At 41.2% G+C, this 72,089-nt stretch overlaps 1 protein-coding gene across 2 annotated transcripts; it reads right to left on the reverse strand.

Moving 5' to 3' along the window:
• Positions 1-2,640: 2,640 nt before the first annotated feature.
• Positions 2,641-55,501, reverse strand: MED14 (mediator complex subunit 14). Of its 2 annotated transcripts, none has more exons than XM_084649095.1 (31): positions 55,076-55,501; positions 53,006-53,032; positions 48,194-48,299; positions 46,647-46,820; positions 45,554-45,683; positions 43,674-43,802; positions 43,203-43,310; positions 42,149-42,281; positions 41,374-41,524; positions 37,782-37,893; positions 36,890-37,015; positions 36,073-36,151; positions 34,152-34,311; positions 33,536-33,730; positions 31,128-31,262; positions 30,586-30,662; positions 26,446-26,606; positions 26,212-26,358; positions 26,019-26,110; positions 24,931-25,083; positions 20,320-20,589; positions 17,395-17,538; positions 16,057-16,153; positions 15,168-15,299; positions 13,014-13,196; positions 11,843-12,078; positions 10,138-10,317; positions 9,790-9,897; positions 9,175-9,300; positions 7,943-8,132; positions 2,641-3,145 (listed from the first exon to the last, which is right to left on the reverse strand). In XM_084649095.1, exons 1-31 carry the CDS (start codon positions 55,255-55,257, stop codon positions 3,072-3,074), a joined length of 4,317 nt encoding a protein of 1,438 aa, XP_084505221.1. In that variant the 5' UTR covers positions 55,258-55,501; the 3' UTR covers positions 2,641-3,071. The 2 variants fall into 2 exon arrangements, with proteins under 2 accessions (XP_084505221.1, XP_084505220.1); XM_084649094.1 differs by having other exon boundaries at positions 2,642-3,145; positions 16,057-16,168; positions 55,076-55,500.
• Positions 55,502-72,089: the final 16,588 nt, after the last annotated feature.

Here is a 72,089-nt window from a genome sequence, read left to right on the forward strand (position 1 = left end):
ACGGGCGCAGATTCACCTAAAGTGGAGAGCCCACAGGGACCCTCCTCAAAGAACATCAGCAGTTTGCATGTGCTCAGTGGAGACTTGCTAGAGCTTAACAGATAACCTCTATGAAGATCCTATCATCACTGAGCATGCTCCATCTCCTCACAGCTCTTACACATGCAACATCTTCAGAGCTGCTAGGCTTACTCCAGGCTAAAGGAGCAAAGCCACACTTTCACAGCTGCTTAGGGTTAGGGTATCAGAACTGAGAGCAGGGAGCCCATCCCTCCTGTGCTCACAGTGACCTCCTGCTGGCACCAAGGCATCATGGAGGATGAAGCTTCCTGATTCAAATGCAGACAAGATTCAGACATAGGGTGTTGTGGGGGGGGGGGGGTAGATTGGGACAAGAAGCCTGGTCAATAGAGACTGGGACTTGAGGCTGACAGGACAACTGGTAACTAATGGAGCAAGGAGAGAGAGGTGACAACAAGCTGGGATGTGGGGGGAGAGACTGGAGACTGGAAGCTGGAGGAGGAGACTGGGAGCCAGAAGGGACAGGGAGCATGAGTGGAGAAGGGAGAGACAGACTGGGGGATTGGAGAGTGAACTGGCAAAGGCTAGGCAAGGAGACTGGGACAAGGCACTTGGAGGAGCAAGACTAGGATTTACTGGCAAGGAGAATGGACTAGGATCAGAAGCCTAAAGAGTAGAGACTGGGGACTTTGAGTGGCGGGGCGCAGAGAGGAGAAAAACAGATTGGAGATGATGGGCCAGGAGTCAAGCCTAGGGTGGATGAGCAGAGTCTGTGCCCACTGGAGCACATTCCGCTCCAGAACATGGAATGGAAGCCTGAATCTCACGATTCCTCTGCTGTCAGCAAATATCTGTGAAACCCATTTTTAATGTTGCAAAGCAAAGCAAAGCACTCAGAAGTTAGGAAATACCAGAGTTAAGGTTGCCTGTGAAACCTTAATTCAGCCCCCTATGTTTCCATTGTTTATCTCATTCTTGTGTCAGTAGGCAGCTTTGTCTGAAACAGAGTCAGAAAGTAGCAGAAAGTGCTGTGCTCCCAGGCAGTATTCTCAGTTACTCAAATGGACAGCCAAACCTTTCCATAACAATAATGCTCTGTGTGACAAGTGGGTGTAAGTGTCTTTCTAAAGTGCTCAGCCCATCCAAAGCCCTCTGCCTCACAGCACTCCCGTCCCTGAACATTAGTAAAACAGTGATCACATCCCCTTCTCCAGAAACTGGTTCCTTAGGGCAGGCAGCTAGTGAATATGGGAATTATTATACCATGAATAGTAACCTAGTCTAGTATCTGATGTAATGCTTTTTCAGCTCCATGAGTTCTGTTCTACTGCAGACATCTTTAGTGCATCCCTCATCTAGTTTCTAATTTCAACCTACATGTGAAGGCAGGAGTTGAATAAACTAGGTTAAAAGTTTCAAGTGTAGAGAGTTTAACCATCTTTTACATAATAGATAAATACAAGAGAAAGGGACCAATATACACAGAAGGAATAAAAAAAATAGCTGAAATTTGAAGCCGTAACCAACGTGAAGGATGTTCCAGATAGCAGGAACTTGAGAGGAGATGGCTCTTCCACCAAAACAGATGCATGTAGAAAGCCCAGGAAGCTGCTGCTAAAGAGAAAGGAGTAAAAACACAAAGTCCATAAAGCAGGCATGAGTAAATCCACGGAGCATTTTTAAAATTAGTTTGGAATTGATTCTTAAGATGAATGGGTAGTCATAGAACTATTTGAGAATCTTCATTAAGACTGACAAACTTTTTCATACCTTCCTTTTACTTTCCAGTTTCCCAATGTAGTGTCCAACTTGAGAAGTTAAACATGAAGTTATTTCTTCACTTTTCTTAGTCAACTTCAGCTCTCCTGAATCAGTTTGTCCAACTTCACTGAACACAATTTGAAAAAAGATGGCTTTGTAATTCTTCTACTTCTCCTCCTTTCACCATCTGACCCCTATTCAAACATTATATGTAAAATTAAGGATTTAAATAGTAACAGCAGTGGGGGGAGAAGGGGGGTCCTTAAAATGAAAGGCAGAACAAGAATGCAGGAGCACTGAGTAAACATGCCTACTCCCACTATATCATGTGGCCTTTGCTACGTATATGTGGCTTCTTTTCACTTTGATAAAAACAAACTAAAATTATATTTTAAATAATGTTTATAAACTAGAATTGATACACTAAGTACGTACAGTTTCCTTAAGATTTAAAAATAATCAGAATTATTGGCAGAGTGAAGAAGTAATTGTTGGGGAGCAAAATTATTTCTTCCACAGGGTTGGGGTCAGAGAAAGGATGGGGCCAAAAACACAAACAGCCATGTAGGAGATAAGGCAAATGATCTGAAGTGGCTGAAAAAAACCTGATAGTATTTTTAATTATAAAATGTGTCACATCTAAGACAATAACATGTATATCAAATTCTAGTCAAACATTTTACAACAATTCAATTCCTAAAGTGATACAACAGAAAGAAGGAGAGAAGTTCATGGAAATCATACAATCTCAGTTTAAGGTTTTTATCTAGTTTATTAAATATTGCTTTTTGGGGTCATGTTTACAACAAGCCCAAATAATTTGTTTAAAGATTCAAAGCAGTAATATTAAAATACAGTTTCAATATAAAGTTTGTCACAGTTTTACAGTATTCAAAATGACAGATCTGTCTTAAAAAAAAACCCAAGTCTATTACACCAAAACATAAGAAAACAAAAAAAACAAAACAAACAAGTTTGGCATTTTCATAATCTTAGTATAAAACAGAATATTAAATCTATTAGCGGCAAGCTGACACTTTAATCTATTACCTAGTCTGAAATGTATCCCTTAAAACACACTATACAAGAGCACTATATAAAAGTTATGTTGATGATCATTTGATGAAAGTGCATCCCTGAAAGTTTCCCAGTTTAATATATTTAGCTCTTTAAAAAAAACGCAACATGTCAAAATGTCCTTTTCTCCTTTTTTTAATTGAAGGCTTTACTTCAGAGATTGAGATTTTTGCTGCTGAGTCTCTTGTTTTTCAGCCTTGTTTTAAAAGTCTCTATGGGCGCCCACCAGGGGTTAGGGCAAGATTAACCATTAAATCACGAACAGCTCCAAATATTGTGCATTCACCTGGAAAAGGAAAAAAAATACAAGTTAGCATGACAGAGAAAAAAAAATGAATTAACAATCAGGGGTTAATTTAATTTGTAACAAGCAAGCAAAGTATGCTACTCAAGCTCGCTCCACGCTGGGGCTCACACAGTACTTTCTGATTTTTAAATACTGTGTAATACTTTAACATAGTCTAAACAACTGCAATTTACCCATACTGGCTGATTACCAGCATAAAAGCATTGTTTAGACTACGGTTTTAGCCTTAGAAGGGAAAGAGCCTTAAAGACAGTGCTAATTAAGACTTGCAAATTCCACTGACCTCAAGGACATTGCCTGCATGAATATGTCATTTCAGGAATATTGTTTTTGTACCTCTGGTACAAGTTTCCAAACCCATTCACTCCAACAGTTAGAATTTGTGAATATGTCAGGTAAAGTAATTTCAGCTTGAATTTCTCAGCACAGTCTCTGGCCAGCCATGAATCTGCCAGAAACTAGTGGTAGCTAGTATTAAGGCTTTAATACCTTTTGAGTCTCATGAATCCATGGGATGATTTATCATACAAGGAATTTCTAGTTCTTCTGTAACCTGTTCATAAAAAGCTTACACGTGCTGCATCTGACCACATTTGGTTTCATAAAAACTTCAAGAAATTGACAGAAGTTTACATAGAGTAGCTGATTAAGAAACCCAAGAAGTTTGAAACTAGTGCTGGGTGGGAAATGGTTTCCTATCCCACAAGAATTTAAGATGTCAAAAAAAATTCCCATCCTAAAAATCAGGATAAAAAGGCAAAGTCAAAATGCAAAAAAGTTTTAGATGGGATCAACTGAAACTCCCCCCACTTAAGTTAACTTAAATTTTGAAGTGAAAAGTCATTTCAACACAAAACATGAAACTGTTGTTTCAAAAATGTCAAAGTGGGACATGACAATTTCAAAATTTCTCAAATTTTTTTTGAAATGGGAAAATTCTTCAAAATCAACCCTTTCTCATGAACAGTTTCAACAAACCAACATTTTCAGCAACAAGTTCCCAGAAATGTCCCTATTTGAAACCTCTTATGCAGATCAATTTCAATGACCTCAACAGTTGTTTTAGAAGAATTTGACAAAAATATAAAAATATATAAACCACCACAAGCCAAGGTCAAGAAATTTTCATCTTTATTCCAGCAAGACTCCACATCTCAGGCCACACAGTACTCCAATTCCTTTCCATCAGGAAATGTACAGTGAAGGATATGGTACAATTAAAAAAAAAAAAAAAAGAGTTTAAAACAATATGTTTTTGCCTAGTCAGGTTTTTTGGGCTGCATTCTTCCTCTCCACTTAACTTTGGGCTACTTAAGCAGTGTCAATTAAGATCTGTTATGTTCTGCTGCCGAGGGATGATGGTGTGATCTAAGTGATTAGAGCCAAGTGCTCTGGGAGCCATTAATCCTGACTGCTGAACCAAACAGTCACAGCATGACTTTGGACATGTCATTATCGACTTGCACCGTACATCCAGCTGCAAAAATTGGCTAAGTAAAATGCAGTACCACAGTGAAAATCAGATATTCAGAAAAGATTAGCTCAGGTGAAGTGTAATAAAAAAAACTGAAGTGTTTGAAGGCCTTGGCCCTACAAGCTCCTCCACATAGGCAAACCCTGGCATCCCCACAGGGTCCAGAGCAGCTTGCAGGACCAAGGCACAAGCTTAACCACATTGGTCCACAAAATACTGTTTCTCTTGGGATTCTCTGCCTTTTTTCAATGTAAGGTTAATCTTTTACTGAACAATTGGTATTTGATTTCCTTTTGGGGAGGTGGGGTGGAAGTCTTTCCTGGAAGAGATTCACTGTGTATTCACCAGGAGTTAATGTTTCAGGGAAACAAAGATTTAGGCAGTGTTTAACAATAGGTACCTGAAAATAAAACTCTGCCAAAAAAGTCACTTTTCAGTTACTAGCATTTTATTAAAAGGAAAATGAAGTTGAGTACAAAATACTCTCTCACAAAAAGAGAGAGCAAGGTAAAAGATACAGCCAAAATGAGGCAACACTGATTATAGTATACAATAAGTGTAAATAGTACCATAAGTGTTACTTTATGGATTTTTAATCAGTTCATCTCATTTGTCCCATCCTCTCTCAAATATTTCAGTTGTGAGCATAACACAGGTAAGTCAGTCTTGCCATTTCCTGCCATTTTTATTGCTGCAAATCACATTCCTAGTGTGCATGTTTTTGTAACCACAAGGATGGAACATTTATCAGCTATAGTCACAATCATTCAGACAATAGGTATTTGTCTTTGTTGAAATTAAACAATTTGAGGCATTTTCCTAAACCATATTTATGAATACAGTCTTGCAAAAACTATAGTTTTCTGACAATGGATCAGAAGTAGGTGCTAGAATACAGGGAGTGCAATTCTCCTTCCTTGGCTAAAACCAGGCAGGAAGCTCTTCCTCTTTGCCCTGGCATAGGGAGTCCCCATTCCACTCTGGCTGGTATGGTGAAAATTTCACCAAGCTGGGGAATAGGTTTTTCGCAGGAGTGGGTGGGTGAGATTCTGTGGCCTGCGTTGTGCAGGAGGTCGGACTAGATGATCATAGTGGTCCCTTCTGACCTTAGCATCTATGAATCTAAAGTGAGAACAGCAGAAGGAGCTAGTGCCTTGCTGGGAAGTTTCTGGGTCTCCCAATCCTTCCAACCAGTAGGTGGAGCTACAATAGCATTTGTCAAAAGTGATGTCCCAGCTAGGAAACCCCTCTTCACTCCTCCTGTAAAAAGAGATCTGTCCCCAACTAGCTATTCCTCTCCTTCACTGGGGAAAGGTATAACCTCTCCTACCCCTCCAAACAGACAAAAGGAGAACACTCTCCACCCAGCTATACATCTTTCCAAAGGTCTTAAATTTTTTAAATGGCAGCAAATTGCATCAAACATTTCAAAAGTTTCCAGCAGAGGGACCCCCCCAACCCCCAACTTTTTTTTTTTTTTTTTAAACACACATCAATACAGACACTATATGCTGGTAGAAATGGGGCTGGTGTACACAGGAATGTCCCCTACCCTACTCCACATATTTCCTTGACTGGATAGGATCCTACTTGAGGACATGGGCTTCTTTCAGATACACTTTTTTCTTGTCCCCATTCTGTTCCATGAGCTGTGTCCCATCTCATTACATCAAGATCTATAGTGACAGCTACAAAAACTGGTGAGCTCCACCCTCCTATCATGATCAATTTACCAAAGAACAGATATCTCAATTTTGGACATTCCAAGTAGCTTTGAAGATTGTTCCCTATGCCGTGGCATTCCAACAATATTTTAATGTGGATTTCATTTAATCATAACTTCAGGAACTGAGGTACTCCAGTTAGGCTCGGAGAAATATCCATATTTTTCCCCACTAGTACTCAACAAGAGAGAACTTGCACTTCTGAGACATTCAGTTAACTTTGTTTTTTGAAGGAGTGCTATTTACCCAACTGAGCATTCCAATCTATTGTGTACAGAAATATTGTGGGTAAAACTCCTTGTAAAAAAATATTTATCACTGTGTAAGATGTTATTCCAAAACATCAAGATCATTACCTATTAACTTTAAACAATTATGTTTGGTTAGTTAAGTAGAACAAACATGTCCTGTTATACGTAACATCATGCTCAGTAATAAAGTGCCCAAACCTGTTTATCTTTAAATCTACAAATGGGGAGATGGTGCAGGCCTGAGATCTCTCACACACGGCTCTTGGAAAAATGAAATTGCAAGTTCAAAGTTATCTCTGAGAGTTCAATTGCCCTCTTTCTCATCCTGCTAGTTCTCAGAAAGGGTCTAACACAGGATAAGAGTCAAGCCACAGAAAGAATTAAAGTAGAGGATCCCATGAGGTCTGGGAAGCCTTGCCCAAGCCTTGTTTGTTTTCCCCCCTACTCATCTACATTGCTATTAAGTTTAATATAACAGAAGATGCAATATTAATGTGACCGTGGCATGATTTTCATAAAAATAGGCACATCCCTAGCAATTTAAGATGTTAACATTCTAAAATTCTGTCACTCCAAATGAAGCATCAAGTATAACAAAAGTATTGTGAATTAGATTAAGATATATAAATACTTAGAACAGAAGCAGAATTCAGCCTTTGAGTTCACCATTTAAACCCTATCGCTGGTGTGTTTTAAAAAACACTTTTTTTTAGTGGTTAAATAAAAACGTTGCAGCAAAATTGAAACAATTTTCATTCCTAGGAACAACTTACATGCAAGAGCTTCACAGCACATTTGGTAGAAAGTGAAAGTTTTCACTGCACCCATGACAACACTGGTAAAGCGTACATTCAGCAAACAATCTCTCCGATCATTTTTCATTCTTCACGATACACGGACAGTGTTTGATCAGGGCTTTAATATATCTTTATTCTATGGAAATGGTTTATTAATCTATGGTAAACCATGAAATCAGATGTTTTACCACAGCTTTAAAATTGTTATTTACACTGAGTCCACTCATGAACACTATGTTGCTGTGACTGCAGTAGCATAAGCCATGTCAAAATACATGCATTCTACCTCCTAGACAAACAGTAGACTAGCTTGTGCCATTAATACAACCCTCTAGCACAAATGACTGGTATGGTCTCAATAGTACTCAACAACACATAAATTAACCCTATGGGGACCTGAAGATCACCTCAAGAAAGGCTGATCAATCCTCTCTCCACACAGACATGCATTACAAATCACTAAAACTAAATCCCACTTATTCTTAAGTCTGAATACTTCTTGAGTTCTGTCTACTGGATATGTACAGTACCTGGTCGTGGAGAATTCAGTTCTGCAAACCTCTTTAGAATACTGCTAACCAACATGGGAGCAGCAACGGAAGAGTTCTGCTGCCTGGGAATGTCTGCCTGTTGCGTTGTACCCGAAGCCATATCATAAATTATTGGGACAATAATGCTAACGGCTTCCTGTGGGACTGTAGTTTTCTGTGTTAACTGAAGCTGTGGGTAAAACAAAAACGATAAAGAGTGCATTAAGATGAAAACAGTATTTTTCAGACATACACATAATGTTAGGATAGTTGCCTTGCTACTGCAAGCCCTAGCTTGTGGTCAGGTCTTTTTTTATTTCATTTCCTTTTAAATTATCTCTATGTGGGGAGCACTTTCAATACAGTAACACACAAAATCTAGGTTTCACATAAAGATTCTATACCTAAGAAAAAGTATTGAAGTAAAACGAATTGTGGCCATAGCTTTCCACATTGTCTTCATCCTACTGCATATACACAATAAATTCTTCCCGTTTTATATGAGCCCACTGTCCAAAACGGAACCGCTCATTGCAGCAAAACTTCTAAACATTTCTAGGCCTATATTTTATACACATCTCATATTTCACAGATAACAGCTCAATAATTAGGAATAATCTACATCCAGTCTCAAGACACTATAGTTGAGATAACCTCCTAAGGACCCATTCGCACTGCCAGTACAACTGATTTTGTAACTGGTTGAAGGCACCATCATCTAAGCCTGACGATTAACACAGTTCAGTTTGTGTCCACACAGTGGCTCTCCTGACATCACACCACATTTGTATCGCAACATTCTGGGAAAATGCAAGCAACTATCCCATAGTGTTTCAGCAAAGAACAGAAAGACCAGAGGACACGAATACAGAATGGCACCAGCAGTGCATGAAGCAATGAATTTTAGGATACTTTATCACAGCATCTCCAGAGAGGAAGGAAGACGACTAAACAAACAAGGTACGCAGGAATAGTTCTGGGGTCATAGCCACAGAAAGGGAAAAAGTGTGCTGAACGAGTGATAGAAAAAAAACCCCCAGTATGCGACCCTAGGCTTCTTGCAACAGCAACATTTTTAGCTACCATGGTTACTAGCCAAGAGTAGCCATGCTATGTGCAGACAGAAGCCAGGTTTAGAGAACTGACCCTTCTACTAGCTGGTTAGTAACACTGCTCTTCTTTCAGACCCTGTCCACACGGCAGCTTTTAATAAAGACAGCTATTATACTTACGAAAAACAACATTTTGGATTTCAGCACAACAGCAGGTGTTCCTGGAGGTGCAATTGGTGGGGCACTGGGAGGAATCGTTAAACAAAACTGCACATTCCATTTCAATTGGCTTGCTTGATCAGGGAACTGTTTTAAAAACATGCCACAGAGAACATGATAAAGCAAGGCACATTAAGGTAACATATGTTTGACTACTGTAGCATGTTGGTACTGTTAAATGACACTTAAGCTAGACTCTTCAAGCTTTCAGACGATTTCACATTTAATATAAATATAATTAAGAGTTAACTAATCTCCTCTTGCTACGAGAATGGTTCAGTGAATCTACACTGAGATAGCAATGAAATAATACTATACACACACACAGCTGTGTTATCTTCATCAAATGCTTAGAGTCTAGGGAGAAGACAAGTTTTTGTTGACCTCTTCGTAAGAAGCACAGTGAACACATCTTTATTGAATTTATGCATTTAATATTACATTCTGTATCTTCATTTACACTACAAGGTGGAACTCATTCTGCAGTCACAAACAAACAGATTTTTATTATTTTAAGCACAGACTTAGAGTTCAGTAGTCTAAATATTGTCAATAAAGTTAAAAAAAGTAACTTACCAACTCCAGTTTCATGATGTGTACACAGTCCCTGAGGATATGTGTAGGAGCTCCTAGTAGTTTTGTAAAGGCTATTAGCGTGTTTGCTTTAAATGGTGGTCCTGCAACCTACAGTAATACAATACCAATTAGTACGGTCCATCGAGATCAAAATTGGTCCATTTGCTATGTATATAGCACCACAACTGTGCATAGCTGTTAATCTCTACTCTTATCCTGCAGCCCTTATTCTCATCACTAGTTCCACTGATATCAAGAGAATTACTCATGAATAAGAGCTGCAAAATAGGCCAATATTAAAGTGACATTCAAAACAAGACATTGAATGTTAGTAGTTTAAGTACATACTCTTGTTTCAAAGAATTTCTCCAAAACTTGTAGCTCCTCTGGCTTCCATTGTCCTGCATTTTCAGGTGTTACTTTTAGCTGCAAAGTCTGGTTGGTTTTCGGATTAAGGGCAACCCTGCACTTCAGTGCATCTGTCTTAAACATTATTACACCTGGTTCATTGGAGTTTATTAGCTGTAGCTGTATGAACAGAAACAACACATCTAATTAGTACTTCTTGGAGCAGGAGAAAAACAAACTCACTCCTCAGACCCCCACAAAAATTTTTGAAGGTTATTTCTTTTAATAAGAATACCAATTAAGTTTTGGCCATATAAAAACATCACCTTCGAGAATAATACAGTGCTAGATCCCGGCCCCAACTCTGCTCCTTTTGCATTCGTCTGGAAGCACAAAGGAGTAGAAACTGACCTCCTCTCCACAGCTGTTGATTACTTCAGCGTGGAGGGAATCTTCAGCACTTCCTCCCCATCCCTAGGGCTAAGGGTATAGCTAAAGCATGCTGAGTTCTGGTCATTTCCAGCTGTTGGGGGGGGGGGGGGGGGGGAGGGGAGGGAAGAGGAAGGGGAAGGGGAAGGGGAAGGGGAAGGGGAGAAGAGACTCCTTGGAATGTACAGCCAGCTGGAAAAGTTCAGAGCAGCCCCAAGCCTGCTCCATGCACCACTTAGAGTAAAACCATCCCCAAGATCAGGGATCCATAATCTGACACCATAATGGTTCTCCACCCCAACCTGCTGCACCTGGGGGGACTGGGTATCAGAGGATCTGGACCCCAATCATCATCTTTTATTTATTCATTTTTTTTTTCAAAGAACAGCTATCACGTTATACGGCTGCACAGGTTTTCCTTTTTGGGGGAGGGGGGGTAGGGGGAAGGGCACAAGGGAAGGGAGGAGAAATCACACAATATTTTGCATACAGCTAGGAAGGGTCATTTATCAAGAACTCAGATACTACTGTGATGGAAACATGTAAATGCCTACACAGAGGGACCAGATATTTACTGTAGTCAGATAAGTAGGAGACTCCACACCTAGAAGTGTGGGATTCCCTGAAGTTAAGGACTTCAGAATACGGTCAGCCTAACTTTGAAGGGGATTTAATTCTGTGTTAAACTGCATTAATAGACTGATACACTACTGTTTTACTTTGCCAACAGCATGAATAGCATAAGCAAGAAAGTTAAAATGTAAGTTTGAGATCCTCCATATTTATATAGAGATTTACTAGCATTAATTAAGCCCTCACACCCCTCCACCCAGATATGAGGGTTAGGCAAGTATTACACCCATCATACTGATGAAAAGAACTGAGGCAGGGAGATTCAGAACTTTTTCTTAAGTTCATTCTTGAGTCAGTGAGAGAGCCAGGAATAGAACACAAAGGAATCCTGACTTTTCAACCCCTACTCTAATCATTGGACTTCATTTATTCTAGATTTATTATACACAGTTGTTCAAAATGGATGCTGAAGGTGTATGGTGTTCCAACTAGAAAGTTGGAAACATATATTAGCAGCAACATTCTGGATATCTGCTCTTACTTTCTCTTTTTCTCAGATGCTGAAAGCAATTACAATTCAGACAGAATAGTCTGTGATTTCTTATGAACCAGACCTACAATGCAAGCATGTGACAAACACCTATTAAGAAATTTACACTTGAAAGTCAATACTTAGGGAGTTACCAATTAATCATTTAAGTACCGTTTCTTGCTGGATGATCCTCTGAAGGTGTCGCCTCATAATAACTGATCCAAGGAATCGCTCTAAAGGGGAGCAAAGATAGCTACCAGCTAGTCCTGGTACAAGCCCAGGAGTAGGAGAGGGCAGCAGTAGAATATTCAAGGCACTGTGAGTGAGGATCGTGGGGATAGATGCAGCCCAGGAGCGCTGAGGTAGTTTACGAGGCGGAGGCATATTAGTTGGCATTGTTTGGGAACCTGATGGAAATAGAAAAATTCTCCCTTATTGAAAGTGTACAGAGTTTGACTGCACGTTATGTTTTCAAATTTTTGGAAGATACTGTACAAAATAGTAACAAAGATGACAGTCCTTGCCCCAGGGAGCTCACATGGTGTCAGACAGCATGGAACTGATGGACAAAACCCAGAAGTAAATGGGAATGGGTTTGGAGGAAAAGGTAACAACAAAACTAATAGCATTACCATGAAAGCGGAAGTTTCATCTTGCCAACTTCATATATTGAATGACTAATTTTTGCTTTATCTTCCCAGTTAGCTCCTCCTCAAGGGAATTTACAGCACTAGCTGCCATATAACATAGGCCCAGCTATAGCAACAAAGTCAAGTAGTTATGGCGGTTATACTCAACCCATGCAGAGAATCTCAGTAATGTTAGCAACTAGTATATTGGTCCTTTTTTCTCTCCCAAGCATCAGAGGTTAGGGGTGAGCCAGCAGATGGCAACTTTGTACTCAAACAGTGGGCAGAAGTGATCAAGAAGTATAGTTAAATCAATCTTGCCAAGATCATTTTACAGTGTTGATGTGATATTTTACTATTCTTGTACTCATATGTACTTTCAGATCTTCTTCACATTGCTGCTATTCATCTGGACTTCTCCTCACCTTGAGGTATCAAAGGCTTAAACACAAATATTCAATATCAACAGCTCAGTAAATAAACAAAAAACCAGATAAAAACAGATCCAGTGCTAACCATGATTTGACTTGCTTTCCATTTTTTATTAATTATTTAAGACTCACACTGGGTCAGAATAAATGCATATATGTAGCAAAGTATTATTTTACTACTAAAGGGTAGCAGATAAAAATAAGGAATGCTACAAAAGAGATGGAACAAGAAATATTAACTTTAAGTGCGTCACAATTATAATACTGTTAAATATAACTTACTTGTTCCAGCTCGTGGGGAATGAGAGGCATCCGGGACTGGAGAATGGAGAGAAGGATTGGCTGGTGACATTCCAGGCATGCGTGCAGCTGGTGAGGGACCAGACACTTGAGGAGATCCCGGCCAATTCCCTGCACGCTGACTGGGCGACATCATTGTGTAGGGTGAACTAGGGTCTATGGTACCTGTGAAATTCTCAAGGTTATTTTTTAATTAAAGCTTTTCTTAAGTCGCAGAAAATATGGCTCACACACAATGCTTTCAAACGAAGTATTCAAAAACTCCGTTTAAAATACCAATATGACACAGCATCCTTTTATCTCACACTCCATCTGTAAGATGTAAGCATTTTAAAGAATTAAATTTAAAATACAAGTTTACATACTTATTACTTTGCCTTTAAATTCTATTAGTTATTAACTAGATTCTTCAAAGGGATCCTTCCATACAGAGTCCCACTGGACTATAGCAGATCTCTACCTCCCACTAGCTGTATGAAAGCTGGACATAATGAAAGACAAAGGGTGTAGTTTACTCGGGAAAATGCCTCAGTAACTTCACTTCACTGCAGTAAAGTTCCATAATAAAATCCATTTGTGTATACTTCTAATAACAAATCAGATTATAATGTCTACAACAGATTGTTTCTCAGTTACTTGACTGATATGCTGAAAAATAAATCCACTCTTAATTTTTGGTGATTTAAGTAGTAGTGGTGTTATCGAGAGCAGAATCTAATGTGCTGTAATTATAGCAGAAGTAATTTGAATAGAGTTTTCCAAGTAATTCAATAACTGAAGTGGGGGGAAGGATCAGTTGCACTTTTTTGTGCACTGTAAAACAACAAGACTTGGTAAACAATTTTCAAGTTTTAAGTTACTGAATCTCTTTAGCCTGTTCGCAATTACTTCCCTTTTTCATTCAAGCTGCATGTGAAGGTAATTAACAGAAGTTGTTTTACATTTAAAGATACAGGGTAAAGTAATTAAATTCAGCTGAAACCATGGCCTCTTAGTGATACTGCATGATAGTCTAGGTCAATTTTCCACATATTAGTAAGGGGCAGTGAGTGATTGGTACAGTAACTGCTCACTTAATGTCATCCCGGTTAACGTTGTTTTGTTGTTACATTGCTGATCTATTAGAGAACATACTCATTTAAAGTTGTACAATGTTTGCTTATAACATTGTTTGGCCGTGGGGGCTTGGAACCAGGGTGGCCTCCCCATCAGCTCCCCTTCACCCCCGCAGCGCCTCCCGCCTGCCAGCAGGCAGCCCCACGGATCAGCAACTCCGCCCTCCCTCCCCGCACCTCCCACCTGCAGCAATCAGCGGATTCTCAGCATTCAGGAGGCTCTGGGGAGAGGGGGAAGGAGCAAGGACACCGTGTGTAGCGTTCCCTGCCCCCCTGAACCTCCTGAATGCCCCGAAACAGCTGATTGCTGTGGGTGGGAGGCACAGGGAGGGAGCGGTCTGTGGCATTCAGGAGGCTGGGGGGGGAGGGGAAAGGCCACAGCATGCTCGGGGAGAGGAGCTGGAGCACCCCCAGGCACTTTGGAAAGAACAGCAAGAGGATCAACTGGACGATCCACCCTCTGACTCCACTACCTCAACCAAGCTTCACAATCATCATTGCTGAGTACAGTATTAAATTGTTTGTTTAAAAAACGTATACTGTATGTGTATATAATGTCTGTTGTCAGGCAAAAAATTTTTCCCTAACATCTCCGCCCCCCAATTTACATAAATTCTTATGGGGAAATTGGATTTGCTTAACATCGTTTTGCTTAAAGTTGCATTTTCCAAGAACGTAACTACAACATTAAGCGAGGAGTTACTGTACTTAATTTTCAATAGACTAGCAACACATCAAAGTAGTTGAAAGCATCTGTATGGCTATAATTACCAAGAAAATCCACATCCACACAAACTGCTATTTCAATTGCTAAACACTCATTATTCCAAACAGTGTAAATTTCCAGACCTGAAGAAGAGCTCTGTGTAGCTCAAAAGCTGGTCTCTTCCACTAACAGAAGTTGGTCCAATAGAAGATATTACCTCACCTACCTTGTCTCTAAGTCTGCACAGACAGGGCTTAATTTTAAGAAAGTTTATTGTTCATGTCAATATAGAGATGTACTATTACAAGAACTCACCATGTGGGCTGGCAAAGTTAGCTGTTTGTCCCATTGTTATTCCAAGGGAGGAAGGTGAAGGAGTTGGACCAAATGATGCTGGTGATGGAGCTCTCAAAGCACCACTAGGGGAGCTTGCAGCATGCAGATTTCCTAATAAAGGTAGCCAGATACAAACAGCAATTCATTGTTTCTTCCTACTTTTCCTTCAAAAGCTTGAGTAAACCAATAGCAAAGAAAAATCAGAAAAAAAGTGCTCTCTCTTTTTTAGAGACATGTCATACTAGTCAGAGTTATCTTTACCCCCAGAAGCTGCATCTTGGACATGAATCAGCAACCATGATACCAATTTATTCAGTAACCAATCCTTCTTCAAAGGCAAATGTGAACTAGAAATTCTATAGTACATTTTACATGTATAATACATGACATTCTTAGGCAATAGGTATAACATTTTTCCTTGTTATAGCAGGCGCATCAAACTAACTACAGTTAAGGTTGCATAACTATTTCCAATTTAAGCTCTGTTCTCAGGTGCTCATAACTTTCTGACATGTACACTTAGTTTTGGTCTCCACCCAAGTGTAAACGTCTGGGAGTAGAAAGTTGAAATAGCCTTTTCAGAAAAGGACCTCTAAAAGTGAAGCTGTTTGATTTGATCAATTTAGGAGCCTGTAAAAATAATTACCTGTTATGCAAGCACAGTAAATGCCAATTAAGGAAGCATGGCTGAAGTTCATGTAAAGCTCACATGCAGTGTAGCTAAGACCAACCACACTGTGCATGCCTCATAAGTAACAGAAAGTCACTTTATGAGAGAAGTATGCCGTAAATCATACTATTCTTGAGAATATAAAAAGCGTACATTCCATAACATCTATTGCCAATATAGAATTGAGAGCCATCTTACCTGGTGACTGTGTATGCATCATGGAAGGAGATGGGGTCACTGTGTTGTGATAGGATGTGGGTGGTGAAGTAAGAGGGTAAGCTCCTGATGCTCCTGCCTGTTTTGCAAATGGCTGAAAGTGTCAACACAGTAAAATGGAAGTCTTCAATGATTTCACACTGAATCTACTAAGTACTAATGTTAATAGATTCCGCAAAAAACTGATGGTAGTTTGATATCAGATCTGTCTAATCAGCTTAACACCATAGCATCCAAGTCTTCAGACCTCCTTATTCAGGGCTTGTTGCTTTGTTCCACGGTTTTTGAAGTCTTCACTCCCTTCCCTCAAATCACATAAACACTACCTTTACACATCTCACCCTCTTCTTCACTTCCACCCTCCAAAGACCAAAAATCCAATACAGGTCCTCAGGTTACCAAAAAAATCTTGTAGTTTAAAACCACATTGTCTCCCCTCAATTACATGCTCCTTTTCTGTTTTAAATAAGACATGTTGAATGGTTCTCCAGATTGGCAGTCAACATGCTATGTGCTATCTATAATGCTATCTCAAAGTAAATATACATTTTAAAACATGAATAAATCTTCCAAGGGCTATTTCAAAGCACTATAGTTTATACCAGGGGTCTCAAACATGCAGCACGCGGGGCTATTTCCTGCGGCCCACCAAGCAGCCCGCACCCTCCCCACCCGGCCTACCTCCAGGCCAGGGGTGGGCAAACTACAGCTCGTGGGCCACATCCTGCCTGCAGGATTGCCCCCTGTGGCCCCGCGCTGCTCCCTGAAGCGGCCGGCACAATGTCCCTGCGGCGCCGGGGTGGGGCGGCAGAGGGCTCTTTGCATTGCCCTGGCTTCCAGGCACCGCCTCCTGCAGCTCTCATTGGCTGGGAACAGGGAACCACAGCCAATGGGAGCTTCAGGGGAGGTACCTGGAGGAGCAGCAAGGTAGCACACGGAGCCCTGTGCCCTCAAGTCCCCTCCCTCCCCTGGACTGTAGGGACGTGGTTCCGGCTGCTTCCCGGAGCAGAGCAGCACGGGGCCGGGGGCCAGGGGTTGGAATGGGGGCGGGGAAGGGGTGGAGTGGGGGCTGGGCTGGGGGCAGCGAGGGGGGGGGGGGGTGTCATTGATGCGGCCCTCGGGCCAAGGCACTAGTCCTCATGTGGCCCTTGTGGTCATTTGAGTTTGAGACCCCTGGTTTATACTCGCTTCTCATCTGCTATTGCCATTCCTCTCGGGGAAGACACAACACATACATTTTTCTAAAAAGGTAGGCATAATTATGGAGAACAATGGAGATACAGTGTAACTTGTGGTTTTATTATTTTGCCTACATTTTACCTGTTGCTGTGATTGTTGGGGCTGAAGTTGTGATATCAATGAATCCATCATGTCCCCCCCAATAGGGGAAGGCGGATTATCATCCTCATTTACAGATCGTCTTCGTGCATCCTGATTGCTGTCAACAAACATGTTCAGGAATGTCTGTGGATATATTTGATTATTATAATTTATTACATGCCTCTAACAGTAACTCTATACTTATAACTGATCTAAGCATCAATAGCAGAAGTGTATGTGTGCTATTTATAACTTATTCGGTTATCCCTAGATTAAAATATAAATTCCATTACTTGAAATACAATTCACAAGATCAGGAAGTCAAAGACCAATTTGGCTACAAAGAAACTGTTGCTGTTCGCCACTCTGGCAAGGTCACCCTCAAAATTCAGTAGCCTTTCATACCAATCTCCTATTAAAAAGGTAGTAAATGTTTTAAGCAACTCCGGTTTTCTAGATCAGTACAAGTTTATTCCCATAGAAGTTTTGGAAAAACAACCCCCTTCCTGTTAAGTTCTACTGGCTTGTGCCAAACTATTATCAAAAGATGGAAATCTACGTCTCCAGCCCTCAAATACAAAAAATTGACTCCAGGTTGGTTAAATCAAACTCAGGAAGATCTATAACATTTGTGAAGCCAAACAGCTCTCAGAAGGTTTAAAACTTGAAGGAAACCATTAACCAAGAAATAAAATAAGGTACATAATAATTAGAAGTGAGTGTATAAGAATCATCACATACTAGTCACTGGAAAATAATTTTATAGAGATTCTGTATTTAGATAGGACCATCAATTGAGATGTAGTTGTACTTATAATTTTGCAAGTGTAAAAATTATCTTTATAACAATTCCCTTTTTCACCTCCTCAACTAGAAATGAACCCTTTACTTAGAAGGTATCCTCAAGAAGAAAGTCAAGTAAACTGGAAAGGAATCTGCGTTCCCAGTGTCCCCTGACCAACCACCAATTTCCTAGAAGGCTTTGAAATTTTTGTTTTTTAGCCACTTGGCACAGAAAAAAGACAATGAATTTGACTATTAAGGATATCAAATATTTATCTGAAAAGAGTTTCTAGTGCAACCAAAGGACATTTATGCACAGCACTAATTTCAGAATCTATGGCTTATAAAAAAACAGGAATAAAAAAAAGGGTAAGAGCACAGCTAGTCCCTGGAAGTTTCTTAAACAAAACCACCACCAAAAACCCACCACACTTCTGGAAGATACAACTTACTTGGAGGAATTATGATCAAATCAGCGTGTGTCATTTCAAGAGATTCTTCTCTTCTTTAAAGAAAGACTCTACAATATCAATGAGTGCCCACAGAACCTTACTTAATTTGACCAAAAATAAATCCAAACTTGTTAACCTACAGAAATGCAGGCATCCAGAGAACTTTAAACTCTGCCCTATGGTATCACTAAGCAATAATCATACGATTAAGGTATTTTAGTGTTGTTGGTCCTGGATTATCCTAAACTGATTTTTACAGTCAGATTTTTCTCTCCCCCCAACCCATTCCACATATTACCCACACAACCTTAACTCTGTGCAAACTGTTCAATATCTTACCATGTTTGGGTTGATTTTAAAATGGTAAAATCCTTGAGGTGTATTTTACTAATTACTGATATGAACTTTCAACCATAATTCCATCTGAACATAGGGAAATTCTTAGGCAAGCTTTCTCCTCCCCCAAAAAATTTACATGATCAGTATAAAAATAAATCCAAAGAGAATGGTACCATGAGAGATTTCTAATGATATGAAGCATCAGCCTTAAAATTAAAAACTTTAAATTGCCATATTCACTTGTCTGCTCTAGCTGCTTTATGCTATTCTGGAGCAGTGCAGAGCATACTGGCCAGTTAAACTGCATTTTGAGCTGCTTTGTTTTTATTGCCAGAACAATAGAAAGTACTGGGAGTTTACACTTCAGATTCCCCCTTGCATCTCCCAATATACCCTGCACACACCCCCAATTCCTCTTTCCCTCCTGCACACCCCCATTTTCCTCTCTCTCTCCTGTACCTCCTACATTCCCCTACACACAAGCACACCAGTCTTCCCCCGCCTTCCTGTCCTCTTCCCCACTACAGACCCCTACTTCCTCTCCAACCGTCTGTGTAGCTCTGGAGCAAGGGCAGATGTTGAAGAAAAATATTTAGCACTAGTGTTCATTCTTTGTCATTAATTTTCATAACTGAAAGTTTCTGTCAGAGGCTGGTGCATAAAAATCTTTCAGAAAATTCAGAAACTGCCCTCTTTAAAAATGGCTGCCATTCCCATTTCTCAGTAGGACTGAAGCATAGGTGCCCTTTTTCAAAAGGGCCACTGCCTCCCACTGTTTCCAGCGAGAGCCAAGCCAGCCATCATCTTTAAGAGCAGCCTCTGGCTTCAGTCCTGCTGAGAACAACGGGAGACTACAGCCTTTTCAAAGAGGGCAGTTTTACATAGACTTTTCTGAAGTAGAAAATTATCCATCAGGCCCTGCTGAAGAAGCAGCGTTCAACTATGAAGAATGGGGAAAAATTACCATTAATCCTAAAAAAGTCTTTAAACGTAGCTTTGGCACAAGATTTCAGTGAGGCTTAGGTATGAAAGAAGCCTGAAGTGTCTGCATGATTTCATTATTAAGATCATTCAGGAGCAAAAAAAAAAAACAAAACAAAAAACAGTCTCACATTGAGAGCTAAGTTTCTTGTTGGACACATTTTGAGTTAAAATAGATTTATACTAATTAACCAGTTTACTTGTAAACCAGAAAATTCTGTGCTCAAAAAGAGTAAGTGCTGTAATTTTGAGGAGATACAGTGTATTCTTCACATATAAATTGGCTTTAAATGAAAAGTTCATCTCAATCTGCACAATGAAACCATGAGTGATGCTTCCATAAGATGCCAGAAAACACAAAAACAATTACCTTTAGTCCTGGTGCAGGGTAAAAACCTTCAACTATTTTACTATTGTCAAAAAGACTATATGCTCCATCACGTATTGCCACCACCCCACGGCTCCGGCAGTAGATGTCAATGCAGTACATATTCCTAAAAGCCAGCCTGATGTGTGTGGGTGACTGAGGCAAGATTGAGAAACACTGATAAGCAATGTTGATGCGTTGAGTCAGACCCAGCATTGGCACAGTTGGAAGTTTGTTGATGGCAACTAATGGAGCCTGAGTATCAAACAACACCTGCAAGAGAACAGACGTTGAGAGATCAATTACCTTCCACAATCAATCACAGAGTCTATCTTTAAGGGATCCAGGACTAGTCTACACTACAAAGTTAGGTCATTGTAAGCCACCTGGCATAGATACATGCACAGCTGGATCAAACTTAAATTTGTCTCCCACCAACATAACTGCCCTGTTACAGCGACACAGTAATACCACCTCCCCAACTCAAAGTCAATGTACCGAGATCAACACAAGTGAAAATGTAGACAATGTGTTATTTATGTCGACCCTAACAGTCCTCCAGCAACTGTCCCACAATTCCTGACACTGACCACCCTAGTCACAATTGTGAACTCCACTGCCCAGAGATCACAGAGGCCCCGCCCTTAAAGCCCTGAGAATTTTTTAAATGCCTTTTTCTGATTGTCCATCTTGGCAACTCTTTAGTTCTCTGCAACTGCCTAGATCACCATGCCAGCTACACATTCCAGCCACACTCCAGCTTGGAGTCAACAGCAGATATTGGATCTCCCAGGCCTGTGGGGAGAAGAGACTGTGCAGGCACAGCTAGAGACCAGCAGCAGAAACACGAACATCTAAAAGCAGATTGCACGGGGGATGCAGGTAAACAAGGACCAGCAGCATGGCCACATGAAAATGAAGGAACTGTGTCAGGCCTATCAGAAGGCCAGAAAGGCCAGCCGTCGATCCAGCGCTGAGCCACAGACCCGATGCCTTTACAAAGCCATACTTGGCAGATATTCCATCACGGATACCTCTGAAGAGTCCGAGACACAGACCCCTGCTGTGAACATGAAGGATGAAGAGGAAGCAGGTCTTGAAACCAGGGGGGTCAGTTATGCCGTGAGCCAAGACCTGTTTGAGACTCCACCACAGTCCAGTCAGTCCCACCAGTTAAGCATGGGTGAGCCCAATGAAGGGAAAGGATACTTGGGAAGTCTGTAAATATATGTCCCATTATGGTCTTAGCTCTTCCTGCTAAGTTGGAATTGCCATCAACTTTTCATTAATTTACTCATAGTAGAAGAGGTAGCAGCACAACTGCAGAAGGCAGTGCCATCTGCTTTTCACTCCCCGGTGGAGTCAGGCAAAGGGGCCACGCAGAGCAGTTTGTTTATGTCCACAGGGATGTTCCTGAGTGATTCTGATGAAATTTTCATGGAGATACTCTGCAATCCTCTCCCAAGGGATGGCAGCCTTATGTCTTTCTCCACTGTAGGGCACTCTCTCACACCATCCTGCAAGGACTCCAGCGGGCACCGCTGCAGTACACAGGCTAGCACAACCAGGCCCTGGGGGCTTCAGGACACGAGCAGCAGCTGTGCTCTCTGTGCTCGTTTCCCTCAGGAGTCAGGTGTCAACCAAAGTCACTGCCACCTGTGGAGAATGGTGCTAGGACTCAGTGCCTTTGCCCTATACTCAATTTCATGCAACCAAACAATTCCCTCCCCATTTCCCTCACCCCTGGTGGGCCATACTCACCATGCCTAGTGCTGTAAATGGCGCCATGCACAAGAACCCACAGCAGAAGCGTCAATAAGCACGTCTTGTTTACAACTTATGGGGAAGAAGGGAAAGGAGTTCTGAATCTTAACTTTCACTTTCCATTGTGACTATACTGACAATGGTACCTCAGTGTGTTTTAATTACAGCTGCTGCTATTCTGGTCTTGAGGGGTTCGCCTTCTACACTCACGGAACACCTGAGCCAGATAAGAAGGAGAAAGAGGAGGACTTTGGATGACATGTTCAGTGAGATCCTGTAAGCCAGTGCTACATCAGATCATGAACAAACAGCTGGGAAAAGGAAAAAGTGGACAGGCAAAAGACCCAGGACTCCCAGCAGAAAAAGAAGAGGGAGATGCATCAGGACATAATGGGCCTTCTCCAGAAGCAGACACAGATGCTGCAGATTCTTGTGGACCTACAGGTTCCACAGTCACATGCTCACTTCCCTTTGCAGTACATAAAGAACTCCATTACAGCACCTCCCTACACCCCCCCCAACATTCTCATGTGGCATCAGGGGCTGCATCCATACCCTGAATCACTCCATCCCAGGTGACATTAAGGACAACCACAACTACACATTAAGTAACCTGTGAGATCCACAGCTGCCCTATGCATAGGTAAAATGGACATGAACGTTCTTTCCCTTTGTTAAGCTTTATTCCATTATTAAGTTCTTAACGTATTTACTTTTAAATTGCACAGAATTTTTTTTGCACTAGTTTTCTTACTGAATAAAACTATTTGGAAAATAATTCATCTTTATTATTAGTGCCCAATTTATGCTGCAGAGTGCCTAGCAGTTATGAAATCACCCACTTACTTGTTATTGTACAATGTGACAACTCATAGGATCAGTCAAACAGTGTAATAATCATAAATGTACTAGCACTGCAAAATTAATAGGTGCATTGACAGTGTTATATTCATAGATGTGCACGACGCATCACACAATTCCTAACAAGCCCCAAAACAGCAGGCTAGGTAGAGCACAGTATACCACAATACATTACTGTGGCTCACTGTTAAAATGCACTTTCATACTCTCTCTGTATAGCTCTGCCCTTAGCTCCAACAGCCCGTGTCTGGCTGTTCAAACTCAGCAGACAGCCACTCCATCCGGGCAGAAACATTCCCCCTTTGCTTCACAGTTATTATGCAGGACACAGCAGGCAGCTATAACCAATAGGATGCTTTTCTCACAGAGATCCAACCTTGTGAGGAAACACCACCAGCATCTGTCCCTTCAATCTACCAAAAGTGCATTCAACTGTCATTCTGCACCAGCTGAGCCAGAGCTGAATCTTTCCTTGGTACTGTCCGGGGGAATGTACGGCTTCATGAGCCAGGGGAGCAAGGGGTAGGCTGGGCCTCCCAGGATCACCACTGGCATTTTAGCATCATCAACAGTAATCCGCCAGTTGGGAAAGAAAAGTCCCTGCTTGCAGCTTTCTGAACAGTCCTGGGTTCTTAAAAATGCAACCGTCATGCACCTTCCCTGACCAGCTAACACTGATGTTGGTGAAGTGCCTCCGGTGATCCATCAGTGTTTGCATAACCATAAAAAAAAAATAGCCCCTTTTGTTGATGTACTCTGTGGCAAGGTGGTCTGGTGCCAAAATAGGGGTGTGTGCGCTGTCTATTGCTCCACTGCAGTTCAGGAACTCTGTGGCTGCAAATCCATTAATTATATCCTGCAGATTGCCAAGAGTCACAGTCCTGCACAGCAGGAGACGATTAATAGCCCTGCACACTTGCATGACAACAGCCCTCACAACAGATTTTCCAACTTCAAAATGATTTCCCACTGACTAGTAGCAATCTGTCATTGCACAATACCATCACCACCACTCCCTTCTCCACTGTCCGTGCTGCTCTCATTTTGGTGTCCCTACGCTGGAAGGGTGGATGAGCTCGGCACACTCAGCCAGGAATGTGGCTTTGCACATCTGAAAGTTCTGCAGCCGCTGCTCATCATCCCAAACCTGTATTACAATGTGATCCCACCAGTCAACACTCATTTCTCAGGCCCAAAAGCAGCACTCCACCATTCGCAACTGCACTGTGAACAGCACCACCAACACTGAGTTGGTTCTCGCTATATCCCACAGCAATCTGTCAAAGAAATTGTCACATTCCCTGCTGATTCAGTTCTTCTTGTGGCTCCACAACTACCAGATTGAGTGTCCTGGGCTTGCAACACTTATGGCAGTAGCGCAGAGATGTACAGGGTCCATGCTTCTGTCAGAGAAGGCAGACAGGGAGGAGCACTGCATGGGTTCATAGGATTTTTTTTTTTTTTTTTAAAAGGGTGTGAAAATTATGGGATATAGATGACATTATGGGATGGAAACAGATGCACACTGGGAAGTTGACCCCTTGCTTCCAATCACCCTGCATAACTCATTTCTACTCCCCCATGCATTGCCAAAACTTCCCAAAATAGTGTGTGCTGGCCAGTGGCGGGTTGCACACTGGGATACCTACCCATGGTACACCACACTGTGCATCGACACAAGCAGCACAGATGCAAGGAGCCAAGAATGCATGTGCACAAGCGATATGCCAACTGCGATGGCTTCATGCCGGTGAAACTTGCATGGACCCAAGTTTATAGTGTAGACATGGCCTCAGAAGAAAAATCAAGTCATGGAGGATAATGAGCCCATTACCTGCTCTTCCTCAATCAGCAAGAACTATCAGTAATTTATTAAGAGTCAGATTCTGATACCCTTGAGAAAAAACCTCAAACATCAGAATCTGGCCTTAATTATCTTACACTTTTCTAAATTCTATCTTTTCATAAAGAGAAATAAAATACAGTTACCTGTAATAACTGAACCACATTTGGTGTTTTATTGAACATCTCCTGGAGCTGGTGTAGGATGGTATTGTGACAGTTACTGCAACCTGAATTTGGGCCAACTGTTCCCAATGAAATGTGGAATTTTTGATGTATGGAATTCCACTGAATGCTGATCTAGAACACCAAGAACACAAGAAATCTTAGAAACTGAATAAAATAACTAGATCAGATTGCAAGTTGTGAACCAGAAACTGAGAATTACACATACATAAATATGAAAGTAATTGAAGTCAAAATGCCATGAAGAAAGTTAGTATAGCTTTCTACAAAAGCGTGGGGTTGGATTTTTTGCTAAGTTTATCTAGGAAATCCCCATGAGGATAATTAGCAAGAGATGGGGGGAAAAGGCAACTATAGAAAGAAATTAGGCTATTTCCTTAGTGTGTTACTCAGAAACCAGAAGCCTCATTTGACCAAAAAGGGGTGAGATAAGGGAACTGGACTTGAGCGCTTGATACTTCAATATCTACAAAACAGATGTAGTTGAGATGCACCCAGCCTCACCAATACAACACACAAACGCTATGATGGGTCAGGCCAATGTGTAATGGCAATGTTATGCAAAATCCAGTGGGCTATTCGTGCCATTTATGGAAAGTAACTAACCATGACAATACACGTTCTACATGTGCAAAAAAATGCTCTAAAAACCCAGGTTAAAGAGAGCCATGATAGGTCCATGTGGCATTGAAACAGTCCACAGTAAAATGGGGAAACGTTTCATATGACTCCTTTTTAGATTAAAAGTAGAAAAAACATTAAATTTCAGAAGTTTTGTCAGAGACTTCATTTTTTTTTGAGACAGCATTCCATCCATAACTGTCCTCCTGGTATTTAACAACATACCAATTATGCAAATATCTAGGCATCCAGCAAGTTAATAATGGTCTGCATCTATTACTTATAGCTTCCCTACTTTTATTAATATGAATTTTTTACTGTTATTTTAATAAGGTGGAGGGCTTTTTGCTTAAGTTCCAAAAGCTCTGAACCTGTATAGTTTCTGTTTTCAAATGCAGCTTTAGAAGTGTACTAAGAGAGTTACTTACTGAGCTTCCCTTGGTAGTTCCATAACAAAGGATAAGCTTGCGGTAGTTATAGACACGAACCTCAGAGAAAATATTTAGGTGGTTGGGTATTTCTTTTGAGGAAGGGGAAAAAATAAGAAGGTACAGTGAGAAAGCTTACATATTTATATAAGATGCACCAAAAGTATAAAAGGAAAGGAGAATATTTTTGTACCTGGCAAAGATCGTGCAAACTCCAGCACACATTCATACAGTCGAGCAATACTGTTCCAATCATTGAGGAACATCTCAACAACTTTTCGACCTCCAACTGGTTCAGACAATTGGTTTTCGTAAGTCAGGTAGACATGACGTGTTGGTCCTGCAGTGTCAATAATGATTAGCATTTGACAGAGAACATGGTAAAGAGAAAGGAGTTAAATCTGCAAAATATTTCTGCAAAACTAACCTTGTTCCCTGGAAGATGTGCTGTTAAGTGGACAGTTCGCAAATATCAGCTCAGCCACCCATGTGCGGTTATTTCTACCTTGCAATCGGAAAGTGCAATCAAGGAGAGACCGGTCCAGAGCCTTCTGGGTTTCCTCACTTGTACCTTTACATGGAGGAATTCTGTCCATGAAGAAAAGAGTGCACAGTTGTACACATTACAGTTCCATGAGTGCATAATATAGAATACATGTTAAAATATTTTCCAGAAAGACATGTAAATAACTTTACTTGAAAGAAAAGATGCTCTGCAGAACAACAAATGGAAGAGAACTGGGACTGGAGAAACGAAGCCAGGTATTTTATTCCTTTCAAGAACTGTATCGAACTATGAAATGCCAGTCTTACAATGCAAGTAAATCATAAGAAAACGCTACAAGACATTGTTAAATGAGGGGAAGATCAGCCTCAGATAGATCTACAATCAAAGCTGTTGTCAAAATAATTCCTCTAAAAGGAGCTCAATTCTGCCCTCCTGGCTAAAGTAGAACTTTACTGATGAGAGACTTCTGTAGAGAGAGTAGTTAAACAAGGTCTTTGTAGGAGTCTAGTGTCAACTTTGATATTTTATTACCCAGGCAACAAATTGGGATCCAGTTTCCCTTTTAAAATAAGTCTTCATTCTAAAGTCAATATAACAAACTTGGCTAATATTTTAATTCCCAAAAATATATTCATACACCAAATAGTGATGAGCAAATTCAGAGAAACCCCTAGAGCAGTAGTTCCCAAACTTTGGGTCACAACCCCCATATGGGATCATCAGAAGATGGGGTCACAGTGATCCCTATTGTGCGGAGGATGCTATTTTGCTCCTCACAGCACGACTTTGCGCGTAGGATTGCCTGGCGTCCCCTTTTCAACCGGAACACCTGGTTGAAAAGGGATCCTTGCAGCTCCGGTCAGCACTGCCAACCGGGCTGTTAAAAGTCCGGTCAGAGGTGCTGTGCGTCTAAAGCAGGCTAGTCCCTACCTGTCTTGGCTCCACGGTGCACCGCAGAAGCAGCCAGGACATCTGGCTCCTGGGGGGTGTGGGCCACGGGGCTCCGCACACTGCCACGACCTCCAGCACAGGCTCTGCACTCCCATTGGCCGGGAACTGCCAGAGCCTCCTGGACCCCCCCACAGCTTAGGAGCCAGACCTGCTGGTCGCTTCCAGGGTGCAGTGTGGAGCCAGGACAGGCAGGGAGCCTGCCTTAGCCCCGCTGACCAAGGGCCGCCCAAGGTAAGGCTGCACCCCAACCCCCTGCCCTAGCCCTGAGGCCCCCTACCCAAACCCAGAGCCCCCTCCCACACCCTGAACCCCTCACCCCCACCCCAAAGCCTGCAACCCCAGCCCAGAACCCATACCCCCTCCCTCAACCCCACAACCCCCTCCCACACTCTGAATGCCTCGGTCCTACCCCACCTCCAGCTGGAGCTCCCTCCAGCACCCCAAACCCCTCATCCCCAGCCCCACCCCAGAGCGCGCAACCCCAACCCAGTGTCCATACCCCCTCCTTCAACCTGCAACCCCCTCCCACATTCCAAATCCCTCGGCCCCACCCCCCCAGCCTGGAGCCCCCTCCTGCACCCTAAACCCCTTATCCCCAGCCCCACCCCAGAGCCCACACCCCAGCTGGAGCCCTCACCCCCTCCCACACCCCAACTCCCTGCCCCAACCCGCACCCTGAACCCCTCATTTGTGGCCCCACACCGTAGCCCGCACCCCAAGTTAAAGCCCTCATTCCCCCTCCCCCCCCTGCACCCCAAGCCCCTGCTCCAGCCCAGTGAAAGTGAGTTACGGTGGAGGAGAGCGAGGCACCAAGGGAGGGGGAATGTAGTGAGTGGGGGCGAGGGACCTTGGGGAAAGAGCAAGGTAGGGGCAGGGCCTCAGGGAAGGGGTTAAAGTGTTCAGTTTTGTGCAATTAGAAAGTTGGCAACCCTATGTGCATGCGAGGTCACAATGCCTGGAGGATGCCATTTTGCTCTACAAAATAGCATCCTCTGCACAGCATAACCTCACATGCACAATACTACTAGGTCACCCTGTGCAGTCAATGTCATTTTATAGAACAAAATGGCGTTCTCCACGTGGCATTATCTCACACATATGGTGCGTGCAAGGTCACCCTGTGAAGGGGACACCATTTTGCTCTTCAAAATGATGTCCGCCATGCTCTTTGGGCTCCCAAGCTAAAAAGACTTCATTAAAATGGCGTCATGCTGGCAAAAAGTTTGGGAACCCCTCTCCTAGAGGGACTTTAAGTTGATGTAACTTGCATCTTCTTTCCAACACTTGGAAAGTTAAAAGTTGTTAAAAGTTCACATGCCCTCTACAGTCCTTCTTTCAAACTTGCTTAGACTTCATATATCCCTTTGAAACATGAAATATGGGCTTGTATACACAGTTGTGTACTACTTTAACTATAGCTGTTTCTAAATCAGTAGTTAAAGCAGCACGACTTTAGGGTAGACATAGTTATACCAGTATAAAGGTGCTTTATCAGTGGAGCTTATTTTCATTACCAAAGTATGAAAAGGTTACATTATATTATACAAGAGGATTTTTTAAGATGGATATAAATCCTCTTGATTCAGGGTATAAGCTAGGCAATAAATGAGGGGGCTTAGGAAGAAACTTCCTCTACAAGCAGTTTCTCTCTTCAGGATTCCTCTAAAACAGCTCGTATTGGCCACTGTGGGAGACAGAACACTGAACCACATGCACCAATGGTCTGATCTAGCATGGCAATTCCTACATTACCAGCTTAAGCCATGACTACATCAGAGAACTCTCCTCATGAGCTATCACTACAGAGGTCACCTGCAGTTGCCTGAACCAGTTGTCTCTAGATATTAGGATCTGGGCCTACTGATGAGTATTCTCAGTGAAAAGTCCTCAGGTTAGGAATTAGCTTCCTTCCACTGGTCCATTAGAGCCCAAGTCTGTTGATCTTCAGAGCACAATACCAGGGACTCTTGTTAAAGCATTCAAGTTTTTGCTTGAGGACAAGTGATTTGAGATGTGGGGAAATAAAAATTGCTGGCTTCTACAGAACATCCCTTTTCTTTCACTTATTGAAAAAAGGTTTAAAATTATGTTAATTTTAGGTGTGCCAAAATACAAAAAAGGGCACACTTCAAATCTACAAAAATAAATGAAGAAGGAAGTACAGTTCAAGAAAACCATATACTGCTATATTAAAGCCTTCACCTGGCAGAAGGATGAGAAGGAAGCTGTTAAGAACTATGGGCTGGATGTATTAGTATAATTCACATTCCTGGAAAGAGGTACTGTGAAACGTCCCAAGCCAAGGTTCTAACCTCCCGATTGCTAAGAGATACACAGGAAACCTGGGCCACACGCTAGTTGTAGAACTGCAATTCCTGCCAAGGATGGTAGCAGGAGATGCTAAGTTAGCAAGCCATCTTTGGCTGGAACAAGGACGGACAGATCTTGGCTACGATTTTATCACAGAGGTCACGGAATCCTTGACTTCTAGAGACCTCCATGACTTGAGCCTGCAGTGCCAGGGAGCTGCAGGGTCTCTCTGCCACCCGTGGTGGCTGGGAACTGCAAGCTCCGGGCCGCCGCCCACGTGCTCTGGGCCGCCGCCGGAGGCGGAGATGCCCCAACCTGAGAGCCACAGGAGGTGGAGGAACCCAACAGTTCTGAGCCTGGGCAGTGTGGGGACCCTGCAGCTCCCCATTTTGCCATAAAAGTCAGGGATAGGTCACAAGCTTCTGTGAATTTTTCTTTATTGCCCATGACTTTTACTAAAAATACACAACAGAATCTTAGCCTTACTTATAGCTGCTGTGCATTTGTCATGTTTGGAAGAGACAGAGACCATGCCCCTAAGCTGGTCAATTCTCATCTATGAGCAGACACCAGGACTGGCTGTTCCAACAATAAAGGGCAATATATTATTTTCCTACTCTTCCCCTCCCCACCACAGGCCACATTACCTTAAACGACTGGGGGTGTAAAATAAGCCATTGTTTAAAACGAAAATGCTTTTCAAAGTTTAGTGTTGCAAGGTGTCAAACTCTTTAAATGCTCCTTTTTCCTAATACTGTTCACGTACTTGATAAAATGAAGTGTATAACAATATCTTACTTTAATAAACGTATAGCATGGCTGAAGCCATCTCCTTCTACCTGTACTCCTTGGTGTGGAATCTCCATATTAGACAACTAAAGAAAAAGGAAGATTTCATTAAGTTAAAACAAACAAATTCATGCGGGAGGGGGGAGGGAGAGAGAGTGTGCACTTTCCCAAAGTGTGTATCTTGCTACAAGTGACAGTTTCACATTCTGAGCATGGAAAATTGAGAACACAGGGGGCCACACTACAATCTCATCTCCCCTTCACATCCCACTATCTCCCCTTTTTTCTCTTCACTGTCCCCTGTCCCTCTCCAGAGCATCAGTTGTGGCAGGGAGCCACAGCTGCAACAGGAGTAGGAGGACCATGCTCTAAAGCACTCAGTTGGCCCATGCAAACAGATTCCTGACATTTAGATGGAAAGCAGAGAGGACTAGAGAAAGAACAGTATGCAGGCATGTCGGAAGACATGTTAGCACATGCCCCCAAATATAGATAAATCAATCAGTTTGTATAAAGAAATTCCAGGAAAATTTTAATCTCATAATACTTACCTCCATACGAAGTCCTATAAATGGCATGTTTGTATCGCACATTGCTACAAGATGAGCTAGGACTTTATTGAAGGCACACATTTCTCCAGACCGTTTTGGTTTCTTAGATTCTACAGAACACGGATCACCAGACAGCTAGAATTCAAACAGAGAAAGATGATATGTACTAGCCTGTTTGGAATAAAAACGGTCACCCTGCAAAATGTGGTAATGCAGAACAAAACCTTGATCAGCTAATACTCATTGGGCACATATGGTTACTCTTAAGGGTTAGAGGACTCAATCGGGCTCATTGAAAAGCATTCTATAATTTTTTCTCACAAAACAATTTAGTGTTTAACACACTTTCCAACCTTCCTTGTGTAAACTAGTTTACTGTGTCCACACACAGTACTCCCCCCAAAATACTATGGGTCAACCTGAAGTACCTTTCCACATAGTGACAAGACCAACTCCTCAAAATAGAGGTTTTGGGACTTGCAATCTACATTACCTTACAATCCTTTAAATTCCCTCTGAATACTCACTTAAGCCCCAAGACTTCAACAAACCTCCTACTTACACTTCTTACAGATTCACTGTATCATTGAAATATTTGAAATACACTAGCTTTTGCTCAGTAATCACAGCATCTTATTGATGCTGCCTCATCCTTTCCCCTATCCCTTCTCACTGTCCAGTCACAGCCTCCTCATTGCATTATATCTGAAGTTAGTTTGTAACAAAGGAGCTCCCTGTGCAAACATCAGCAGACGACACTAAGGAACTGCAGCAAAAATGTAAAACACAACCCTATAAACAAGCACTTTAAAATATATAAGATGGTATACTTATAATGCATAAACATATTTGATATTTCGGAAACTAGAAAGGCTCCAGAACTGCCAAAATTATGTAGCATAGACAAGGGTCTAGTTAAGAAGAAAAGAAAAAGAACCCCCCACACAAACAAGAGTTACTTAAACACAACTGAAATAACCAGGAATCACCACAATCATCCTGTTTATTTTTAAATGAAATACAAAGTCACACTTAAAACATACACTTTACATATCTTTAAACATTAGGTCCAAGAACACTCCACACTTACGGTATTTACACTACAGTTAGACACCTGCAGCTGGTCCATGCCAGCTGACTCAGGCTGGCAGGGCTCAAACTAAGCAGCTGTTTAATTGTAGTGTAGATGCTCAGGCTGGAGCCCAGGCCCATGGACTCTGAAGTGGAAGGGTCCCAGAGCTCCAGCTGCACCCCAAACATTTATACCACAATTAAACAGCCCTACAGCCCAAGCCAAAGTCAGCTGGCACAGGCCAACCACAGGTGTCTAACTGCAGTGTAGACATACCCATAGTCACATAGGACTGGGAGCTGAAAATTAATTTTCTAGATCTTGACCCTGCAGTGAGCACAACACAGACAGGCTCCTTGCAGGGGTCTCAGTGATGAGTTCAGCAGGACTTTGCCATGCAGATCTCATTGTAGGATTAAAGTTTTAAAGTTTCCATACCAAGAAATTGTATAGATGATCTTGATAGCACAAAGCTGCCAACTGAAATTGAACTGAACAAGAGCCCTTTAACTTTATTACCTTTCATATAGTCATCACATTTTTAACTGGAAAATTTACACTATATAACTCCATCATGTGAACTCAAAGTTCTTTCCATCTATTCACCATTTCTTGTAAAATATCTCCCTAAAAAACCTTCTACATATATTCAATCCATGATAACCCCAGGCAGAGTAGGCAAAGACTACTTAAAAAGGTAAATAGTTAAAACTGTATACATGTAAAAGCATAATTTAGGGTTACTAGACTCTAGTGATTAAAAACAGATCAACTATTTGAGTATCAGAGCCAAGTTTAATTAAGTTACTATTACTATTCCAATATAACAAATTAAATGTTGCCTTTATCTAACATCTACTTTATTTAAAATAAATATGTAAGCCCAGGTTGTCAAAACTAGTAGTAGTAAAGTCAGAATAACTCAAGACCCCTAATCTGTTTGTATAGCTGCTAAAACAAGGGAAGACCATACACAGTGAAAGGGTATTTGACTAAGGTCTCATCTACAAATGGATCTTATTATGGAATAAGGGAGGGTGTGTATTTAAAGCGCAATAACTTTACTGGAATAGCTACTGCAGAGTAGCTTATTACACAATAGCCATTCTGCTTCATTTCCCCATGTAGACAAGCCCTAATTGTTGTGAGATGTAAGCGACGCAACATTTCAAGTATGTCATTAGTAAAGCTGGCAGCGAGCCCCACAAGCTGCATTTAGCTTTGAACTGGAACAAATTAATCTTTTAGGTACCTATAATTCACCTACAACCAGACACCAGTCACAATCTGAAGGCAAACACAGGTTTAATGTCTGTTTCTATATGGAGGTACAAACCTTGCGCTTGGCACCGCCTTTTGCGTGTTTCCCACTTTTTGTGTCTAGTACCAACTCCTCTATGTTTGGTTTGAATTGCTGTAGTAAAAGTGCAGTAGCAGGGCTGTCATCTCCCTCAGGACAGCTCACAGAGAGAAAATGATTCTTGTACTCCAGTTCTGTGGGGTTGCCAGGAACTTCAAACATCTCTACCACCTATATTTAAAACAAAACATTCATTTTGAGAAGAACCTTGAAAAAAATTTAAAAAAAAAAAAATATATTAACTACATTAGGTGTTTTTCCTCTTCCAAAAACTATTTTGTCTCTTTCTAAAAAGATTATATTGTAGTAGGGAAAAGAACTCAGGAAGAGAAGGGAGACCAGCCTGCTAGGAAATAAAAAGAAAGCTAGAAGGCTTGTGGGGTAACAAAAACGGATTACATTCATACAAACCATATTGCTTAACAGACAGACACTCGGAGCTAGAGAAATGGGGACTAGACATTTAAAGCAATCATCACTGGTATATAGTCTAACATGCTGTATTTAACATTTAAAAAAAAAACAAAAAAACAGTAGGTTATGCTTTTGTCTCCAAGCACAAAGTTCAGAAAAGTGTTTTCCAATTACTTACAATGTAGTACTGTGGAAGGCGAGTGAGTTTGATAAACAGTTTGTGCTTGGAAAGGTTTCCTACAGGATGGCTAGCATAATTAGCTAGCTGCAATGTTTCACTGGTTACTGTAGGTAGATGTTTTATAGACTGTTTGCATCGCTGCTGTCCAAGCCAAAACCTTCCATTAAAAAAGAAACAAACATTAGTGCTTTGAGTTTTTATGTATTAGAATGCTCCAAAACAATAAGTCATACAGGGTCACTATCAAATTAAAAGTTATATACAAAGTGAGGTTAAAGTTAATTACCCTAGACCAATAGAATTTTAAAAATTAGATTTACTTGTCACTATTTATGTTTATATTTTGTCTCCATCAGCTTAGGTAACGATAATTCAATTTCATTTATTTATAGTTCATTTCAGGCTTAGATTCTTACTGCTGCCACACTTGGATTTTAGAGACTACAGGGAAGTGTTCTTTCATTTGAGAACTATATTCAGTAAGATTTTAAAAGACTTTGCTGGAAACGTTTCTGTAGGATTACACAATTAGAGAACACCTTAGAAAACCCTGAAGGTTTTAGTGAGTTCACAGTGTGGCCCCTTCCAACTTTACCATGACCCATTAAAGAAAATTTACTGAAAAAAAAAATTATTCTTTCTTCAGTGTTCTGGCAAGCTGTGTCACTATTTTTTAAACAGACATTGATACTGCACTATTCTGTTGGTTTCTGCTATTTTCTAGCACAATTATATGAACCTGAAATTTCAGGTATGAAGGCGGCCTGACCTGCATAGAAGATATTACAGCACATTTATCCTAATATTCTGACTCCAATTCAGTTTTATATTTGAGATATATACAATTGGATTCTGATCACACAAGCAAGACAACAAGTCACAGCTAGGTCTGAGAATGAGCCAGAGATATAGAGTTTGATTTTCAGATGTACTGAGTATCCAGTTTCTGTGGTCTCCAGCTGGAGTTTTGGGTGCTTGGAACCTCTGCAAGTCAGGATAATAATGCCCAAAAGTAAGCCTGCTATGTCCTAATGGCTGTTTTAGAATAGAGCAGAGCTACCTCAAGGATTGCAATGCTATCTTGGCCTTCAGTTACAGGCCACAATTTGTAACACAGGAATGTTGATAATTTCCCAGGGTGCCAATAGAGTACAACTCTTACAGTAGTGTGCTGGGATTTTGGGGAGCTTCAGGGCAGCGGAGGAACAGAAGATCGGATTTTGTTTTCACATGGCTTTAAATTGTATTTGTACTATTTGTTACAGTCAGGCTTGGAAGGCTCTAGGGACATAAGGGCATATATTTTATTGAGTTAATATATTATTTGCTTAAAATTATTAGGTGCAGCAATCTTAGGGCTTCAGAGGACATCTAAATCTATAAGTTAGAACATACCTGAATGGTATAAACAGATCAAAACTGAAGTGCTAAAATAGTGGAATGCATTATGCAGACAATGGGCAACTCCTGTTGCTTCCTCTGCTGATACAAAGGAGAGATTTTTTTTGCAGCAGAACTAGTAACATTCAACTGGGTAAGAATGTGGGAGGAGGGAAATAGGATTTGGGGATACTGTGCAGGTCTGCACGTACCGTGAAATTTTGACCCTAATGAAGTCAGTAGGAGTTGGCATGGACTTCAGATGAGACAAGATTTCACCCATGCAGTGTTGCGAAGCCCAACTACAAAGGAGCTCCTTGTGCAAACTCACGTGGGGAGGGATTTTCAGACAGAGTGTGATAAAGGCAGGCTAGGAAAGGGCTACGGAGTCTACTCCAGCAGAGGGAGAGGAGATAGCCAGCACCCTAACTTACTTGCGATAGGGAAAGGATACGTCCCCCACAATGCTAAAGAACTTATTCTTACATGTTATAATTCATAATATGCAAGTTAAATGAATAATTCCAAGATCACTCACTTGAGCTGTTGAAGCCAAGGGATAATGCGTTTCATGTCATCATTGACTGACTTCTCTACGTCATCCAGTGTCAGCTGGTCTATAAAAATGTAAATATTTAAGTGAGCAAAAAGTCTAACATCTACTTTGTAAATAGTGAAATTTGGACCTCTGAGTAAGAGACAACTTCTTGTATTTCTGTCTAATTTGATACACATACCCACATTTTTATTTTTGTATATATATATACACACATATACACATATATATATATACACACACACACTTAAAAGTGAGCAATAACTCTTTTGAAATACTACCCCAGCACAAAAAATTAGTTATACTGTTCTGAAAAACTAACCTATTTCCACTTTTCTCATACAATTTGAAACTTAAGTCACCGAACCTGTTAGCCATGCTGTGCTGAACACACACATACAAGAGCAGAATCTTAAAACTTGTTAGGTCACGCCAGTTGTTTACACAGAACTCTAAATATAATGTGCATTAAATCACTCCATCCAATAAAAGCACCATCCAATCATGATGAATCATACAAAACATGCAATTTAAACAAAGCCTAACTATTTAGTATGTATTGTAAAAGGATTAAGTATTCAAAATATCTTAAATTAATTGCAAATCCAGTCACATTAAGGATTTGTAAATTTATATACCTAATTTTAGACCAAGACTGCAACATTCACTCATGTAAGCCTTATTCATCTACATAGTTCCATGGAGTCAGTGGAATCACTCACATGAAGTTTACTCACATAAAGGAAGCAAGATTAGAGCCTTTATGAAGTATTAAGTATGACCTATTTCACCTACTTACCTATTCCATAAAGCATTAGTTGGAACATTCCAGAATGAAGATCTACAAAAATGTGAAGACATTCTGATCGATCACATGGCTCCAAAATTGGAACAACAAGAGTTGGAAGAGCCGTCTCAATGAACGCTAAATAAAAATTAAAATTACTACATTGCACATGACGTTCTGATCCACTTAATTAAACAATGGCCCATCACAGTCAACCAAACCTAGGATCCTAATCCTGCCAATCCATATCAGTAATCCTCACTTGTAAGTACTCCTACCAAATTCAGCAGGACTATTTGCACATTACCTCATTTCTCATGCAAATAAGGAGTTGCAAGAAAAAAGGCCCCTATGTTGAAACAAGGTTAATGCTGGAAAAGCAGCCAGAAAAGCAATTTATAGTTAAGGGAGAACAGTCAAATCCCTAACACCTACTAATAACAGGATGCATAAAGAACATTGAAGACCCTATCCAACTGCTATCAGTTTCAATAGGAGTTGGATCAGACATAAGTGCTCAATCCAAAGGCTACTGAAGTCATTGAAAGGACTTTTATTTCTTTTTGAATATAACAAGTTTCAGACTAGAAGACTTCAGCCCCTCCATCCAAAACATAATGCACTACAAACTTTAGCTTCTATGCTATATGTAAAATTAGATATTATCTGCTGGGAACACGTTAAGTACGTAAACTTTCCAAAGCAGCTATCAATGTATGATGACTTGAAACCATATCTTGCTGCTTGTGAATACATTTTACTTTTTTTAAAACTTATCATTAAGCTAAAAGAAGCACTGAGAAACAAGGAACTCAGAAGTGAGGGGGACAAAGATGACAAAACCATTTACATACACAATAAAAGAAATAAGATTAAACGTAGAAGTCATAACAAACACACATACAATTGTCATTAACATTGTAGCTCTTAAGGATGGCTTTCAGCTCCTGAAGTTTCTGATGAGATCTCGCATGCACGCTGTCTATTAAGAGTTTTTCTATTGATAAGTGATCTATCTGTAGAAATAAAATTACAAGAGCAAGTTTAAAATAAAATCTAGGTACTACGAGAGGAACTTGTAATACATTTGAATAACACTTCCTAACTTTACAAGTGAACATTTTAGATTGGTTTACTGTACAATTCTCTGTGAAACTTAATACACCATAAATTTATACCCACAACTAAAGTATGTCTGGCCAACATCAAAATAACCTTAGCTCTGCCCCTAGTGCAGCAACTTAACACTGAAGGATAATTGGGGGAGAGACAACTAGAAGAACTTACAGCTTGTCTGCAGAGAAAAGATTCAAAAGTTATACTGGTATAACTGCCCATGTGGAAACACTTTATTTTGGAGTAAGAGGGGCTTTTTTTGGCTTAGCTTAAACCATTTCCAAAAAGACAGAAGCTAACCTGAAAAATGCCCTCTTTATACCAGAATAAAAGTGTGTCTACTCAGGGTTAGATCAATATAACTATAGTGGTTTAAATTCACACTTTTGCTAATACTATAGCACGTAAGACAAGCTCTCAGAAACAAATCTTACCCATCCATAACAAAGGGTTTCAACTCAGTGACCAATAGCAGTGGAACTCCTTCCTCATAATCACATATTGGATGACTCCAGTTTCTTCTACAACCATACAAAAACCACAACAAATATTGTACAAGCCTGCTTAGACAAACAGCTTACTTCAAGTCATCATTCTCCATTAAGACTCCATAGATTCATCTGTCTTAAGATTTTTGTTTTGTTTAGGCCCTTATTACTATGATGTCAATCTACCCAATGAGATTATTATGCAAACAACAATAAATACAGAGGGAGTGCGTAACTATGCATACAAGGTCTCTAGGCTCAGATCACCAAGTTAGAACAGTGAGATGAAATGAACCAGTGTGTGGTAAGTCATGAACTGAAAATGGCTTCACACATACCTCTATAAACTGCAGTCTTGTTTTAGGAAGGGTGCTCAAACACATGCTTGAGTTCCACTGATGTCAGTGGGACTTACACACATGGTGAAAATTAAGCGTGTGCTTTTCTGACTTGGGGCCTATATAATTACACTGTAAACTCCTTATATCTGTTATGAAGTAAGCCGGAAAGTGGGAGGAAGGTCATGGTACAGTTACTACATCAGTGGCTATCAGTCAACTATTGTCCAAACTTCTTAAAAGACTGCGGGGTGCAGAGTCCTTCATCCTTACAATGAAAGGGTTGACAGGATCAAGCCTTAGGTATGAAGAGAACAAAGAATGGAAGATCAGGGGCTAGTGTTACTTCTAGAGGGGCAGAGTTAAGGTTTGTTTTGTGCTGTAAAGATTTCCCACTGTAAGGATGTTCATGATGGTTTGAGAATCATATAACTAACCTGAGTTAACTATTTCTATTGCTTACTTTTTATGGTAAGCACTGGTATCAGCATGTCACAATCTGACTTAACAAGGAAGTTACAAAAGACTTAATTACTTAAAAATTCAGGGCAACAGAGGTTTGTTTCGCCAAACTTAACTAGTACCATGTCAATGGAAGTTACCAAAGTAAATATCGCACCCAAATAGGGATGAGGGTTATAGTTCTTTATTTCAGACCACTCTGACTATCCCCACATATTTTGTTAATTTAAGATCAGGGGCATTAGTAGATTAAAGATTCAATAAAACAGACCAGTGAGATTATCTACAGTTACTGTGCAGAATTAAGTTGTACATTTCTAAAAACTGAATATGTATTAAACTTTTGGGATAATACTTATAAATATAGGCCAAGGTTTTCAAACATGACTAGTAGTTTTGGGTGGCCAACTTGAGACACTCTGAAGAGGCTTATTTTCAAAGGCGAGTATGTGGGAACTCCTGAAAATTAGACCTTTCAAGATGTCTCAAGCTGGCCACACAAAATCACTAGTTACTTTTTAAACTCTTTGCCATAGTTTCCACCACCCCTTTGTGATACAGTAAGTGAGGCATTCAGAAATTTTATAAAAAGAAAAGAAGTACTTGTGGCACCTTAGAGACTAACCAATTTATTTGAGCATGAGCTTTCGTGAGCTACAGCTCACTTCATCAGATGCATACTGTGGAAACTGCAGAAGACATTATATATATAATGCATATAATATACATTATATATACACACAAATCTTGGGAGACAGGCCAGTCCTTGCCTACAGACAGCCCCGCAACCTGAAGCAAATACTCACCAACAACCATATACCACACAACAGAACCACTAACCCAGGAACCTATCCTTGCAACAAAGCCCGTTGCCAACTGTGCCCACATATCTATTCAGGGAACACCATCACAGGGCCTAATCACATCAGCCACACTATCAGAGGCTCGTTCACCTGCACATCCACCAATGTGATATATGCCATCATGTGCCAGCAATGCCCCTCTGCTGTGTACATTGGTCAAACTGGACAATCTCTACGTAAAAGAATAAATGGACACAAATCAGATGTCAAGAATTATAACATTCATAAACCAGTCGGAGAACACTTCAATCTCTCTGGTCACGCAATCACAGACATGAAGGTCGCTATCTTACAACAAAAAAACTTCATATCCAGACTCCAGCGAGAAACTGCTGAATTGGAATGCATTTGCAAATTGGATACTATTAATTTAGGCTTAAATAGAGACTGGGAGTGGCTAAGTCATTATGCAAGGTAGCCTATTTCCCCTTGTTTTTTTCTACCCCCCCCCCCCCCCCCCGACGTTCTGGTTAAACTTGGATTTGTGCTGGAAATGGCCCACCTTGATCATCATGCACATTGTAGGGAGAGTGGTCGCTTTGGATGAGCTATTACCAGCAGGAGAGTGAGTTTGTGTGTGTGGTTTTTGGAGGGGGGTGGGGGGGTGGGGTGAGAAAACCTGGATTTGTGCTGGAAATGGCCCACCTTGATTATCATACACATTTTAAAGAGAGTGGTCACTTTGGATGGCCTATTACCAGCAGGAGAGTGAGTTTGTGTGTGTGTGTGGGGGGGGGGGGGAGGGTGAGAAAACCTGGATTTGTGCTGGAAATGGCCCAACTTGATGATCACTTTAGATAAGCTATTACCAGCAGGAGAGTGGGGTGGGAGGAGTTATTGTTTCATGGTCTCTGTGTATATATAATGTCTTCTGCAGTTTCCACAGTATGCATCCGATGAAGTGAGCTGTAGCTCACGAAAGCTCATGCTCAAATAAATTGGTTAGTCGCTAAGGTGCCACAAGTACTCCTTTTCTTTTTGCGAATACAGACTAATACGGCTGTTACTCTGAAACCAGAAATTTTATAGTAATCTTTGAAATATCCTCTAGATCAGCAATTTGTGGAGGTCACAAAAGAAATGGTACCTAACCGAGAACAGAATTTGATGCTGAACTAGAGTCTGAACTCTCTGAATACAATCTGGTAGTGAGACTATGTATTAACTCAATATAGTTAAAAATGCTTGATTTAGAAAACTAAATGCCTGCTGCAGCTGGAGAGCCTTACCTTCATGGCTCTTTCCATTAATTTGGAGTCACAAGCTGGCAGGGGAGGTTCATGGGAAATTTGCAAGGGTTTTGAGACATCACTCTCATCAATTTTAATGGTGACCTTGTGCAGAGATGCAGTTCCTGTTTTTCTCCCAACCACCTGTTGGCTTAAAATTAAAAAAAAGCAATATTAAATAATTTTATATTTTAAAACAGTCTAAAGGTTATTCTTGCTGAAGCACTCCAAGCCATGTGGTGATATTACAGCTAGTGTAATCATAGTGAGGAGGAAGACGTTTCTTCAGTAGTCAATATTTGATTACAAAAGCACTGCACAGAAAACATTAAGCCAGTTGCGCTACATTAAAAGTGATTAGAAGAACAGTGATAAAATGAAATATTTAAACTGAGCACATAAACTGGCTTACAAGACTCACTACTTGCAAGATATCAAGTAAGATGTCAGATTAAAGCATATTAGATATATGAATCAAAACAGCACCAACAGTTACGCTAGCTAACATATGGCACCTAAATAAATGTGGTTCAATTTTCTGAGGCACTCAGCACCCACCATCCCCACCTAAGTCAATATGATGTGAAGGTGCTCAGCATTTCTGAAATTCAGACCACATATTTAGGTGATTAAATATGGTAGTTGAGGAGACCTAGCTTTCAAAATTCAGGTTTGAAAATTCTGGCTAAGTTTATTAATTACAAATACACCAACATTTAAGAGTCTTATTTATGCTGAAAGACATGCAAGAAGTCCTTAAAATTATTTAACTTACTTCCAAACAGAGAGCGAGAGACACTTCCCTGCATGATATCGTTCCACTTGCACAAGGTCACCCCAACGTTCCCGAATCAGCATTAGTGTTTGTGAATGCAAAACTTCTAATTGAAGCGATAAGCAGAAGGAGTCTAATGAATGGAGTTAAGCAAATACAAACACCCTCTGTATGCTATACCAATTCACAGTAAGACAACAGAACATCAAAAATCTTTTCTATGGTCCTTTATACATACTTACTGCTTCCCCAAAATACTTGGTAAATAAGTATATTATTTATAATAAGTAAATAAATACTTGGTGGTAGTTTATTTTTGTACAGTGTCAAGTATTTTTCAAAGCTGTCTTTATCTAACTTCTTGCACAGCATCTTGTCTTAGAAAAGAGTACCCTAGAAGTTTAGCTGCTTCAGATATTTGAAATCAGACTGCCTTTTGGCGATGGGAGAATATTACAAGAAATGCAGTTCATAATGAAGCTGGTAGAAAAACTTACATTCTTGTTATTACACTACAAGCTTATCTTAAGAACATTTTTATTTTTGCATAGAATCACGTTTCATTGAAAAGTATTTCACACTACCCAAATATTAATTTATCCCTTGTGTGAACAAAGTCAGTGTAACGACTTGTGCATAAATTATTTTCCACTTTACTATCCACAGTTTGTAGACTTTTGTTGCACCTATTAGCCAATAAAGATTGTTGGCTACTGCACCTTGAAAGTCAGCATTTTATTCTAGATCATTTGCCACATGCAGCTACCCAAGTGTTGTAGGGGTAAACAGTTTAGTACACAAAGCTACCCATCCTGTTTGCCTCCTGGTGACCTGAACAATCAAGTGAATGACACTATCCAGGTAAGTATTAGACACTGCTTCTTGCAATGAATCTTTCCTGCTGGACCATGAGAATAACCCCAAAGACCATTTCCTCTACGCTAATGGGCATTATCCTTGAGCTTAACAGCATTTATGTTCTCTTTTGAGCTCTAATCACTAGAGGGTGAGGCTATTACATCATTCTATTAAAAAGCCATCTTTGGAAGGATACGTAGGCAGCTGTACATGTCTTGAAGTGGTTTCTCATCAGCAAAGAGTCGAGACTGAACCAACTGATGAATGAAGCTGATCTGCATACTATGAACCAAAGCTCGACCATCTTCCATGAATTAAAAATAGTTCACATTAGAGATCTAGACATTAAGTCATTTTAGGAAAAGACTACCACACTGAAGAGCTTCCAAAAGGTTAAAAGGTATTTAGCAACTTGGGTTCTACTGAAAAGAAACAGTTTTCTCAGTATATTTGGGGAAATGCCATTGAGACTGTACCCTAAAGGTAAAAAGTACACAGAGCAAGGTGGTGAAAAACTGGACAATATGTATAATTTATCCATATCAAGTTGGTAGAGTGCAAACATAGGCTGTACAATTAGTTTTAATGCTGATTAATAAAACACCATTTTCAGAGCGCTCCCCAGATCAACATTAAGAAAGTAAAAATAAAAGACGTCTGATGTTACCTCCAGTCTCTTTGTCCTCAACCAGAATTTCCAGTTTGAGGAGGCGCCATGGAACGTCAGGGTCATCTCCCATCACTGTCAAGGTAGCTTCAAACTCCCCCTCAACTCGAAATTTCACACGGCCATTAGCTAGGAGAAAGTTCAAGCTAGTTTTTTTATGCTCAGCATGCTAAACAGGCCCTCAAACTTTAAAGTGCAAAAAGACTTCCACTATAAAACAAAATTAATCTTTTATGATCCCTAGTCTGCTACCTGCATTTCTATAAAAATTTAGTCAACTATTAATGTTTGTGAAAGCGGAAATACCAACCAGCACAGTGTGGGCCCATCCCATGTAAATTTCCTTAAACAGTATTACTTTAGTCAGGACTTGTAACACACCTGTCAGTTCAGTATAGATTATCTCCTGAGCAGCCTGCAGACACTGAATCACATGAAAAAAATATTTAACTGGTAGTTTAACATTTCCAGAAATGAAAGGCTAATGAACTACTTTACCAATCACTAAGAATGCATCTTCAATTATGGAGACTATACCAGAACACCCCTCTACTGTAGATGCAGCCTACACTGATAGAAGTAGTTTTTCCTGTCAGTGCAGGAACACTGCTTCCCTGAATAACATAGCTGTGTCTGCATTGGTCTGAACAACTGTTTTTTCACACCCAGACTGACATGGCTATGCCAATAACAGCATTCATTGTAGACCAAGCCTGAAATTCTAGCCTTATCTTTTTATTCTTTAATGCACACAAGTGTACAAAGTGCCCTGTGCGTGCCCCCAAGTGAGAGTTCAAGCATTTACAAATTTGCGAACACCCAACTTTAGTACAAGTAATGCACCTTGATGAAGGCTACTAATACCAAGTTTGACCGTTTATAGTTCCATCCGCAGGTGTGAGAGATTCTGACACACACACGAGCAAGGCTATTTAGGCCATCTATCTGTCTTAGATATTTATTCCAAGAACACCTTTGTGAGCAGTATTATCTCTACTTTAGATAGGGAACCAAGGCACAGAAGACTGACTTGCCCAAGGTCCAAAGGAAGTCCATCGTGGAACAGGAAATTGAACCCAAGTCTCAGATTAGCACCATAACCACTGGACCATCCTTCCACTCAAGGGCCACTGCAATCATGTGACTAAGTATGCCATATGATTATATAACTTACCATTCTTTTACAAAGGCCACAATGGGTAAAATTTTCAAAAGGAACAGAGTCACTTAAGTACTTTTGAAATTTTTACCAAATACTACACATTTAGACAGAGTAACTGACAAATCCAGAAAATTCAAAGATTAAAAACCCAAGTCAGTTACCCTGCCTAGAGAAAAATGGATCCAATACTGAAGTTTCAATTACTTCATATTTACTATTACATGCACTAATGGACAATTTTAACTGCAAAACCCTAGTTGCTAAAATCAGGTTATTAGTTAACACCAATGGGAAAATGAGCCACAGGAAATGAGGGTGAGAAGAAACAGAAAGGAGAGGCCATTTTGTCTACCAAGCAGCAGTAGAGGAGGACACAGAGTTAAGAGCAGACCCCTGATCAGTAGAAACTGTGCAGAAATATAAGAAACAATGGCTCATGAAGACCAATGCTACAGTCAGAACAGAAGAGCAACCTTTCTTTCTGTTGTCAAAGTAGGGCTTTTTGGAGATTTGTACGGTGGGTTTAAATAAGACTATATGACTCCCAATTCTTTCAGGCTGTGGGAAGTATGTACACTAATGTCCCATAGGGGCAGGGTTTCAACCTTTTTAGATGCTTAGAAACTTTTTCCCAGTCATGTTTTAGTTAAAAGTCTAAAATCACTATTTTAATTAGCCTCAAACAATTGAGTCTTTAAAAGTAACTTCAGGTCCTTACCAACTGTAAGGTTCGCCAACTGTGGAGGAAGATCTGTAGTCACCAGTCGATGTCGAAGAATCTGGTTTAGCTGATGAAGCGTGGTTTGCTTTTCATTTTTTGTTATTGGGTCAGGAGGAATTATTTTATCCTGTTAAGGTAAGTATCAACATGTCTATATCTCTCAAACCGAAGTAAAACCACTACTAAATAAATTAACTTTCATAAATGATAGAGAAGACTAACACTGGAAGTCTGAAAGTAGAATAGGAGGCAGTATTTATATTTAAGCAGGCAGTTTTAAAACATGCATTCCATAGCCTCTTGAATTTGCCTTCCAGTGAACTGGATTGTGCCCTAGACAAACCACCTCATATTTAGGAAGAAATCACTAAACTCAGCCCACTTTAGACTATTGCAGACCTTGTACATCAAGTTGCCTTAGTATTCTTAAATGATATTGCTACAAAAATTAAGGTTGATAGCCAGATTTTTATATTTAAAAGAAAAATAATCTAAAGTTCTATGGTCTTACATGACTTCAGAAAAGCTTGCTTAACCAGAATGCAAGCTAAACAAGGAAATTACAAAGCAGCATTAAAGATAGCTGAAGGTGTTTCCATGGATCTCTAGACACAAAAAAGGCAGCTGTTTAATCCTGGAGGGATACTATAATAGCATGTATTAAGAGGATCATCGCTACAACCAGAGACAGTGTGACCAGCAGATTTTAATCTCATTTTAGGTTAGTTGTATATTTTTCTGGGGTTTTGGTTTAGTGTGTGCAAATACCAATAAATGACTGACAAAAAAGGAAAAAGGTTTGTTACTTTGTTGGGTCCTAGAGCAGAAGTAGTCTAGCAAGATAGAATCCTTGATAGGGAAAAGTTAGCTTGTTAATAAGAAATATTCTAAATATAAACAAGTTAGAATTTTGCTCATTTTATAATTGGTTCTGTATTAGCATGCACTTTAAAGAGAAATATGTACTTTATCTGCAGTAATTACAGGAGGAGAAAGATGTTTCACACCGTTAGTTTCACTAGTTTGTGTCTGTTACCTGATAAGATATTTTAGGAGGGATCTTTTTCAGCTATACTGTAAAGACATTTACCCTTATACATGTTGGGAGACGTGGATATGACCCAGTTGTCAACACATCAATAGCATATGGGATAGCAAAACTGGGCAGGCGAGCATGAACCAAAGCATCTCTAGCTAGTGATGCCAGACGATCAGCAGTGTCCACAAAAAGGATAGCTTGTTGATCTAGAAAACTTGATATCATCTATAAAAGAGAAAAAAAAAATACTGACTGCTGAAGTCAATCCCTTGCCCAAAGTATCTCTAAATAGTATTTCCCCCTTTTCTCTCCCTCCACCCCCCGCAATTCAAAAAAGCCTACATTTGGGGTGAGGGGAAAGGAATATTTTGGTAGTTTTTTAAATAAATACTTAATCAAGGACATTTATACATTTTATTTCTCCCATGACCAAATCTTTTATAGATAAAAATACCAGATTCCCACTCTTTAATCAAAGGTAAGTACCTCATTTCACCTCTACTACAGGGTGGTTCAAGTCTGAATTTAAGAAACTCCTAGGGAAGGAAGACAAGTTCAGGGAGCTTAGTTGGAACAGTCCTAGCTCCTGCCTTTGCACTACAATTTCAAGTGCTCTGAGAACAGAGCTTCCATTAGTGGCTTGCAGCTCTCTTTACTTCTCTTCACAGAGCATGTGGAAAATGCGAATGGGACCTTGGCGTTTTTTATTTATTTATTTTTTAAGTACTTCACAAATGCTTCATCTGTGGGATATCCATCACCAGAATTAGAAGAGTATTTTGGAGACAGTGTTGCTGTACCTGTGTCAATCCCAGTATATTTTAGAGACAAGGTGGGTGAGGTAAAATCTTTTATTGAACCAACTTCCATTGGTGAGAGAGAGAAACTTTTATGCTTACACAGGTCTCATCTTCAGGTCTGGGAAATGTACTCATTGGTCCAATAAAAGATCTCTCATCCACCTTGTGTGTCTAGTATTTTGGATGGAATGTTAAGGAGAATCATTTGGTTTCAGCTTGTACTCCACAGTAGAGGTTTCCACTCCTACATACTATGGTACGTTTGTGGCAGTTAATTTGCAGACTGTTACTGGATTACCGCCATACTTATTTATATTCTGCCAATAAACTGACTTTTTGCAACATGCTGGACTTTGAACTCATTTAACCAACAGCAGGACTTTACTATCTCACAGTGCCTACATAATGCAACCAAGTGTAACAATAAGAACTAGTGCTGAGATCAATGCCCCTGCCCTTCACCCCCAGCCCATCTCCTAACCTCCAAATGTTCTCACTCCTGATAAAATAATATTGAAGATAATATGCAGTCATGCCTTTTGCTTTCCCTATTCATGAGTTTTTGGGGTTTACTGCAACAGTGTAACTGTCTCTTAAAGAGAGAAGCGACATTACTACTATACAAATTATAACTTACAATTATTGAACAGAACGAGGAGAGCAATGTACATTTCACGTACATTATCATATGGAATCTGGCTTTTTTAATGTGAGCATTTTATAATCTATTCAGAAGGTACTAAAAAGCCCACCGACAAGTTTTAGGTCATTTTATACCAAGTTAAGTTGCTAACTTACCGCACATTTTTCCACTTTCCCAGCATTGTTAGCCCATTTTACTAAGGCTAATAATCGAACAAACAGTTGACGTGTGCGGCTTGCAAACTGCACAATTTCTATTTTTCTGTAAAATAAAAAAAATCAAGAGTTAAGTCAGTACTGAAACATCTCACAAAGCTGCAGTTCAGTTGCAGTGCAGTTTGCTAAAGACAATTACATAGAAAATGTCATGCATCACATAAAGTTTATACTTTGCATAATGTAGCATCAATTTCAATTGTACAATTTTTTTCCCCACATCAGAGGAAAAATTTTTTAATTTTTTTATACATCAGGGCGTGGTGCTGAGGAGCCAAAATTCAGGATGCCTTCTTGTGACTTTTGTTTTTTCCTCTTTACTTGCAGAAATGCTACATGTCCAGTCCTTCCCCGCTCCTCCCTCCCCACATTTTTAACAATTACTCTATTAGATACTGGCCACAGCCTATATCCATAGCCCCATCTGTACTCTTCACCACAGCAGAAGCCTGTCTATAGCAGATAAGAAAGGCAGAGAGTAATGCTTGGATCTCAATTCACGCTTTCATTCCAGTCTGTATGACACCATCTACGGTATGGGAAGCTTCTGATTTCACATAATTTGGTCAGAACCTATTGACTTCCAAGGGGTTACTTTGAACTTACACATTTTTTTTGCTGTAAATGCTACTGCAAGGTTTAAGCTACATTAAGCAATTCACAAAAAAAAAAAAAAAAAAAAATTGTAGTCAATAAAGATACATAAATTTAAGGCCAGAAGGCACCATTATGATAACCTAGTCTGGTCTCCTGCAAGACACAGGACACACAACCTCATCCAGTAATTTCTGCATCAAGCAAAAAAAAATTGTTGGTACTAAAGCATGTTTTAGAAATATATCCTGTCTTGTAAGACTTCAAGTGATGGAGAAATCACCACATCCATAGGCAAGATGTTCTAACAGTTACATTTAAAAATTTGCATCTTGTTTTTAATCTGAAATTTTCTAGCTTCAGTTTCCAACCACAGGTTCTCATTGTATCTTCCTGGTAGATTAAAGAGCCTTCTATTATAAGAAATCTCTGGCTCATGTAGGTATTTCTAGTCACGATCTAGTCATCTCATAATCTATTTCGCTTATGCTAGGGAAGGTGGAGCCCCTTAAATCACATTATAGTGTTATTTTCCAGACTGCAAATCCATTCTGTAGCTCTTTTCTGAACCTTCTCCAATTTTTCAACATCCTTTTTGAAGTGTTAGCACCAGAACAGGACACAGTATTCGAATAAAGGTCTCACTAATGTCCTATACAGAGGTAATACCACCCTCCTGCTACTATTACTACTAGTAGTAATATATAGTCCTCAGTTTATCATGGACCCCGCTAGCTAGAGCATTGAACAGTGAGCTCAAATTCAACTGGTTATCCATCACTATCCTTAAAAGCCTTTTATAGAGCCACTGCATTCCAAGATATAGTCCCCCATCAGGTAAATGTGACCTACAGTCTTTGTTCTTAGATGTATGAGCTTGCATATGGCTTTATTAAGAGACATATTGTTTAATAAAGATGGCGCTTCAAAAAGCTAGTGTAAAGCCTGGATAAAACATGTAAGTATAAAAGAAGAGCATAACAAATTTTCTGATCACTACGTAAGAGAGATCACTAAAAAGCCTGCTCCTCTGTATTAATGGATATTTAGCAAGTATAAAAAAAAATTGTCCAGAAGGTAGATTAGACGTGAAGTAGGAGTAAATAACTCTTGCCATTAGGAGGCAAAGTCAGTCAATGTTTCAGAGCTATTACTGTAACTTAATATTTATTTTTAATTACTAAAACCTTATGTTAAAAGAAGTTCAAAAGTTTTGCTTTTTAATTAAAAAAGTAGATTCTTTTAATCCTCCTGTGTAGAAAGGGCCCTTAATGCAAATTAAAATGACATCTACTGTTGTTGAGACATAACACCTCATTCACTGACTACAAACACAGAGATTATTTTGGAAAACTGAAAGTTTATATAGCTGTTCAGATACTTTGAATAGCTATATAAACAAGAGTTTTCTTTTAATACTTCCCAGCAGGAACTCTTTGCTGATGTAAAGCAGGAATGAGAATTCAATTTCTATTTGTATCCATTGGAAAGCAGGACCCTTAAGAGTTGACGTACTGCAAGTTCAATTTAAAAATATGCATCATATAAGTCATTGATCCACTTAGATCAAAAATATACACTACTTTATATGTCACTAGAGAGCAAGGAAGGAAACAGGAATTATGAACAGTGAGAATGCACAAGTTACCTGTTATCAAAACCCAAACCCATAGTTTTCCCACTGCATTACAAATAAGTTCTCAGTACCACTGTAATATATCAAGGTAGTTTCCTGTCCAACTGCTATTTTGTATTATTGCATGTAATACTAAAAGTAATTTACTCTTATCTATGTGGAGCAGTTAGAATCTAGTATTAGTGGTGTCCATTGCATATAATAAAATTACATATCTTTCAAAAAGATCGTAAAATATCAGGATCCATAATTTCCTACAAGCTTTGCTTATCAAGGGGTCCTCAAGAAGAAAACCCTAGAAAGGGACTTAAGCTCTAATTAAAATCCATGTTAAGTTTAAGCCTGCCAAGTATCACGCCTTCATCACTGATGGGTGTATACTGCCTGTCATCAAGACAGCATCCTGCAAGCAACCACTATTCCTTTAAGAGGTGGTTCAGGAGTCTGATACTATTAAATTTCTCTGTATCATTACTGCTGCTATGGCAGCTCTCATATGCAGGAGCAAATGAGTAAGTTGATTAATTAAGCAACATCCCTTACAGCAATTGTAGGCAACCTTAGAGAGCTAGAGAACCACTTCACCAAATGGCATCAGACAACAACAAAAATACATCCTAATATCACACTGCAGCTTACCACATACTGATCCAAATATCAAAATTCTATTTCAGACACGACAGATTGTTAAATGGTTACAGAGACGCACAAGCATTGTAGGAGAAAGGAAGGACCTCTCCCCCACCTGGTGAAAGACACCCAAGCTGATTCAGTCTATTGACCAACTTGACTGTGTGAGCCTCACAAAGCAAGTTCCAATTAAACTCACAAATGACACAACAGCCACGTATGCCACTCCACCCCCCACTGAACATCCCCAGGGGCTAAAGATACAGGTTGAATGCCACTGCCTGTAGCAAATGGAGTAACAATTGTAAGAAACATGGAACATTAAAAATGAAAAGAGGAGAGAATATTGGGCACGCAGCATGTCTTCAAGAGAAGAGGAGAAAAGAAGTCTCAAGAAAACATCCCAATTTTTGACTCCCCTAAAATCAGGATCTGGTTGTGGAAAAGATTAAACCAGGGGTGAGCAAACTACAGCCCATGGGCCGCTTCCGGCACATCAGACTTTTTATCCAGCCCTCAAGCTCCCACCAGGGAGCGAGGTCAGGGCCTTGCCTGGCTCTACCCAGCACTCCCCCTGCCCCTGACTCACAATTCCCTTGATGAGCACTATCTTCCAGCACGCAGAACCACACCGCACAGGCACGACTTCACCATGCTGTTTCTGGGATTGGAAACCACCACCCCCCCACAACAACCCCCCCCTCACCATGCGGCAGCGCACCCAATCCCCTCCTCAACTCTTATGGCCCCACCCTCGAGAGCCTCGAAAATGCCCAGGGGCCGCACTCGTCTCAGCTAGGCTGCCTCCACCTGTGGTGCTTGGTGTCACTCACTGCAGGGCCCCTAGGAGTCCCCGGTACCACCCCAAAGAGCCCCCCCCATCGGTCCCTCCCTCTCTCCGCCTCGGTAACATCCCTTATAGAGCCCCCCCCCATGCTACACCTCATAGAGCATCCCTCCCCCACCAGGCATTCTTGGCCCACCATACCATTTCCATATGTGGACTTCAGGCGAAAAAGTTTGCCTACCCCTGGATTAAATCCTGTTAAAAATAATTTTGTACAATTGAAATTTATGCCGTATTATGCAAAGTACATGCTTGACTTGAGAGATAGCATTTTCCATATAATTGTCATTAGAATTATTGTGATTGAATGATCTCCGTATATCTTCAAAATAAACTAGATCAATAAGAAAGAGTTAGCACAGATAGCAAAGAAGCCAACATTACATATTCTGGCAGGTTCTATAGAAGCTACTCAAATCTCCAAAATAAGCACATTAAGTACAGTACTTTGACCTCAGTAAAAAGAGGGATATATTTCTGAAGAAAACAGGTTCCCAAGTCATAAAACAAAGCTTCCTCAAATGTTGTCTAAGGAAAAGGTGGATCTCCTATTATATAGGAGGGGCAAACAAGAGGCTTCTTTATTCTATGTATATTTTTCAGCTACTAGTCCTGCATTGGGAGAATTTCCTTCTCGACACATCTGTATTTGTTTAGGTTCTTATTCTCTTTTCCACTAGATTCAGTATCAGGTCAGGCACTCCCATCCTCCAAGTTTTAATGTCTTATCTCTTCCCACACAGAAGGGTAATGCCCTCAGCTAAACTGCACTTCTTGCTGGGGAAAGAACTGTTCAGAGGCACATTAGCAACAGAATCCAACAATCCTAGGTAGTTTCAAATTAACGTTGCTATTGCATCATGAAAAATGCTACTTCTATACAGTAACACAAGGACAATCCAATAAAGAAATAATTTTTAAAAGAAATCATCTTTTATTCAGACAAGTCTTGAATTAAGAAAAAATATTTTATTTCAATGATCCCACACTCACCTTAATGTTAAATTTAAGCATGCATTAATAGCCCACTCTTGTTGTGACTCACCTTTCCATGTCAGTCTTTCTTGGTAGTCTAATAAAAACATAAAAGCATTATTTAATGTTATATTACATTTCAAACATTTAGATATTTAGCTATACATTCATTTGCATCCAGTGAGGAGATCTTATCATTATGAAATGATTAAATTTAAGAGTTAGCACTACTCCAACATGAATACACCACACACTTTGGAAAGGTTGTTTCAAGATGTTGTGTAGTACTTCTCCATATTCATGCAACTAAATTTGTCAAGTTTTACTGTTCAACAAAAGTGCTAGTTTGATAGCCCTAGAAATAAGAGTTGTCTATACATACAACAGGTGCACAATAGACAGCATCAGCATGAGATCCACCACTATGATCTACCAGCCTGCCTAAAACTGGAATTAGAAGAATCAACTTGAGATGAAAGACTTTTGCCTCTCTGCTGAGCTAGCCAATATGGATATCAATAAGTACTTATAAGGCCCCTAATCACTGTAGCCTATTGTCCTGTCTTCTGGAGGGTTATCAAAGACCAACTAACTCATTTAATGTAGGTCACTTAATAGACAAGAATAACTTTTGGCCCAAATGATACGAGATGGATTGGGAAGAGCTGCCTGTAAATATTCGCAAAGCTATCTCATTATCCACCTCCAAATTCCTCCTCAAAACTCTTCTTTGTCATGATGCCTAGAAAAAGCTTTGCAATGGTTAGGCCACTATTGTGCACAGACCACTACCTATCATGCTGACTAATGTTGTCTCTGTTGAACTCCTCCCATCTATTTGTAATAGCCTGTTGTGTCTTGTCATGCTTAGATTGTAAGCTTCTCGGGCAGAAAGCGTTTTTTGTTCTGTACTTGGAAGCTACATTTTTGGTCACAGATCTGGACATGTCAGTACTTTGTGTGGGACAGTGAATTCTACGCAAAGGAGATCTTCATGCAAAAATAAGCATATTTTATAGCGCTAAGGAGCCCCTCTACTAGCCAAATGCACAGAACATGTGGCATGCATTGAAAATCCATGACATTCACATTTGGTTGAGATCCTGGACAGCCTATAATTCAATAGTAGATCAACTGTCCAACATATTCTTCAAGCACTGTTAACCCTGACTTTTATTTTGTATTAATTACATGAAGTTGCAATGTTTGGTATCACACCATAGTACACAGTGTGCCTCATGCAAATATTTTGATAATACATAGAGCTAACTGAATGTGAAAATGGAAGAAGTCAGTAGCACTTACATTCAGTGCATTTTACTGTGACAACCCTAAAACTCAAATTAACACACGTTAGACACTGAACCAAGATTGTTTATTTTCTTTACAGATTACTTGTGGATAGGATTTATAAAATGTCAGTGCACCACAAATGTGCCTCTCCAAAACCAGCAGAAATTCTAAAGTGGGCATGTCATGAGAGTAAGCAAGTCCATGGATATACAGTTTGCATCATCAGATTCAGTAGTTCTTGTTCTGCACAGAACTACAGGTACTTTCTCATTGGCCCAATAAGTTACTCCTTTCTGTATACCCACCTACGCCACCCTGTAACGTTAATCAGAATAACTCAACAGATGAGAGATAGTTTAGACACTAAATTAAACAAAGTCTTTAGATTTAAATTCACTCCTTGTTTGTGTTTTCACAACAAGCATTGCAGCAACCAACAGTAGGAGGAAACAAGACAAAGATGGACGAGCTTGTTCTCATTGTCCAAGCTATGTTTTTTATTTTAAAACACTTAAGTGTGAGACTTTAAGAATCTCTCAGTTTAACATATTACTAATGCAGATAATTTTAAAACTTTCAAGTTCCAATACCATTAGAATTAATTTAGAGGCAAATTTAAATGCTTTCCGTCCAAGCTTTTTCTCTGCTCTCCACCTTTTAGCCCATTTGACGGATTCCCCACAAGCACTTAGCAGGGGATGGGATGAACCTGGAGCAGGTACAAAGCCGCGCAAGGTCTAACTCCCCCGGGGTGCAGGCTTCGGGCAGGGGCAGCTCCGGGCACCCAGCACCCTCCCCAGGGACAGGGCTCAGGGGCAGGGAGCGGGGCGCCGAGCGCGGCACTCACAGGTCCGCCAGCACCGTCAGCTCCGCGTAGGTCCGGTGCAGCAGGAAGTCGATGAGGGTGCTGAGCCGGTAGCCGGGGCTGGCCGCCGCCGCGGCGGTGCCCGGAGCCGGGGGGGCCGGGGCCGAGGCGGGGCCGCCGCCGGCCGGGACCAGCTGGTTACTCTCCAGCTGTACCGGCGCCATGGGGGCGGCAGCGCGCCAGCCCGGGCAGGAAGCGCGCGCGCGCGCGGGGCCCCGGCTCCCCCCGGGGCCGGAACAGCCGCAGGGACCCCGCGGCGGCTCCCCACGACCCGGCGCGAGCGGCCGAGCTCCAGCAGCAGGAGACTGGGAGAGAAGGCGGCGCCAGGAGCCTCCGCGGAGCTCAGAGCCCGCTCGGCGCAGGGGCCGCCGCCATGATGGGGGATGCCGAACCGGAAGAGAACCGCTGCGGCGGACCGGAACGAAAACCCTTCCGGTGAGCCCAGTCCGCAACCCCACCGGCTGAGCGGCGGCTCCCTCGAGGCAGCGCGGGGGGCGGGGCTAACGCGCAACGGTCCAAGCACGCGGGAGCGAGCGAGCGAGCGAGCGGGCGGGGGGGAGATGGTCGGGTGCGGACAGAGACTAGGGCAGGCGCGAGCCCGGGTGGGGACGGGTCTCGAGAGCGAGCCGGAGGGGCGGGGCTGCTCGAGTGAGAAGGGGCGGGGCAAGCAGCAGGGGGCGGGGCGGCGGAGCGCAGCCCGGGAATGGGCCTGGCGCTGGGGCCGCGCGCGGGAGGGAGCCCGGCCCGGAGCTTGGGGGGGGGCAAGTGGCCGCGAGGCGGCGGGAAGCAGTCGCTGCTCTAGTCGGGTGGCCGGGCTGTCCCCGGCGGGCGGGGGGCTCGGATCAGGGGCATCACGTGGAACGGCGCCTTCAGTGGCCGGGCCCGCGCACTTTGTGCGGCTTGGCTTTTGCGAAGTGCACAATCCGGTTGGGAGCGTCCGTTTTTGGGTGCCCAACATGAGACAGGTTAAAGGGGGTCTGGTTTTCGGACAGCACCGAGCCGCCACCTGCTGCAAATCAGACTCCAGAGAGGTGTCGCAAGTTGGACACCCTCATGTAGGGTTTTGTTTTTTTAAATACTAATAATGGGGAGAAGGTGGAATGTTGCGCAGGATGTTGCCTTGTTCTTGCATCTTACACTTGAAACAGAGTCGGACCTAGTCATGCCTTATTTGCATTTAATTATAGCCAGTGGTGAGCTGGAGCCAGTTCGCAGGAACCGGTTATTAAATTTTGAAGCAGTTTTAGAACCGGTTGTTAACCTGCTTCCCTGCAGGGGGCGCTGAGGCTTTGATGGGCTCTGGCTCGGAAGTGATGTAATTCCTCCTCTGGCCACCAGGGGCGCTGCGCTGCGGGAGCCATGTGGGCTGCCGCCTGGCCCTGGGCACAAACCCTGTCGCTGCTGCTGCTCCCCTGGCCCTGGGGCTCCCGATGCTGCCTGGTGGGTCCCCGGCTGCTCTGCTGGGCCTGGGCTGCGTCCTGCTGCTCTCCCTGTGGGTACCCACCACCCTGCCCGCAGCCAGCCCCTGCCTCCAGCCAGCCTGCACCCCCTGACTGCAGTCAGCCCCTGTCTCCAGCCACCCCCTGCCTGCAGCCAGCCCCTGTCTCCAGCCACCCCCTGCCTGCAGCCAGCCCCCGTCTCCAGCCACCACCGCACCCCCTGCCTGCAGTCAGCCCCCGTCTCCAGCCACCCCCTGCCTGCAGTCAGCCCCCGTCTCCAGCCACCCCCTGCCCTGCCTGCAGCCACCCCAGCATCCCCTGCCCGCAGCCAGCCCCTGTCTCCAGCCGCCCCTGCCGCACCCCCTGCCTGCAGCCAGCTCCTGTTTCCAGCCACCCCCACACCTCCTGCCCTGCCTCCAGTCACCCCCTGCACCCCCTGCCTACCTCCAGCCAGCCCCTGCCTCCAGCCACCCCCGCACCTCCTGCCTGCAGCCAGCCCCCGTCTCCAGCCGCCCCCTGCACCCCCTGCCCGCAGCCAGCCCCTGCCGCACACATGTGAAAAGGAGCTCATTTCTAGTTCAGGCCCATCTTTTTAAAAAAGAACTTTAGGCAGGGTTAATATACATCTGTATTTTCCCGGACAGGTCAGGCTTTTTGGTTCTTAAATTGCTGTCCAGGAGGAATTTTTAAATGTTAAAAATTCCTCCCGGAAAAATACGGACGTATGGTAACCCTGTTGGTACAAAAAATACATACTGGGGCTCGTCCCTTAAATCAGAACTTTTTATAGGAAACCGGTTGTTAAGATTTTGGCAGCTCATCACTGATTATAGCCTAAGGCGGCAAACGGACAAGCGAGAGGCAAAAGAAAGGAAAATATCTGCCTCAAGTGTTGAAGGAAACTAGTGAAAATAAGGAACCAGTGAGTAACTGGTTTCATTTTCAAAATGTATTATTATTAAATATTTATGTTACCTTTGTCATAATTTAATAAACATATTTTAAAAGATAATTTGGAAAAGCAGAACATGGATGGGTAATTATTTTTAATTTTAGGATTGTGCCTCTCTAATGTGATAGAATTCTTTGAATACATCAACAGAATAATAGATGGAGAACCAGCTGACAATTTTATTTGGACTTTCCCAAAGTGCCTTTGACACAATTCCTCACAGACTTTTAAAGAATCTGAGTAGCAAAGGCTCCATCCTAGGCCAGGATTATCTAGTTAACATATGTTTAATTTCACATCTGAAAAACGTGAAATATTTGCAAATGACACAAAATTATTTAGGATAGTTAACACTAGAGAAAACTGCAAAGTATTTCTAAAGTTCCTGTCAAAGGCAGGTAAATAGGTAGCAAAATGGTAGATAAGATTCTGTGTTGACAAATTCAAGATAATACACATCAGAAGAAATTATATGAACTGATACATATGTTTGGCATCTAAATTAACTACAATCACTGAGAAAAAAAACCTGGATGCCACTGTGGAGAGTTCAATAAAAAATTCTGCTCAAAGTGTAGTCAAACAAACAAATGAAAATATTATGCCATCATATAAATAAGTGATATTTCCTGACTAAAGAATGCAAAATCAGGCCCAAGGTATCCTGTACATGTGCAACATAAAATGTAACATCACTTTTTTTTTAAGTAAGATAAATATCACTGCTCTGTGTCTTATTTTAAAGTGTACTGCAATTTAATTCCATGTAAAATGCATATAGTATTAATGGAGGATATTCTATACATTGAATATGTGAGACTGAAACATTATCTAACTTACCTTCTTTCATTCAATAGACCTCACTAAATTAAACTAACTGGGACATTGATAGTGAATTACTGAAATTTGCAATTTAGTAAGTAAGAATAATACAACATAAATGTACTTTGTCTGTAAATGAAGTGTTTTGTAATTTGACTCTTATAGGACTCTCCTATTAAATCTTTGCTAAGAAGCAGGAAGTGGACCACTGGGGGAGGTAAGGGGTTTCCAGGCTAGTTAAATGCAAATTAACAAATTTCTCTTGTACTTTTATTTGCATGCAATGGCTTAGTTCAGCAGTTCCCAGTGTTCTGCCTATTAAAGTTTACTACAAATTCATCTGTATTAATAATGAGAAGAAAGTATGTTTCAGTGGACAGAAAACTATATTAAGAGTCAGAAGATCTGGGTTCTGTTTCCATCTCTCCCACTAACCTGCTTTTTGATCTCCAACAAGTCACTTCATTTCTGTGCCTCAGTTTCCCCATATGTAAAATGGGGATGATGATACCTGACCTCCTTTCTGTAGCACTTTGAGAGCTACAGATGAAAAGTGCTAAATAAAGTACAACTAATAAAGCATACTGTAGATATTTTAGATTGGCACTCAAATATTCATAATAGAGAACTTAGATGTTGGTGAATCAGACGTATTTCTATTTAGCTGCAGAGCTGACAAGGTTTTAGAATCAAAGGGGAGGGCAACTTGATAAATTTCTTTTTCTTGAGCAGGTTAAATATTTGTCCTCCTCTGGAGCCATCTTTTAAACGTTTTAGCTGAGCCAGAAAGATGGACTGCACTCTTTATATGGGTACTTTCTAACTATCTGTCACAGTATATTTTAGAGCTTGGTCATTTGGTTCCCAAGTACAACAAATATAACGTCAATCTCTGGTGTCACACAGCACTGCTTAATGACACAAATACTTTCTTCACTTGGTACTGAAGAGCTCTTCTAATAGTCATATGTAAACAACACAAAAATATTATACATTGCAGAGGTTTTGTTGATTGATCATTTGTTTTATTTACAGGCTTGCTACAGTGTTTAGCACTGTAATGTCTGAGTGCCTATATAAATTATATGTGCAATAAAAGTTTTCTATAAATAATATGTTTTATATACATTTAATGCTTTTAAGAATTAAGGCAGAAAATGTTTGTATAGTTCACCTTTCACATACAAGATCCGTTACTGTAATGCTAAGTAAAGTGCACTAGTTTATAAAGCTTCAAACTTTCATTCAATAAAATTAAAGTACACAGTACTTATAAACTAACATACATCAATATGCATTATACAAATATCAATATCAAAATGTTAGGTTTTTCCATTATAACAATCTTATCAGTATCAAACTTTCATCTACATGGATATGATACAGTTCAACTGAAAATTATTGATGTTATTGTAATCACAAAGTAATATAATGGAACAAATTATTAGTTTATTATAGCATTTGTTTTTATTAGTGACTACTTTATCCTTTGAAAATTCAGTGTTCTGTAACACAGACCATTGGTTTGTCAGTTATGCAGGATTTTTATACCTACAGTAGAGCATTCTTTGTACAACGGGGAGAGTATTAGTTGTGTATTGCTTATAAGTACTACTTTTTGTGATTATTAAAAGTCCAAGTTTATTTCTTTAAATGTCTTTTTTTTTTTAATGGTGGTTCTGTTTTCTTTCTATTTTGTTCATATGATCAGATTTGGGAAACATTTGGTTTTTACATTTTTAAATTGTAAAAGAATTTACAGTAACAGGTGAAAATTTTGTGGTAATCACTGATGCCTTGTAAAACAGTGTGTTACTGTGACAGAGAATCACTTGTACAGTTTAGTAAAGTACATTACAGTTCTAATTATATGTCTTGAACAACTTAAGAAAAGAAACATTCTCCAAGTCAAAATAAAAGACTCTATTTTCTATCTGTGAATATACAAAAAGTCTCTTCTCTTGAAATACTGCAAATTGCATAGTTTTAGATTCTGACCATATTCACATTGCTCTGAACTTTACCAACAAAGTAGATATCCACTGTAAATTCTAAATCAGTCTGTCTGTAGGAGACAGGAACTAGAGTTACTAACAGTCTTTTGTATCCTCAAAAGAGTGGTTGTCATCATTATTGCAATCCAATTAATTATAACTAAATTTACTGTCTCAGCCACACAAACTGTATTTTTCATTAGTGAAGCAATGCAATGTGCAGTTTTACAAGTAATTCTGAAATAGGAGCAAAACAGTTATATCGTTTTTTGACCCCACATCTTGGAAAGGCTAACAAAGAAAACGAAACCCTTGATCTAGCTCATGGCAGTAAAGAGATGAATTGCAACATTCAGTTATTGCCTTAAGAAGTTGACAATATTATCACTAAAACCGTGGTTTTCCCTGTCTACTGCTTAGTGCTAGTCACAGAATTTGGAGGGGGAAAAGATACAGAAAGAAAATACAATGTGAGCAAATATTTTAACATGAAAGTATTTATGGAGAAATGAATTTATCTATAGAAGCTCCTCAAAAGATGGAGAAAATGTTAGGGAAAGTAGGCCTGATTAGTCATGCCCAGTGGGAGAAGGATTTCAGCTGTGAAGTGTTCTGTACAGAGATCTTGGTTAAGTTACAAATAGACTGCTTGATCATAGTTAACTGCTGCTGGCTAATACATCCACATTGTGCAAACTCGCAATGAGGCCCACTCTTCTAAGACAACTAAATTCTTACTTGAATACCCTTTGTAAATCCACAAATAAATGATGGCTGTCAAGCGATTAAAAAAATTAATCGCGATTAATCGCACAGTTAAGCAATAAAAATAGAATACCATTTATTTAAATATTTTTGGATGTTTTCTACATTTTCAAATATATTGATTTAAATTACAACACAGAATAATGCAATCTCTTTATCATGAAAGTTGAACTTACAAATGTAGAATTATGTACAAAAAAACCTGAATCCAAAAATAAAACAATGTAAAATTTTAGAGTCTGCAAGTCCACTCAGTCCTACTTCTTGTTCAGCCAATCACTCAGACAAACAAGTTTGTTTAATTTGCAGGAGATAATGCTGTCCGCCTCTTGCTTACAGTGTTACTGGAAAGTGAGAACAGGTGTACTGATGGCATTGTTGTAGCTGGCGTCGCAAGATATTTATGTGCCAAATGTGCTAAAGATTCATATGACCCTTCATGCTGCAACCACCATTCCAGTGGACGTGCATCCATGCTGATGACAGGTTCTGCTCGATAACTATCAAAAGCAGTGCGGACCAATGCATGCTCATTTTCATTATCTGAGTCCGATGCCACCAGCAGAAGGTTGATTTTCCTTTTTGGTGGTTTGGGTTCTGTAGTTTCCGCATCAGAGTGTTGCTCTTTTAAGACTTCTGAAAGCATGCTCCACACCTTGTCCCTCTCAGATTTTGGAAGGCACTTCAGATTCTTAAACCTTGGGTCGAGTGCTGTAGCTATCTTTAGAAATCTCACATTGGTACCTTCTTTGCGTTTTGTGAAATCTGCAGGGAAAGTGTCCTTAAAATGAACACCGTGTACAGGGTCATCATCTGAGACTGCTATAACATGAAATATATGTCAGAATGCAGGTAAAACAGAGCAGGAGACATACAATTCTACCCCCAAGGAATTCAGTCACAAATTTAATTAACACATTTTTTTAACGAGCGTCATCAGCATGGAAGCATGTCCTCTGGAATGGTTGCCGAAGCATGAAGGGGCATACGAATGTTTAGCATATCTGGCAAGTAAATACCGTGCAATGCCGGCTACAAAAATGTCATCAAATGCCCGTTCTCACTTTCTGGTGACATTGTAAATGAGAAGAGGGCAGCATTATCTCCTGTAAATGCAAACAAACTTGTTTGTCTTAGCGATTGGCTGAACAAGAAGTAGGACTGAGTGAACTTATAGGCGCTGAAGTTTTATGTTGTTTTGTTTTTGAATGCAGGTATCTAACCCAAAAAAAAAATCACATTTGTAAATTGCACTTCACAACAAAGAGATTGCATGCACTACAGTACTTGTATGAGGTGAATTGAAAAATACTATTTCTTTTGTTTATCATTTTTACAGTGCAAATATTTGTAATAAAAATTATACAATTTGATTTCAATTACAATACAGAATACAATATATGTGAAAATGTAGAAAAAACATCCAAGATATTTAATAAATTTCAGTTGGCATTCTATTGTTTAACAGTGCGATTAAAACTGCGATTAATCGTGATTAATTTTTTTAATCATGATTAATGTTTTTGAGTTAATCGCGTGAGTTAACTGCAATTAATTGACAGCCCTAAAATACAGGCCTACACCAGTCAAAAGCAAGGACATTCAGAATTAAGCCTGAATCACCATTCTCAGCCCACACCAACATTACCTAGGTAATTGTCTGAGTTTCCAATTTGAGCTACTCTCTGAGAGTACCTTTCTTGGACAATTTCCAGGACTGGCAACATTTTTGAAGGGGTAATTTCACAATCTCACACAACATTTATGAGTGGTAGGTGTAAATTACCTTCACCATGCCTTCATGTAAAAGTAGGTTATAAACAACATACAACGAGTAGGGTAGGTCCCAGATATCTAACATATGGCTTCATGTTTAACTGAATGGCTGAAAACTTAGGTGAAAGTTTGTTGGTAAACTCCTTGGACTCATTAATGACAGGCCTGGTAAAAAGAAGAGATACAGTAAAGGCACAGACTGTGGTATTAGCAGCCACTGCAGAGATATTGGAGATGAGGCGCACTGCACAAGTGGCAGTACCTGGTAGCACTCTGCATATGGAAAAGAGAGGCAAGCAGAATGCCATCAGGTTCGCTAGGGAAAGGCAAGCACAGAGAAGGAACAACTCCACCCATTGCCAGCCTTGAAACAGCAGCTGAGGCAAAATGAGGTCATGGCATCACCTCTCTTTTAGGTTGTATAGTTCAGCGGCTCTCAACCACTGCAGATATGTACCCCTTTCAGGAGTATGTACCCCTACTGTACCCTTTGCAGGAGTAAAAAGAAAAGGAGGACTTGTGGCCCCTTAGAGACTAACCAATTTATTTGAGCATAAGTTTTTGTGAGCTACAGCTCACTTTGTGTTCTGTGCCCCCAAGTTTCACCTCACTTAAAAACTACTTGCTTACACAATCAGACATAAAAATACAAAAGTGTCACAGCATACTATTGCTGGAAAATTGCTTACTTTCTCATTTTTACCATATAATTATAAAATAAATCAATTGGAATACAAGGATTGTACTTACATTTCAGTGTATGGTATATAGAGCAGAAGTCATTGTCTGTATGAAATTTTAGTTAGTACTGACTTCACTAGTGCTTTTATGTAGCCTGTTGTAAAACTAGGCAAATATCTAGAAGAGTTGATGTACCGCCTGGAAGACCTCTGAGTACCTCCGGGGTACACGTACCTCTGGTTGAGAGCCACTGGTCTAGTTCTACTGGAGGCACTAAGACCTTTCTCCTTGCACCAAGATTCTGGCTGCCCCTTGTGCAGGAGCCAGAGGGATTGCTTCCTGGTCCTTCTTCTCCACCCATGGCACACTCACGAAAGAGTAGTTAGAATCTGGCCCATTGGTGGTTTTGAGTTTCTTATTCTGTGGGGCAAAAACTGCAGCCTGTAGGCTGAATGTGGCCAGTTGTTGGCCCACCAGATTCTGCAGAATTTAAACTTTCATTTAAAAGAAATATGTTCCTAGCCTGTCTGGCTGTAAAGAAACCCTAACTGATGAGGATTTGATGTAGCTGTTTCACCATTGGATAGTGCAAAAAACCTGACATGGAATTTTGCTAAATTTTAACATTTTCCTTTAGGCTGAGAACAAAGATAATTTTTAGTCCAAAGGGCAATTATTGTGTGTGGGGGATTGTGTTACAGAAAACCATGCTCATCTGAAAATAAAGTTTTATAATGCAAATGTCTCCTCAAAAATAAATAAAACATAGGTACTACAATGTTGTAACATATACTGTATATATCATATGGGGAAGTGACTGAGCTTCCTCTCCATACATCTCTTAGGAGTCTTCTTCCTTCGGGCTTGAAATCATGATTGAAAAACAGAGCAATAGAAAAGCTATCTCCCTCACTCTACCGCATACAGTGTTAGACTTTCAGTTTAGTTCTGCAGGTATAGCAGCTCAAAGCAAGACTGAAACACGTGCAGAAAAATGGTATCTTTTCAGCATATTTAGGACAAACAGAGCATTCACAGCTAATTTTAAGCAGCCTTCAGAATGCAGTATAACACCTATGAACTCACTCACACTTAATTCACTTCAGTCTGGTATTTTTAGAAATCATCATGCAATTCAGCAGTACTCCAGCCTATAACTTTTTTGTAATGGATGACTCAGCTCTACTTCCCATTTTTATTTATAATTAGCTTGTAGGCTTTGCCTACACACAAAAGTTGTATGAATTTAACAAAACTGGTTTAAAAACCAAATTAAATAAGTGCAACCCCCTTGTGCGGTCCCCTTAAATCAGTTTAAGAGTCCAGTATGTCAGTTGCCTGACAATGGGTCAGTTTAGTGGGCATGAGTTTAAGCAGTTTGCAGTGAAGTATGGGTTTAGACATATAGCCGCTACTCCCCATTGTCCCCGATCCAATCAGTTGGTGAAAAATGGTGTGAAAATAATAAAGTGCTTAGCACTGTTAAATTACAGAATGCCACCAATGAAGCCTGTGTTGTCACTTGCTGATAGTTTGTTCAATAGAAAACTCAAAACAAGAATGCCTGCAGTTAGAAATTAATGTCAGTCACGGGGCGGGGGTTTGCAGATGGTTTAGGCAAAAATTATATCGTTTGGGATCCCAGGAACTCCCGCCACTTCTTGAAAATGATGCTGTGCATCTATGTGATGGGAAACAGTGGTGACAAACAGCAGTGATTGCCCTGCGTTGATGTGAGCTTCTCCGGTTTTTGGGGTGACAAAGAGATGACACCTTTTACAAGTCCCAGAAAGGAGGGAGATAAGTAGCAATGACTCTGCCATTTTCACCAAGAGGGTCTCTAACAAGCACAAACCACAGCAGGTTGAGGCATTGGAGCTCCAGAACATGGAACAACCAGAACAAGTGGGCTTGCTGCCTCCTGACAGCAGTAGGGTTGAAGTACCAGGGGAGGCCCATGCAACAGTGCAGGGCACCTTAAAGAGTAATTGAACGTTGTAAGTACATGTAGTTATTATATTGGCTAAAAGTATTTGTAATTGTGTGTTATATTAATGTTGGTTTTAAATGTTACTGTTATTAAGGTTTGGCTTAAAATGGAAGACATAGAATTGGGGACTGCTCTCTATAAATATATCAGAGGGATAAATACTGGAGAGGAAGAGGAATTATTTACACTCAGTACCAATGTGGACACAAGAACAAATGGATATAAACTGGCCATTGGGAAGTTTAGACTTGAAATTAGATGAAGGTTTCTAACCATCAGAGGAGTGAAGTTTTGGAATAGCCTTCCAAGGGAAGCAGTGGGGGTAAAAGATCTATCTGGCTTTAAGATTAGACTCGATAAGTTTATGGAGGAGATGGTATGATGGGATAACATGACTTTGGCAATTAATAGATCTTTAAATATTCATGTTAAATAGGCCCAATGGCCTGTGATGGGATGTTAGATGGGATGGGATCTGAGTTACCCGGGAAAGAATTTTCTGTAGTATCTGGCTGGTGAATCTTGCCCATATGCTCAGGGTTTAGCTGATCGCCATATTTGGGGTCGGGAAGGAATTTTCCTCCAGGGCAGATTGGAAGAGGCCTTGGAGGTTTTTCGCCTTCCTCTGTAGCATGGGGCACGGGTCACTTGCTGGAGGATTCTCTGCTCCTTGAAGTCTTTAAACCACGATTTGAGGCCTTCAATAGCTCAGACATAGGTGAGAGGTTTTTCGCAGGAGTGGGTGGATGAGATTCTGTGGCCTGCGTTGTGCAGGAGGTCAGACTAGATGATCATAATGGTCCCTTCTGACCTTAGTATCTATGAATCTATGACTGTGTCTTTACAGCTGAGCTTCCCAGGCCGAGACTCTTTCTTGGTGGGGCACTGTGAAAGTCTTGCAGTTATGCACAGCCAGTTGAAACCAGACACAGAACAAAGCAGAGCTTTGGCAAACTCCTTAAGTACTGAATGATCTGTAAGCACCACAGCTGTGAGGAGAATGTTGTATCACTGCTCTCTTGGAGCATATATATTCCATATGGGGAGCAATATGTTTTTCTCTCCTTTTCATTCAGCCTCAACCCAGGCATGTCATTTTTCTTTCATAATAGGCATCATAGAAGCCCGCCACTTCATTGATTCAATAATACACCAGCCAACTCCATCCTATCCATTTCTTTCTTCACCTTGGGATCCCTGCCCTCCTGCCTGCTGTACTAGTGCAGTGGCTTTCAACCTGAGGTATGCAGACTATGTCTAAGGTCCACAAAAGGTTGTCGTTACCATAGAACAGTGGTTTTCAGCCTGTGGTCTGTGGAGCCCTGGGGGTCCGCAGACTATGTCTAAGATTTCTAAAGGAATCCTCACCTCCATTTGAAATTTTTTAGGGGTCTGCAAATGAAAAAAGGTCGAAAACCACTGTGCTAGTGCATAGTGCATGGCTTTGTCTTTGTGCAGGATCTGTATTGGTTCTCCTTTAAGCAGGGATTTTTTTACCAAACACTATTTCTGCTTCCTCTATGCCTTGTATGAGGTACATCTTAATGGCTGTGGTTTAGTCTAGAAGACTACTTACAGTGGCCCAATAATGACAAAGATGTCACACACCTGGCCTTCAGAGCTAGTAAAGACTTTGAATTGAACCAGACAAATTATCTGGCTTCCTGGGTTACTGAACACTATCTTGGGCTGCTTCAGCTGAGAGCTAGACTCATCTGCTTAAAATCTCTTTAAAATTCAGTCATTTGTGCCACTGAATCAATTTTAAATTTAACAATAATATTGCAAATGTTGAGATTAATAACTGGTCATTTGTATTTGATCATGAATTTAAAGTATGTTCCCTAAACTGCACTGTCTGATTTTTAAAATGAAGTGTTTGAATAAGCTCTATCACTACAGTGAGAAGGAAGGGAACATAATCTCCCCAGTTGCTTCCGACTGCTTTCAATCTCCCCAGTTGCTTCCGACTGCTTTCCTCCCAGCTCCAAGAGCAATTCTTCCTGAGCCAGGAGAGCTCTGACCAGCTGTTTTCCCTTCCCTGCTGCAGCTGCTCAGCAGCTCCCCCAGGGGCCAAGTGCTGCATCACAGGGGAAGGACGAAACTAGCTCTGGATCAGTGGTTCTCAACATGCAGCCCAATCAGCACCCAGCTGCAACCCATGTGACATCCTCAGGGCCACAGAGGTACTGTATGGTGGATGCATATAGTGTGTAGGGTGGATGCATATAGTACATAGTGTGGATGCAGCCCACATAGCACACAGAGAGCAGCATATGCAGCCCACAATAGTAAAAAGGTTGAGAACCACTGTCCATTGCTTGTTTCCCTGCCAGGCTGTGAGACATACAAGAAGAGCAGACCTATTTGGTCCCCATGTTTATGATGGATCCCCAAATGGGATCCATCTGTTCAACCAAAAGGGCAGCCCCCTCTACAGAGCAGAAGGACCAGAAAAAAATAAGGGATGAACTAATTCCTGGGGACAACAAGTGAAAAAAATAGGAAGGGAATCAGGATAGGCATTTCACTGGTTCTCCCTGAGCCTAGGGGAACACCTGCCAATTGATAGTGTCCCTCCCCCACACAGCTCCCCCCCGGGACAGCCTACAGGAGGGTAGGGTTGCCAACTTTGTAATATTTAAAAAACAGATATTCCAGCAGGCGTGCTGGAACCTCCCCTGCTCTACCTCTTCCCCAAAGCCCCGCCCCCATTCAGTCCTCTTCCACCCTCCCCCCATTGCTTGCTGCTCTTCCCTCCCCTTCCCACCCCCACCCGGCTCGGGAGGGACTTGCCTGCAGAGCCAGGACTGGGAGCTGCAGCTGCCCAACACAGCTAGGAGTCAGCCCTGGATGAGTAGGGGCTGGCCGCAGGTGGTGATCCAGTGCCTCCCTGCGTCCCCCACCCGCAGTAACCAGACTTTTGCTGTCAGATCTACTGATCAGACACAGTCAGGTTCCCTTTTCTTCTGGACTTTTTGGTCGAAAACTGGACACCTGGCTACATAGGCTCCAACTTCTCCTGGTGCTGGTGGGTGCTCAACCCTCCTCCGCCCTGACTCCACCCGTGCCCCGTCCCATCCCATCCCACCCCTGCCCTACCCCATTCCAACCCTTACCCAAAAGTCACTGCCCCAACTCCGCCCCCTCCTTGCCCCATTGGACACCTTCCCCATCTCCTTCCCTGAGCGTGCTGTGTTGCTGCTCCTCCCCACCGGAGCTTTTTACGCCACAAAACAGCTGTTTTGCAGTGGCAAGTGCTGGGAGGAGAAGCGGGGACATGACACGCTCAGGGGAGGAGGAGGAGGTGAGGTGAGCTGGGGCGGGGAGCTTAGCTGTCGGTGGGTGCAGAGCACCCACCAATTTTTCCCCGTGGGTGCTCCAGCCCCGGAGCACCCACGTCGTCGGCACCTATGCCTGGCTACCCTGGGGGAAAAGAAGAGACGCTGAGAACAAACAGCCAGCTATGGTTCTTTGATTCTCTGCCCCAGCTCTGTCACAAGTTAGAGGGATCTGCTCTAACTTGTGCTGCTCGCAGGGACCACACACCGCCTGGGGATAGGCACTCCCACTCCCTGTGTCTGACATGCCGCTCCCCATCTCAACACTCCTCTGGCACCAGCCAGGGACTGCAGGCCGGGAGACATAGGAATAAGACACGCTGTCTCTGCACTCTGGACCCTCGTATTCTGAGTGAATTTCCATCAGGTGATCGTAGGTTGTTTTTGCTCCAAGGAAGCAGAACATGGAAGAGAATCTGCCACAAAGTATTGATTTCAGTTCCTTGAGACTTTTGAAATAATGTGTTTGGCCCTGAGGCTGAAGAGGTTGATACCACTGAGATAGATATTAAAAACAAAACAACAGGAACTTGAAAACAGAGGGCCTTGATTTTGATCTGTTACACCAGCATAAATCCAGATAATGCAATTAGTGTGGATCTACACCTGTGTAATATCAGAATCAGGCCCAAAATACAGTAATAAAAAAATTAAGGTTGAAACAAAACCCAAGACAAGTAACGGGATTCTAAATAAGGGCTGAGATGTCACTCTGAACTGTGCCTTCATTTTCCCCCACACAAAACTTGTCTGTCAGAGAAGCTCCCAACTTATTATTATTTGTATTATGGAAATACCTATAGGACTGAATCAAGACTGGGACCCCATTGTGCTAGGCACTGTATACACACATGGCACTGATACACAATCACTGTGGAAATATGTCTCCAGTGTGGGATAAATGTATGAACAGCTAATATTATTTTGCACATCTCTTGAACTACAGTTTTTTTGTATAAGGATATGCAGGAGTGAAGACCCTGGGTCATGTGGCAACAGTAATATAGAGAGCCTGAAGATGCATAGGCCTGGCATAAATATATTTCTCACAGTTTCAGCTAACGCAGCATTTTGCTGCAGGAAGACGTATGGAGAGAATCTGGAAAAAGATAGTTTCATTTAAGATAATAAGGAAAGAAAACTAGTTAGGAACAACTGAAAGAATGAGAGCAGCTAGGTGGGTAACAGTGACATTTGAGTAAGTGTAGCACATTAAGAACCTGTAGAACAGCAAGAAGTGAGTGAATGTTGGAGCTAATTTACTTCAGAAGCAGCAAGAGAACCGTGTGATCTGTTTATGATGGCCCATGTCTTGGAAGGATTGCTACAGATTATGGCAAAGAAATCTTGACATAGGAAAACAGGCTTGTCATATGGGAAAAGGGAAGAAAGTTGGAGAAATGAACAAGCTGTAGGCAGCAAGATGGGATATTGAGTACATCTAAATTGTGACAGAAGAAACAATACATGGCTGGTCATAATTCAGGAGGTTAAAATGACAAATGAGAGTGAAATCTACTTCGGAAACTAGAAGTTAAACTTCTGGAAGATTACGATTTAAGGGAAATTTCTAAAAGGTGCAATTTATAAAATCTATCACCAAAGCCAGAGACCTAGTAACATTTGTATTTGTGATTCAGACATTACATTTTCAAATGAATGTGTTAAAAAAAATCTGAATTTAAAGGGTTACAGCTAGGGAAACAATTGTTTAGAACTTCTGGTCCTTGGTAATTCAAGGATGCGGTTCTCTATAATTACTGCTTTGGCCCAAGAACAAAGGGGTCAAGAGTCTGATTTGAGAAAACATTTGTTGTACGTCTTCACTACCCACCAGATCGGATTGGCAGGTAGTGATCGGATCGGATCAGCAGGTAGTGATCAATCTATCGGGAATTGATTTATCATGTCTCGTCTAGATGCGATAAATAGATCCCCGAATCAACACCTGTACTCCACCTCAGCAGGAGGAGTAAGCAGAGTCGACGGGGAGCTGCCGCGGTCGACTCGCCACAGTGAGGATGGCCAGATAAGTCGAACTAAGATACTTCAACTTCAGCTACACAAATAGCGTAGCTGAAGTTGCGTATCTTAGTTCGACATCCCCCGCCCCCCGCCAGTGTAGCCCAGGCCAAATCAGGATGAAGATTAAAATTCAAGAAACACAAAAGTCTTCTTCTAGGGCCTGATTCTGCATTCCATGCATGCCCAAAACTCCTATTTGCTTCAGTAGGTGCCCAAGGAATATAGGACTGGGTCCTATGTTACTGCCAAGTTGCTCTGCTGCCATGCAAGGGCAGAGGTGACAAAGCATTTCTAAAGCATTGGGTTAGGAATTAAGGTGCTGTATATATGTTCAAAAATTATTCTTCTAAACCAGTAGTTCTCAAACTATGGAGCGGGCCTTCCAAGGGAGGCACAGGAATGTGTCAAGGGAGGCACAAGCTCTATGCTTTTTTTTTATTATTATTAAGGGCTTTGGCTGTTAGCCCTGGGTGGCTGGGGCTTGTGCAGAAAGGCCATTCACACCCAGAAGGTGGAGATAAAGGGGACAGCCAGAGTCCCACCATCCAGGCTTGGGCTCTCTCTTCCCCCCCACCCCGGACCCAATCCCTCACTGGGAGGCAGCCCGGGCTCAGGGTCTCCTTCCCTCCCCCCACAATCCCACACCTGTCGGTGGTGAGGCTCTAGCTAGTTACTGTCTTACAGACAGACTCTTTCCTCGGCAAAGACAGTAGCAGCAGCAGTGCAGAAGTAAGGGTGGCAATCGGGCACTAAGTCTGCTGTGAAAAGTGGTACTGTTCACATTGCACCCTTACTTCTGTGGTGCTGCAGCGCTGCCTTCAGAGCTGGGAGCCCGGCCAGCAGTCCAGTTGTCTATGTACTGGGGGGGAACAACTATAGACACAAAGAAGGGCCCGATCAAATAAGTTTGAGAAACACTGTTCTAAACAAATGGGGATCCTGCAGTTTCATTCACTTCCAGTGGTTTAAGTACATTAAAAGAGGAGGAGGAGGAGGAGTTCTAACTGCACCGGCCAAAAAAATAAATAAATAAAAGAAGAAGAGGAGCACTGCTTATCTAAGCTAGGGAGAGAAAAGGGAGCTCCTCTCTGCTTTAGAAAAGGAATGGGAGTTATACCCACTTCCATTCTGTCCAGAGCCCCCTTACTTTAACACCTGTATATTTCATTTGTGGATGGCTACTGCAATTACTAGTGGGGTATGCCGCCTTT

Source organism: Lepidochelys olivacea, assembly GCF_965140295.1.
Source record: "Lepidochelys olivacea isolate rLepOli2 genome assembly, chromosome: 1".
NCBI lineage: Eukaryota > Metazoa > Chordata > Testudines > Cheloniidae > Lepidochelys > Lepidochelys olivacea.

Excerpts from the sequence above, each read along its gene's own strand:
- MED14 (XM_084649094.1), bottom strand. The coding sequence starts at position 55,257 with ATGGCGCCGGTACAGCTGGAGAGTAACCAGCTGGTCCCGGCCGGCGGC. Across the intron at positions 43,803-45,553 it reads GTTGGCGAACCTTACAGTTG|CTAATGGCCGTGTGAAATTT; the intron begins GTAAGGACCTGA and ends ACTTTCTCCTAG. Across the intron at positions 12,079-13,013 it reads TTCCCCACGAGCTGGAACAA|GTTCCCAAACAATGCCAACT; the intron begins GTAAGTTATATT and ends TATTTCCATCAG.